Here is a 72,089-nt window from a genome sequence, read left to right as displayed (position 1 = left end):
TCAACAATAAACATCCTCGGTTTATCCTTAACTCGAAATCTTAACTGGAAACTTCACATCTCTTCTCTCACTAAATCAGCCTCCTCGAGGTTGGGCGTTCTGTATCGTCTCCGCCAGTTCTTCTCCCCCGCACAGTTGCTATCCATATACAAGGGAGTTGTCAGCCCTCGTATGGAGTATGCATCTCACGTGTGGGGGGGCTCCACTCACACAGCTCTCTTGGACAGAGTGGAGTCTAAGGCTCTTCGTCTCATCAGCTCGTCTCCTCTTACTGATAGTCTTCTACCTGTTGATTTCCGCCGCCATGTTGCCTCTCTATCTATCCTCTATCGATAATTTCACGCTGACTGCTCTTCTGAACTTGCTAACTGCATGCCTCCCCCCCTCCCACGGCCCCGCTGCACACGACTTTGTACTCATGCTCATCCCTGTACTGTCCAAACCCCTTATGCAAGAGTTAACTAGCATCTTCACTCTTTCATCCCTCACGCTGGTAAACTCTGGAACAATCTTCCTTCATCTGTATTTCCTCCTGCCTACGACTTGAACTCTTTCAAGAGGAGGGTATCTGGACACCTCTTCTCCCGAAATTGACCTATCTTTCGGCCACCTCTTTAGATTCTTTTTGTGAGCAGCGAGTAGCGGGCTTTTTTTTCATTATTGTCTCCTTTGTGTGCCCTTGAGCTGCCTCCTTTGTTGTAAAAAAAAAAAAAGAAAAAAAAAAAACAATCTTTTATTCTTCATACCTCTACTATTTTTGCCCTTTTTAGTGCTGCTAATATGTCTCGTGCAATATCATAATAAATGAAATTTATGATATAAAGTTTATTTTAATAAGTTTAAAGGAAATATATATTTATGTACTTTAGTTATTTATACATATTGATTATATTTTTGTAAAGTTTATTAAGGAGGAGAAGGAGGTGCCCTCTAGCCCCTCGTTTTGTTTTGGGGGTGGCCGGGGTGATGCAGAGGCTGCGCCCGCCCACAGAACCAGGCCTGGGGTTAACCTTCGGAGGGCTGTACGCGTGGGCTCCTGGAACATCCTGAGCCTCTCGGATGATGATCAACTGCCCTACCTATCAAATGACATAGTGGCACTCTCTGAGACGAGGAGGCCCGGCAGTGGCGAGATCAGCTAGGAGGGGTACACCTTCTACTGGTCCGGCATGAGCAGTGGCTTGTATCTCAAGGGGGTAGTTATGGGCATCTCTAACCAACTGCAGCCATTTGTGGTTGAGGTTGCTCCGGTTGATGAGCGTGGACATGGACACTAGATGGGGACTTGGAGAGGTGAATTTATACCTTTGATAATAAATGTCTATGCAGAATCACGGGATAACACTGGGATGACTTTGTGTCAAACCGGCAACTACTCCGTGAGACTGATTCAACATATATTACCTGCATATTCCGTCAAAGCCAACTCCGGCTGTACGGGCACGTGGCACATTACCCTGAGGCTGATCCTGCTCATCAGGTTCTCTCTGTAAGAGACAATCCTGAGTGGAGGAGGCCAAAGGGACACCCACGGAGATCTTGGCTTGAGCAAGTCGATAGATCCTGCTAGGATGTACTCAGGATGGGAAGGGGGCCTGCATTGAGACTCACCCAGCGGGACCCCCGGGCTTGGCGTTGTAGGGTGGGTGAAGCGACGCAGCCCCCAGCTTATGCCCCCACTGATAGACTGAAAGTTTATTATATAAAAGTTATGCAAACTCATAGTATTTGTTATTCATCCCTTTTATTAAATTACTGTTTCCAAGCACAATGCAATAATAAAGTATATAGGTTGTACTGTGCACATTAACCATCCAGGGGCTGACCATGGCCAAAGTCTTTATTTGCACCTGGCCTTGCACCTCATTCTCATCTTCCAGCCTTCTCAAAATATATATAACCGAACACTATGTGAAAAATGTTACTTATGTATACATTTACCATACCTACTTCAGTTATGCAAATAGCAGAAAAATAGTTTTTACAATATGATGTGTGTCATTAGCTTGACAACATTTCAAGGGTAATAGATCATGTATTACAGGAAAAAAAGATAAATGTAATTCAATAAAAATATTGCTAAAATCTGCAAACAAGAATGCACTGGAAAAAGAGAGCATGGTGTGTATGAATTAAGCTTTAAGATATTCTTAAGAGACACAAATGAAATTCTACCAAATGACTACCTAATTGTTTCACTGCCTATTTTGATTTATTCAAAGCTTACTATTGATGGGCACATATTTGCTAAGGCACAGCAAATGACAGCTATCTTGTCAATTGTAGTCAAGTTCTGACTGTCTTTCTTCATGACATAATGCATAGGAAGAGGTCCTGCTAGAATCTTAAATTTTTGGCGAACTGAACCTATGACTCTCTCAACATGAATTCTTACATTAGCAATGTTCCTTGTGGTTATTACCTCATCCTTGTTCAACTGTTTCTTCCCTTTCACATATGCAGGAACTATAAGAGTTGCACGCCTAACAGCCAATGCATCAGCTATGTCAAAACCTCTGTTTGCCATAACATAATCTCCAGGCAAAATGTTATCTAAAATCCCACAGTGTTCAAAGATGTATTTATCACTTGTTCTACCACCCCATGCCTTGGATATGAATGATACATTTCCCTGAGGAGATATTCCAATAAAAAAATTGATGGTGTTGTGGTGCTTATAAGAAGACCAGGTCTTTGCCTGTGCCAGTAAGTGTGTTGACCGATCCAGAAAAACCTCAAAGCAATCAATAATTACAGAAATCTTCACTCCATAGTCCTCTAAAGGTCATTGGCATAGTCTCCTGTAATTCCTCTCTTGTTGGCCACCTGATCATCCAGCTTGTTCTTTGATATAAAATATCCAAAATAGTAAGAATTACTTTGGAGCAGGTAGAAGAAGAAATATCAAATCTGTATGCTAGATCTTGAGCTGGAAAATTATGGCGAAGTTTCATTAGTGTCATGATCATCATCTGGAAAGGTGTTAAAGTCTTGCTGGTTATGTTAATATGGCTCTTAATGAAGTCAAACAAAACCATCAGATCAGTGTAACGATGCAGTCCCGTATAGAATTTCACTTTCTTGTCATCATCTTTGAAGAAGTTTTCTGTGAATTTCAAACTATCTACTACCTGTTGTAAGTTAACTTTTTCCACAGTTGTATGATTGAATTCATCTTGCAATACCTCAATCATATGAGAAGAAACTTCAGTCTGTGATGCACATGATACTTTCTGCAGAGTCTCTTGCTGAAACTCTTGTAGTTCTTCAGTTGGCACCTCAGGGCAGGCTTGGGCGGCACCACTCAGCACCTCAGGGCAGGCTTGGGCGGCACCACTCAGCACCTCAGGGCAGGCTTGGGCGTCACCACTCAGCACCTCAGGGCAGGCTTGGGCGTCACCACTCAGCACCTCAGGGCAGGCTTGGGCGGCACCACTCAGCACCTCAGGGCAGGCTTGGGCGGCACCACTCAGCACCTCAGGGCAGGCTTGGGCGGCACCACTCAGCACCTCAGGGCAGGCTTGGGCGTCACCACTCAGCACCTCAGGGCAGGCTTGGGCGGCACCACTCAGCACCTCAGGGCAGGCTTGGGCGGCACCACTCAGCACCTCAGGGTAGGTTTGGGCGGCACCACTCAGCACCTCAGGGCAGGCTTGGGCGTCACCACTCAGCACCTCAGGGCAGGCTTGGGCGGCACCACTCAGCACCTCAGGGCAGGCTTGGGCGGCACCACTCAGCACCTCAGGGTAGGTTTGGGCGGCACCACTCAGCACCTCAGGGCAGGCTTGGGCGTCACCACTCAGCACCTCAGGGCAGGGTTGGGCGGCACCACTCAGCACCTCAGGGCAGGCTTGGGCGTCACCACTCAGCACCTCAGGGCAGGCTTGGGCGGCACCACTCAGCACCTCAGGGCAGGCTTGGGCGGCACCACTCAGCACCTCAGGGCAGGCTTGGGCGTCACCACTCAGCACCTCAGGGCAGGCTTGGGCGTCACCACTCAGCACCTCAGGGCAGGCTTGGGCGGCACCACTCAGCACCTCAGGGTAGGCTTGGCGGCACCACTCAGCACCTCAGGGTAGGCTTGGCACCACTCAGCACCTCAGGGTAGGCTTGGGCACCACTCAGCACCTCAGGGCAGGCTTGGGCGTCACCACTCAGCACCTCAGGGCAGGCTTGGGCGTCACCACTCAGCACCTCAGGGCAGGCTTGGGCGTCACCACTCAGCACCTCAGGGCAGGCTTGGGCGTCACCACTCAGCACCTCAGGGCAGGCTTGGGCGTCACCACTCAGCACCTCAGGGCAGGCTTGGGCGGCACCACTCAGCACCTCAGGGCAGGCTTCTTGGAAAGCACAAAAGCAAACTATTTCACCAGTTGAAACATACACCTTGGTCAGCATAATAATGATTAGTGTGTGTGCAAAAGAATGAGACACAAAAAGGAAATATACTAAATAATCAGATTTAACAAATATCTTAAAGTAAATAAAAAAATATAAAAGGATAAATAGAAACGTAACAGGATCCAATATTAACCTGCTTGTTTGTGTAACTGTAAAAACCCTCGCGCACCATCCAAGTCTTTAGTTCGGTTCCTCCTTGTCAGCAATCGCTCATACCGTTCCATTGACTTCACTGCATGGGGTTCATTGGCTACAAAGTTCTTGTGCCCAAGGTTCAGTATAGGAGCCCAGTCAGGATTGTTTGTCATGAACGGCAGCTGGAGCCCCTGAAAAGACAAACCATTGGTTACGAAGACCACTCTGGGCAACATGCTCAAACTTCGTATATTCAAAGAATCAATGTAAAAGACATGTCATGTCATCCAGTGACAAAAAACAAAGCTACCAGCATGGGTGAAAATGGCTATCCCTAATTTGTTGAGTAGTTGCATTTAGTGACAACCATTTATTTAATTTCAATAAAAAAAAAAAAATAGTCAAGGCATGGCACTGATATTACATAAGCTAAGTGAAAAAAAAAAAGAGGATAGTCACTTAGGTCAGGCATAGTTGCCCTAAGGTTTGGCAGCTTTACGTGGAAACCAAGTCAAGCATTAGAGGAAAAAATGGCTTTCTCTAAGACACGTACTGTCTATATACCTAACAATTACCACATAGAGCTTCAACAAAGACTTTACCTTTATGCATGTTTAACAATAAGTGATGCTTCAGAGAGTGTCAGCATTCATCTTCATTTGTACTACCTACCACACAAGCTAACGCACTTTTAGGGAGTTGGTTATTCACTAAACGATCTACATATCTAACTGCAACTAATACTCTAACAATGATGCTGGCAACATATCTAGTAATAGCTAATGTATCAGAGTGCCAACGTTCATCATCACTCATACAACCATACAACATTAATAATTTTTTGGGCTGGCCACTACTGAATCCAGTGATGAGGAATGAACTCTTAATAAAGGCTAAATAACTTCACAAAAGTGAAATTTCACTTCAATGTCGTGCAATGTCACTGATCTTTGCTTGACACCACTGAAAAAAAAAAAAAAAAAAACTGAATCTGCAGGTCATTTTTCATTTCATTTCTAGGGGACCTGCAGAGGGCCACTCTCGGGTGGCATGATATGCGGTGGTTGTGCGGGGGATGCAAGGGGCCTGGACAGGATTAGGATAAGGGTTAGGATGAGGAAAGGTATTGGGACATGAAGGGTCAGGATTAGGGAGATAATGATTGATGATCCTATTCCTAAATGTGTCAAGAGTGGGACTATTAACTACATGGGATGGGAGATGATTCCACTCTTGGATGCTGCGGGGAAAGAATGAATATTTGAATATACTAGTGTTAGTCTGGTAAGTGTGGTATTAAGGTTGTGGCTGCCTCTAGTGGATCGTGTAGTTGTCGGGTGTAAATAAGTATCTTTGTTTATGTCTACTAAATTGTTTGTGATTTTAAAGAGCATTTATTGTCTGTGTATTTGTCTTCGTGTTGCTAATGGGTCTAGTTTTATGTCTTGTTTAAGCAAAGTGACTGATGTGGTGTGTCTGTAATCACGTCTGGCCCATCTTGCAGCTTTGTTTTGTATGGCCTCTAGTTTATTTATGTTATTGTTAGTGTGTGGGTCCCAGACGGTGTCACAATATTCTATGTGTGGCCGAACGAGTGTCTTGTATACAAGAATTTTGATGTTTGTGTTACACCTGCTAAGGTTCCTTTGCAGGAACCCCAGGGCCCTGTGAGCTTTGGGCCTGATGCTAATCACGTGTGTGTTCCATCGCATGTCTGCTGAGTTGTACATTTGGGCACTGGGCAGCGGTGCATTAAGACCATAATTCCACTGGAAGCCCCAGCCAGGACTGAGGAAACAGTCTCTACTCGTTATTGTATATGACTGAAACAGAATTCTTACCTGTCATGAAGTGCTTTCCACTGACTCTCCAGTGCTCAGGGTTTGAAGTCTGGGCTCTGGCGATCCTCGCTAACCAGAGACTTCTTTGGGAGATCAACTCCCTCCGCTCACCCTGCCACGTTGGTATTTTAGGCAGGCGGTAAAACGATAAACTTGGGTGTTTATCTGACTTATTACCACACCCAACAACGCAGCAAAGATGTGGCATTTCTGTCCTCAGACAGGCCACCAGTAGGTGCCGTGAACACAACAAAATGAGGCTGGAAACTTGAGTCCCGTTAATCCAGTGGCCATGAAACTGCCCGGCAAGGTCTCCCAACAAGATTCGGCTGATCCCGCCGACCCATAATGCACCGCGGCCGTGACGTCATGGATTGGCGTGACGTCACGCTAAACATCTCTATAGAGATGTCTTTAGCTTCAAGCTTAAGAAAATGCATTAAAAAGTATTTTTCAACTACTCCTTTTTGGACTATTGCTACTCACACACTGTTGTTAATAATAAGGCAACAATATATTGATTTCATATATTTGTTACATATAAACTGTTTATGACGTCATTGTCCAAACCCTTCCTGCGTCGTGACGGGGTCGGTCTTGCTGACACATGTAACTGCTGATTGGCTGGTTGTGGGTATGGGACCGAGCCAGCATACAGTTCCGGGGCCGGTATGGTGTCATCCAAAGTAAAGAGAATGGAAGGGGGGGGGGGGGGGGCCAGGTCCCTAAATTTGTCTTATCTCCGCATGGCGTCAGGTGAAAGAGGACTGAGGGGTCCGGGCATGGAAGAGAGGTCAGTCTCGCGCTCACCACCCTCTTGACCTGAGCTCCTCACTCCTTCAATGGGAAACGTAGCTAAAGTGTGTTTTCTTTCAATATGCCAACTACTTGTATTGTGCGCGGTTGTCGGTCAATTTCTGTGAGAGGAAACGGTACTATACGGTTTCATCGGTTGCCAAAAGATCAAGAACTTAGAAAGAAATGGATGGAAATATGTGTTATAAAAAATATTTATTCTCGAGCAGGAGTGGGAAGCTTCTTACGCCTTCTGAGAATTTTTTTTTTGACAAATTGCAAGTAATAGAAAAAATGTTCAATGCCTACCATGGAAACAAAACCCTAAAGCCAGGGAAACATTGTTTACAAAGCCTGAATAAAATAATAAGTAGCCATGTAAGTTTACCATTAGAAGTAGTGCAGTATTTTGTTATCTGTTTTAGTTAGCTGTTTCTAAGTGTTTTTCAAAGTAGTTGGTGTTAAGTGTTAAGTTTAAGGCACGAACTGTTATTCACTCGTCACAGGGCCGGTGTTACCGTGGCCTGCTTCACAAGTTGATTGTAGTAAGTGAGATAACACAATAGCGTTTTAGTTAAGTGATGTGTGGATTATGTTTTGGCCGAGCGGTAGCCGTTAAGTTCACTTTGAGTTCACTTTAGTTCTCTCTCTCGCATGGACATAAAAAAGATATGAATGTACTTTAAGTATATTAACAGTATTATACAAAAGTTTACAGTTTTCGTGAGCGAGTCGCACGAAATGAGGGACAGCCACACCACAGGGCGCAGGGCGGCGGAGCACCGCTCGCCTGCCCGTCACCCGTCTTCTCTTCTTCGTCTTCGGGTTGTTCGCTCGTTTTATTTGCTTGTAGTTCGTCCGGAAGGGTGTGGGTTCCGGTTGATGACTGTTGATGAAAGTCATCATTTGCTGATCCTAGTGTCAGTTCATCACAGCTTCCCACGGCCAAAAGCACGACGTGTTGTTAAACATCCTGTTGTGCGACACCGCCCGGGTGTCGCCACACGTACAGTCATACATTCACATGTACATTATAATATACACATTACAATTTTGTTGAAGGTTGAGTATTTTTTTAGAATCCGCAGTATGAACAGAGATGTTCGAAAGTGCCCCAGAAAGAGGAAATAAAAAAAATAAAAAAGCTCTTAAGATAAAGTGTAAATAAATAATATTTTCATATTAATTACTATCATTTATTTCTCCAACTAAATGCAAACCGTGTTGTCTTTTGTAGATGATAAATAAGTTACTTTGATTTGAAAATACTCTTTTGAGTCCGTACTAGAGTTATTGCCCGTCAGTATGAGTATATAGTCACCGCTGCACAGATGTCACCAGGCCACCCATCTCATGCTTAAACAGCACTAAAAATCTTATACAACGTCAGTTATAACGACATATTAGTCGAAGTGGCCGCGCTCACTACATCAGTGGCACCTAACAGGTAGAAGAGTTAAGAAATTGTGATTTATGATTCGTGGCTAGATACCACTAGGGCGACTTCAGTGCCGTTTGTCTACTCCTTAGTAGGAGTAGGTAGGAAGACACCTACCGAACGGGCGTGAGCTACTCCCTTCCCATGTCCTCACTAACCGTTTCCCTTTTGTCTCATCAACACCAGAGAGTAGTTCAGCATGCTCTCTAAAGACAGGTCCTCTCTCACCACACTACATTCACACTGCCACACAACATACTCACCTTTTCCCAAAATTCAAAATTCAAAATGGCGCACAATAACACTGACTCGGAGTCCCCGCCTGGGGGAATCCATAAATTCCCCCAGGGAAGACTCCCCTTCTGGCTGCCGACTTGAGAGGTGTCCTGATAACTCCTCGAACCTCCTCCTTATCAATTTCTGCAACATTCGCGGTCTTAGTTCAAATTTCCATTCTGTGGAACACCATCTCTCCTCTAAATCACCTTCTCTTCCTCACCGCAACACAGGTTTCTAAGGCTACTGACAGCAATTTCTACACTGTTTCTTCCTACTATCTCTATCCTAAATTTCAATCCAAAGCTGGATGTTGCGCAACGACAGTAGACGCAAGGACATCACTTGCTCTCGTGCCCACGACCTTGACTCTTCTCAATTTTCCACCATCTGGCTAAGACTTCATTGTCATTCTATTACTAAATACATCTGTGCTGTTTATCTCTTGCCTAACTCTACTAACTATGTAAAATTCTTTGACTATTTGAACTCTAAAGTGGAGCACATCTTGACTCACTCCATGATTCTCTGCCCATCTCGATGTTCAGTCGATGACATGTTGCAGCTTCACTCCGCGGTGGACATCCGAGACGCTGAGTACCAGATTGCCAGGTCGTCGACATAGAGGGAGGACGACACCCCCTCTAGGAGTGATGTTGTAACTGCATTTATGGCCACGGCAAAGAGGGTGACACTGAGGACGATTCCTTGGAGAACTCCTTCTTGCTGTTCATAGAGTGGTGGGTAGGAGGTACCAAATCTTACGCGGAAGGTACGTTCTCCAAGAAATCCCTCAATAAGTTTTGACATCCGTCCACGGAGACCAAAGTTATGAAGCTGCTTTAAAATCCCATACCTCCATGTCGTGTCGTAGGCCTTCTGTAGGTTAAAGAAAATGCACACCATGTGTTGTCTTTCTGGCAACGAGCGGCAGATAGCTGACTCGAGACGTACTAGGGCGTCTACTGTAGATCTCATCCTCCGAAACCCTGACTAGTAAGGAGACAGGTGGCCATTGCTCTCTAGAGTCTAGATAGTGTATTAGGCGGAAATTTACCATCTTTTCAAAGAGTTTGCAGAGGCAGGATGTTAGAGCGATGGGCCGGTAGTGTAAGGGCTGTGAACCATCCTTCCCAGGTTTGCGGATGGGAAGTACAAGGCTTTGCGCCACTCACTTGGTATGTAGCCAGTGTGCCAGACTGAATTGTATATTTGGAGCAGCAGGGTCTTGGTGGTAGTACTGAGGTGTCGGATCATGGCATATGGGATGCTATCGGGTCCAGGCGAAGTGTCGTTGCAGAGGGAAAGAGCCGATTGTAGTTCACGCATGGAGAAGGGAACATTGTATACTTCGGTGCTAAGGGATGAAAAGTCTAGGTGCTGTCTCTCTTGTTCTTCCATGAGCCGGCGTACTGCGGGAGGTCTCGAGCCGCGCTGAGACACAGCAGCAAATGCATTGGCTGTGACGTCGGCGACTTCACCCCTCCTTCTATTATATTATTATTGATTTTCAGTGCAGGTGGTGGGCTTATTAAAAACTTTCCTGCTATTTTGTGCGCCCTCTTCCATACTTGTGTCATTTGTGTTTGTGGGTTAAGAGAGGCTACATTACTGGCAAATGGGGATCGTCGTACTTCTTTCAGAGTCCGGCGTGCATGTGCTCTTGCTTTCTTATAGGCAATATGGTTGAACTCTATCCTATACCTCTTGTAACGGTTGAAGGCCCGGCGACGGCAAGCCACTGCCTGCTTGCGCTCGTCCGACCACCAAGCCACAGGCCGACGTGATGCATGTCCCGTTGTCTGTGGGATTGTGAGTCCTCCCGCCCGGTGAATGTGCGCCGTAAAAAAGATAACTGCATCCTCGGTAGTGTCGAAGTCATCAGTTGATGTCGCCGTGTGAGTCATAGTCCGAAAAAGCTCCCAGTCCGCTCGATCGATTTTCCAACGTGGTAATCGAGGTGACGGTTGAAAAGGGAAATGAGAGATGGCACTGCCATGTAGATCCTCTGATATTTTCCACGTAAAGTTCAGGTATGCATCGGGGGAACTGAGTGAGAGGTCAATAATTGATCGTGTATCTGTTTGCATATGGTAGTGTGTTGGATGTCCGGTGTTCAATATGCAGAGGTCTAGGTCTTCTATTACAGATGCAACAGCGACTTCCGTTGGGTTGCTGATGGTGTCTTCCCACAGTGTATGGCAACTGTTGAAGTCGCCAACTAGTAAGAGGGGTGGGAGCAGTTGGCGTACACGTGTCATGAGGTCTTACTGATTGACTGGTGTACTGGGTGGAAGATACAGGGAACATATAGTGTAGGTACGTGTTATGTGGATTTGAGAGGCAGCAGCCTGCAATGGACTGTTAAGTGAGAGTGGAGTGTGTGCTATGTCGTTGGAGATGAGAAGACACGTACCTCCCGAAGGAGCTTGTGTGGGATTTGCTGGCGAGTATAAGGCAGTGTAATTCCGTGGGGGAGGATGAGCGTATGCTCCTAACAGTGTCTCCTGGAGGCAGTTCCACTCTAGGATCTTGAATTTATCTTCGTTTCTTCAGGGCGTCCCCAGACACGGACCTCCCTGTCGTAGCACCGGGGTTTCGCTGGAGTGTTGACCCCAGCACTAGCGTTTTCTTTATCGGCCCTTAGGCCGATGTGACGGGCCGGGGAGCACCACTGGCTTACTCACCCGGCCATCCCCCCAACCTTCCGCAATTCTGACGAAGCGGCAAGGGAGGGGGACACGGGTGGAGCCCCCGGGACAGACTGTGCGGAGGCGGAAGTCACGGGCGCCGGCAGACCCACACCGTGACCCTGGGCAGCAGCGGTCACCGGCTGAGGGTCAGCCGGGGCCACTGGTGCAGGGGTGGCGGCTGCAGCCGGCACTCGGGATTCCTCCAGCGACCCAGAAGCGAGCGCTGGAGAAGGCACTTTGGCGGGAGGGGTGTCCCCGAGGGACTCCTCGCTGCGCGTGCGCTTCTGCTGATTGGGCTCACTGCGGCCATTAGCAGGCGTGTGGACGGCGATTGGCATGGGCATTGAGGACAGTTGCGTATGTCATTCCTGGTCTTGACATTTTGTTGAGGGCAAGTTGCTTCGCCTCAGCAAAGGCCACCCTTTCCTGGTTGCTTGTAGTGAGTACCTCTTTTTTCAAATCGATAGCGCTCACAATCCTTTGATGAGGCAGAATGAGGCTCACCACAGTGGTAACACCGCACAGGGCCAGGGCAGTCGTCACCGTGGTTATCCATACCACAGGACACACAAATTCTTGCAATGCCGTTTTTCAAGCCTCGACAGGTCTGGGTGACGTGACCATACGCTTGACAGTGAAAGCACCTTTTGGGGTTGGGGACATGGGGCTTCACATTCAAATTTATCCAGGCCAGCTTGACAGTCTTTGGCAGTACTAGTTGGTTGAAAGTAATAAACAGGGTTGGTGTAGGAGTGAGTACTCCGTCTACCTTTCGTTGTACTCTTCTCACTGATATCACATCGTAGTGTTTGAGTTCGTTCACCAACCTCTCTTCTGAGTAACGGAGAAGGTCCCGTGAAAAGACAACTCCCCGAGATTGGTTCGTGGTGGCATGGAGGGAACAGGACCCTGATGTATCCGGAACGGAGGTAAGGGCGCGGAGTTTTGAGCTCTCATCAGGTGACGATACCTCAACCAGCAAGCTCCCGTCCCCTTGCGGCATGATCTTGGGCTCACGGCCGCAAGGCTTGACCAGGGAACGATGTACTTAAAAAAATGTCGAGGTCATTTATCGAGCAGCCATCCACAGACTAAACTACATTGTACTTTTCGTATGAAACAGGGTCATATATACCAGGTATAACTTCTATTTGTGAGACTGGGGAGTTCCCAGGCTTACGTGAACTATTCCGTGGACTTTTGTGTCGCAGGGACTTGTCTTGGGTAGACCCTCTAGGGCAGGGGTTCCCAACCTTTTTGTTCTTCTGTACCCCTTGGGCATATTTATAGGTTCCCGTGTACCCCTAAAAATTTAGGATAAAAAACGATGAAATTGTAATATTTTGATATTATTTTATAATGAAATCTGTATGTTTAGACTGATGATATCATTTAAATAACAGTTTTGTTACCTAAAATGAGGAAATTGAAAAAAAAAAAAAAAAACGACGTTGCGCAATTTGAATGCACATGTATTGTACAGTAGTGGGTATTCTCTCGGACCCAATGTACCCCCTGAAAAGTGCAAATGTACCACTGGGGGTACATGTACCCCAGGTTGGGAGCCCCTGCTCTAGGGGGTAGGGACTTCCCAGAAGCACCACCAGGAGCCGTGAAAGGCTCCAAGGTGGTGATGAGAGATGACCGTGTGCGAGTTTCCAGCGACAGGCGGACGTCAGGGAGAGAGGCCGGGGCAAAGAAGATTTACCCATACAAAAAATAAATAAATAAATAAATAAATAAATAAATAATAATAATAATAATAATAATAATAATAATCTTTCACTTCCTCACACCCCCACCCACCACGGACCCAACAAGGGGAGGCTGGATGTTGGAGCCAGACCGCACCCAACATCCCCAGGGGTAATGGGGAAGTATACGCAGCCACTGCCAGGCCTTTAACTGCGTCCGCGGGACCGTTGCGATCGCCCACCCGGCAGTGACCGCTTGACCCTAGCCAACGCATGACCAGCCGATTGATTCAGTGGGGCCACACTGAACCGCCCGTCTTACCCCAACCCTCCCACCAAAGGAGCGTGTTGCCCACCGAGAGGAACTACACCCCGCCCCGCGGGGAACTCAACCCCCAGATGAGAGGGCACGAGGAGTATACGGGACGCCACGCACGGCAAACACGTGGGGAGACACTAGCCCTGCCCTGGGTGGTAAAAGGGCGGGTGCAGGCAACGTCACCAGTTGGCCTCCTCTACCGGTGATGAGGGGGGAGCACTTGGTCCACGAGGTCAGCGGACATCGAGCCCTATCGAGGTAGGCAAGCCACCACGGTAGGTGGTGCCGCCGACCTCGCTTCAAGCCCCGTCACCACGACAAGGTGACTCCCCTTCGACGGGGGAGGGGGGGGGGGGAGTCATCAGGGCTATAGATAGATATATAGGCTGTTGTGACTTTTCGCACGTAACACATCACATCCTTTTGCTTGACATTTCAGTGGGAAAATATGTAGTTAGTGGAAGGACTCAAATCCACGACCAAACGCAGAAACACGGAGGTGGAACAACTATGCTACCAAGATTGTGTGTGTTCTTACCTGATTGTATTTTTCCAGGAATGATTCAAGCACATAGGTCGCGGGACATATTTACAACTATCTCATAGATCTAAATTTTCATTTACATTTATATCACAGTAGTTTTTCTTTTTTCTCTTTATTATTACAGGTATATATTTCAATTCTAGTTCATTGATTTAAATTTTTGCTTGTAACCATCACTACTTCCCGTTTATTTTCAATACGTTTCTTTCCTTTATACTGTTTTTGTATTTAATTCATATTTGATCCTTTAATTGTCTCTCATGTTTATCTATCGTTTCCTCACTTGAAACCCTATTACTCTGTATTCAAAATGTTTCTCTTCTGTTCGCTCACTGTTTTTTTCCTTTTTGCTTCTTCATATTTTTCTTTTAATCCTTCCCTATCTTCCTTATGTAGACATCTTATCCATATGGTTTTCATATCTTCTTGTTCTTGTAATCTGTAATAATTTATCTTGACATCTTCCACTATGCTGGCGCTTCTGATTGTTACTTTTAGAGGTATGTGTTTGTCTGGTTCATATTGCCCAACTCTGTTGAACTCTTAATATTTCGCAACTCTGGTGAACTCATAATATCTTTCTCTCTGAATTTACTTGCTACTACATTCACGATTTCCATGATAGAATGCATTTTAACATTCTCTTATTATACTATTTCTTATTTCTTCCTCTGTTATGCTACTACTGGATAGTCTATTTATATTTTCATTCACAGAGACGTCAGCCCAAAGACCCGTGCCGGGAAATTCATCTGAGGACCGTGATGAAATTTCAGAGATTCCCGTACAAGGATGGACTGAGTCTGGGAATGTAGTTAAAATTTCTACTTTAGACATTCCATCAGCTTCAAAATTGCATCATCTACAGTTTCAAGCCAGGAAACTTCAAGAAAAATGGATGCGCTCTCTGCTGAAAATATTCAGCTGCGGGACATGCTGTGCTCCACCTCAGATGCAGACGAGGCTTGAATAAAGAATCTAGAGAAGTATTTTTCGAGTTCACAAGTGAAATATTTGTATGATGGGAAACCTATAAAACGGTGGACAGCTGAAGACATTAGTAGAGCACTGACACTCAGCTGTGTTAGTCATAAGGCATACAAATTTTTGACAGATAAATGGCAGCTTCCTTTCCCATCAGATTCTTCATTCAACCGATGGGTGAGACATCTTGAGGTATAACCAGGCATTTTAACATCAGTTATTACCCTTATAAAAGGCAAGGCAGAGTCAATGATAGAAAAAGAACGTATATGTTGCCTCATTTGATGAATGTAGTGTTTCAAAGAGTCAAAATGTATGCACCTCAAAAAAATGTTCAGTGTGTTATGCTAAGAGGTTTATGTGCACCTTGGAAGCAAATAATATTTTATGATTTTGATTGTCCGCTAGAGAAGAACTGTTTTATAGCCTGATGTGTAGAGTTGAAGAAGCTGGTTTTCCTGTAGTGGCATGTGTAAGTGATCTTGGACCAACCAATGTCAAGTTGTGGAAAACTTTGGATGTCTCACCACAAAAGCCTCATTTCACTCATCCTGCCTCTTCAGACAGAGAAGTGTATGTGTTTTCAGATGGGTAGGCGGTGGCTGAACAGATAGCTAGACGGTCCCGCGTTCAGGAGGACGCGAGTTCAATCCCCGAACGGTGCCACCAAGCTGGGATTTTTCAGCCGCCGCCGAGTGGCTTTAAACTACCCACATGCTGTCCAGAAGACCACCTATCAACCCGGACTCTAAATTCTAGGATTAAAGATGAGCTCCGGGAGGGCAGCATGAGTCAATGCAAGATGGCGCCACTATAAACACTCGCCTGCGCTAGAACGGGCTGGGCCGACCATCAGGACCCACCGGGAAGAAGCCTTGGACCGACCATCAGGATCCACCGGGAAGAAGCCTACCGGCGCAATAGGCCAAGACGTAAAAATAAAAAATAAAAATAAATAAATAAAAAAAAAAAATCGTGAAATTAAAATAAGGAACAATTTTCTTGGTTATGGATTTAGACTGTCATATGGAGCATATGTGCCCAACAAGTGTATCAGAGAGCTTATATAAAATTGTCAATGTGATTTCAAGGTGACACACAAACTTTCAGATATACACATACATGTCGAAGGGGCTAACTGAATGAATGTCAAACTTGCTGTCGCGTCCAGGGACGCGGTGTGTGCAAGGAAAAACAAACCCGTGCTTTGGCTCAAATTTACCAGCCAAGAACACAACAAAAGACCTAAAAAAAACACTTAAATATTAAATTGATAAACATACAAGGATTAACACAAATAAAATTAATAGACTTATTAAACATTTTAGATGCTAACACAATATAATGTATTACAGAAACATACCAGAAATATGATAACTTACAAATACCAAAAGATGTAAAGTATATATATGAACATGGGAGGATAAGAAAGGAGGAGGACTATTAATATTACACAAAAACAAAACCTTAACACTGACAAAGCATGGCACTACTCATGATGTTATAACTGTTACACTGGAAAGGCAGTGGCTGGTGGCGGAGAGGAGACGTGGCACCTGTGTGTTTAACTGCATTGGAATGATACGGTATGAAGGGGTCGGAGCAAACACCATTATCATGACTAGTTTACCATTTTCGGAATTTGCCCTATATTTATGAAGTTGATATGATGTGTGTGTATAGTTGTGACAGAGATGACGAAATGAATTATAGCTAAATAATCAATGATCAATATTAACAACAGTCAAGCGGTGGTTGGTGAGTAATGTGGGTACGTGGGTGGGGCGGCGTAAGTCTAGGTGAGTAGGGTAGTTGTAGTATAGTAAAATCACGGACAGCTGACGCCTAAGCCCCTCCCCCTATGCATAGTGAGAATGGAGGATTACCATTCTGTCTGCCCCTCCTGGGATACTAGCGATTCGATGTGAAAGTGTGGCGAAAGCTTTGAGTCTTTATGATGACGCATAGTGGGTGCTGGGTAGATCACACACACACACACACACACACACACACACGTCAATATGGTCACTGGGCACAGCATGATGACTTCTCTTCCTCTCCTCGCCAGTCACCTTTTTACAAAAGCAGAAGTTGACACACTGATTTCCTCCTCCTCTCTCGCGTTTAGCTGGTTATTTGTTTTCCTGAGACAGATTTATTTACGATAATGACCATTTTTTTTAGTAAGTATTAAACTGCATGGAGAAAATAAGGAAAAAGAAAAGGTGTGAAATATGCACTTTAAATTCGGTATTGGCCAGCCCTCGTCAGTGGGTGTCAGCCAATGAGCAACAAGGAAAATTGACATGCTCTCTCAGACACAAATGGAAGGTGCTCCCCCGCTATACCTCAGTGAATCCACTTTAGTAGTACTAACGACTAACTAACCGAACTAGCGGAGTGGAAAAATTTGGGCGGCTTTTCCGATACCCTACGCCCCCTGTCCACCCAGCACTGAATGGGTACCAGGTATTAATCGGGGGTTGTGTCTCGTCTCCTGGGATCTGTTAACCCTTCTCCTATAATTCCTTCCCCCTCCTGTCTCTCCGGCATATGACCACACATGTTGCGCCGACTAAACGAAACTTTCCAACTTTTTTACTAACCGAACTAATGTTCAGTAAACGTGAAAATTGTAAGACACGAATACCCAACGACGTGACGTGTTATATTAAGTGTTAACAGTACTACATTATCAGCTGTAATCGCAAGAAGGTGGTGGTGGGAGGTGAGTTATGCGAACCAGGGTGGGCACCTGCTCGAGGCTAGGCGGGCGCGGGGTGGATAGGTTTAGTAGGGTTGAGTAAACGTGAGAATTATAATAACATAAATCCTCATGATTGCCTGGTAACACGTATATAATTCGTGTAATATTATTAGGTAGTATAAATGGTTTATATGGATCATGTGTCCCTCGTTCAGTAAAAATAGTAGTTGCTAATTGCAAGAAACAATCCTCAGACAACCGAAGTGTTCCATTTTCATTTCCAACCCAGCGTCGACATTTCTCTGCCACGGGACAAAATCTCATACTTAACAAGTATGAGTAACCTTATCTTCCCCTATCTCTGATCCGTATAATCTGTAATAGATTCTATTATACACATGACGATAACAACAAATGTCGCTGATGCAATAGCCTAATCAGGAAGTTGGTAACCCTGCATTCGAGTAGTGGTTCTGACATGTCGCAGACAGCCAATGAAGGACAGACCGAGGTGGTGTCGAAGCATCTCGGGTTTTACAAAATCATACCAGAATTGTTCTTATGTTCTTAATTAGCTTTCGCCATGAATAGGAGACACACACAGATAGCACTGCGAGGAGAGATTATTGGCCTGAGACACAGCGGCTACAGTATCCTGGCCATTGCCAACGAATTGGGAATATCACCTACAACAGCTGCTACGTGAATCAGAAGATGGGAGGAAAATGAAGATCTTGCTAACATCGGTAAGTGGAAAATTAATATATGCATTAAATTAAAATTTTACAAAATTTAACTAATTCCTTTCTTACTTGCCAGTTGATTAGCATTACTTGACTGTTTTACCTTGATAGACCAGAGAAGTTATTAAAATGGTATTAGTGTCATGTATTCAGTGAGTTCAACGTATCGTATTTGAATGAGCATGGCCACAATGTTAGGCTGTAGTACTGCAAATAGGAAGGACCATAAATACACTATTGCCTTAACTACTGTTTCATGCTTTACAGCCAGGACACCCTGTGACGTGTAACAACACAACAGGAAGATGAAATGATAATAAGAGCGGCGCAAAAACACCCGAAAAGGGCCGCTGTAGCACATCTGCAGCGTTTGCATTTGCACGTGTCGGTAGATACTATCCGGAGACGGCTTCATGGCGCTGGAATTCACCACGGGGCTCCTGCCAGGAAGAAGAAACTCACGCGTGCACGCCGTGCTGGCCGTTTCGATTTTGCCTCTCAGCATGTTGGACAAGGTCTGGTCCAGAGTTGTTTTCTCTGATGAGAAAACATTCCGATCGAGTGATCATGGACAGAAGTATGTGTGGAGAATGAACAACACCAGGTAATGTGTCATCGCTCATAACAGCAATTTTATCATCGCCTTTATAAAAAAACATGTATTGATGTTAGGAACACCAACTGCACACATCAATATTACCTATATCCCCCATATACTCACTTCTGCTGATACAATAATACTACTAAACATTTCAGCGGCGGACAAACGCTGTTTTTCGCAAATATCTCCTAAACGAATCATTGGATCAGTATGATATTTCAACACACTGCCTTTAACACCCGGACCTAATTTATGGCTAATATACCATGTTGCAATATGTGTTATGTTAGGAGCTTACTGAGTGATATTAAGCCTAATCCAGTCATCATATCTAAGGTGTTAAACAGAATCGGACGAGTGTGGGGTACTCCTCTAGCCCCTCCACCAACGCCCCGAACAACCCAAAGACCACTCCTTCCCTACTCCAATATCGCAGTATCCCCCTCCTGGTTGCCCTCTTCACCCCCCTACTCACACCATCCCCCTTCCCCAGCCCGAGGCTATGACTTAAGCAGAGACAGGGTATAACTCATTGACTTCCGAGGCGCACCCATTAGCAGCAATGTTGTCCCTTTGCCCCCGTGGATGCAGGACAGCGTTTGTTCTTCGTCTTGCCACGTTGTACAAACGTGAAAGCACCCGTGGTAGAACTTACATCAGTTTGAAAAGGTGAGTAGATAATTTTGTCTGTTTCTTACATACATTATTACATTGACATACATATGTTATGCAATTGTAGGGCAGACTGTATGGTGTCGCAATGTCATATTATAGAGTGAGGTAAGAAGAAATCTATAACATAACAACATTTCTCTTTATGCACACAGGCCTTACGACCGAGTTGCGCACGCCGTGGGGATAAGTGTGTCAAGAGTGAGGGGCATAATCAACAACAACACCACATCCTCCCCTTCCACACCGGCACCGGCACCTACACTGGCTGTTTTTGATAACTTTACCGTCGGTGCAATACGCCGCCACATCCACATGAAGTTTTCAGAAAAACAATATTTTACACTCAGAGTCATATCAGCGGATCTGAAAGCAGCTGGTATCATTCCGGAGGATACCTCTGACACAACAGTTTGGCGGATCCTGCACACCATGGGATTCCAATACAAGTTGTCACAGCGAAAGATGTATGTGAGGAGGGAATCGCTGGACGTGGTGTGTCGTCGGATTAGCGCTCTCCGGGCTCTACAGCGCCACCGACAGGAGGGGAGGAAGGTGGTGTATGTAGATGAGACTTGGTTTACCACCAGGATGGGCCACAGTAGGGAGTGGGTAGATACCACACAAGCTTCAAGCGACACCACCTACAGTCGTCAGGTACCACCCTGTGAAGGGGAGAGATTTGTGGTGGTCGCAGCTGGCACGGACGAAGGCTTTGTTGACGGTTCATACCTGTGCTACCCAGCCAAGAGCAACCAGGGTGATTATCATGGAGAAATGAACGGCGAACTCTTCCTGCGATGGCTAACAACGCAGCTCCTGCCGTCACTGCCAGAGCCATCGGTACTTGTGCTTGACAATGCACCATACCACAGCCAGCTGACGGAGGAGAGTCGATGCCCTACCACAGCCACCAGGAAGGCGGACCTCATCAGGTGGCTGGAGCAGCACAAGATTTCCATCCCACCTGCTGCCACTCGCCCTGAGCTGCTGCTCCTCTGCCAGCAGAACCGTCCACAGCCCCAGTATAAGATCGACAACACCATCCGTATGTGGGGCCACGAGGTCATACGGTTGCCACCTGGCCACCCCGAGCTCAACGCCATCGAACAAGTATGGGGATTTATGAAGCGTTATGTGCGCTCCACACTCCAGCGGTTTACCCGGAAGGACCTCCAGGCTAGACTGAAAGAAGCCAGGCAATTGGTACATAAGGACGTGTGGGTGGGAGCTGTTCAGCACTCCCGTAAATATGAAGAATACTGGAAGACTGATAACATACACGAGGAAGTCCAACCCGTTATTATTAACATCGACAGTGATGATGAAGATGATGACGTTTTCTTTGACAGTGATTGTGAATAAATTTTGTTCTGTCATGCTTGCATCATTTTATTCCTACACTATCATTATCATTATTATATATATATATATATATATATATATATATATATATATATATATATATATATATATATATATATATATATATATATATATATATATATATATATATATATATATATATATATATATATATATATATATATATATATATATATATATATATATATATATATATATATATATATATATATATATATATATATATATATAATTACATACTTTCATATTGCTTCCACTTAATAAGTAGTGGAATGTATGTAATCGTATTTACAATAATACACGATGTACATATATATAGTAATGACTACATTACGCATGATAACCATATGTATAGATGGAGAAAAATATATGCGGTTTATAATTTTGGCAAAATATAAATATGAAAGAGACAAGTCAACAAAATAACATTATATTAGCTGAACCAAGTTGACATTTTATGATGAATATGTACTACACAGTATGTAATAACAGTAATAACTTTTCCTAGAAGGTCCAGACCACAGGTAATGCCAGTACATCGTGTTCACTTGGGTGACCATAAGGACTGCAAACATGGACCTTCTACATACTATATGTATGTAAACATGCTGTTGTACAGTAATTATCAACGTGAAATACGTCTTGCCTCCATGGAACTGTACCATGCTCTTAGTTAATAATCATACTATCTATACATATACACGTACATAACATTCTAATATATAATACAGTGATGGGAGAAATAGGGAGGGACACAAGAGTGATGAGGGAGGCGAGAAGTTAGGGGGAGAAGAGTAGGGATAACGAGAGCGAGAAGGGGGAGTAGTTGTGGCTAGGAATAGTTTGGGAGGGTGCTGGGGGGGGGGCACACTTTCCTTCGAATGCGTCAACATGACTCGTCGGGTTTGTGTTATTTTTCACAAGTAAACTCGTCACATAAGACATATAGTAATGTGGTAGGTTAGCCATAAATTAGGTCCGGGTATTATAGGTAGTGTGCTGAAATATCATACTGATCCAAAGATTCGTTTAGGAGATATTTGCGAAAACAGCGTTTGTCTGCCGCTGAAATGTATAGTAGATCTGAACTACTGATACTCCTGCTATTGTCTGTCCAGAGGGAGGGAAAATACTACTGTGGAACACTGACTTCATTCAGTTAACTGACACTGTGAAATATGTGTCACACACGTGTAACAGTCATATCCACACATTATAATTGCCATCCATGTTTCCTAATTTCAGAATATCAACGTGTTGGGGGAAGGAGACTTAGCAAATATTGTCATTACAGTGGCATTGTCCATCCACAACATCCATGGACGTTAGTGGGCCGCCCCGCAAAAGGTGTGACGTCAGTCACGTCACGAAAACGGGAGGCGTAGGGGACGAGAGGTGATTGAAGACGACGAGAAAGTTCACTTCAGGCTGGGACACGAAGAGGTGAGGAACGGGTATCTGGAGTCACACAGAACGAAAAGATGGCAATAAAACGCGGAGAAAATATCTAGGTCCTCAACATTTCAGTGGGAAATATGACTGCTTTGCTTATTCTCCAAGCAAGAAGGGTAGTTTTCTGTGTGCCATGTGTCTTGTTCGGCTCGACAACTGCAGGGGGTGTTCAGCTACGAAGACTAGTGCGCGAACCACTTCAGAATTATGCTTATTTGACCGGACGTGATGGATATTTGACAAGTCATCTGTATAATAATTTTCATGAAGCTATTGTCTTCAAAGCTAAGCAGTTGAAATCACAGAAAATAGGTGGTAATCTGAATGTGTATGAGCAGGTAAATTCTGCAGCTGCAAATGAGCGAGCCAGGAATAGAGCAGCTCTCAAGCGCATTCTATTTGCAGTTGGGTGTCATGGTCGTCTGGGAATTCCTTTGCGAGGTCATCGTGACAGTGGACAGCTTTCTGTGGATGAAGCGGCGTCAGTGAGCTATGATCAAGGAAATTTTCGTTCCTTGCTGCAGTTAATGGTTTCATGTGGTGACAACGTTCTCTCCGACCATATAACTCACTGTGGAAATAATGCTTCTTACATTTCTATTAACATACAGAACCAACTAATTGAGGCAATTTTTGAAGTGATAAAACGAACTGTTGTGGAGGAACTGAAGAACAACAAATATTTCACACTGATGGCAGATGAAAGTACTGATGTAAGTGGAAAGGAACAGTTGAGTGTATGCCTTCAGTATGTTATGGAAGACTCAGCCATTCGTGAAAGACTCCTGTGCTTTGCCACAGCCCCAGACCTGACTGGAGCAGGTCTTGCAAACCAATTGTTGACTATCATTAATAACGCAGGACTAGCCATTTCGTATCTGGTTCGCCAGGGATATGATGGAGCAGCAGCTATGTCAGGTGACAAAATTGGTGTCCAGAGGCACATTCTTGAAAAATGCCCTACAGCTCTGTACACTCATTGCATGTCTCACTGTCTTAATCTCTGCCTAGTCAAAGCCTGCCGCCTCCAAGAAATACAGTCAGCAGTTACCTTTATAAATCAGATCGCACTGTTTTTTTTTTTTAATTCCCCCAAAAGACTGTTGGTACTGCAAGACAAAATTGGTGAGTTTTGTCCATCAAGCTCTCATACTCGATTTAAAGATTGCTGCAAAACACGTTGGGTGGAGAATCAGCAGGCAAGACTAATCTTCAGTGAAGTATACCCTGCGGTGGTGGCATCACGTGACGATTTATCTACAAACAGGGACTCTGAAGTAATTGGAAAAGCAACTACTTTCAAGATCCTATTCCACTATTCAACTCCTTCGACACGCTTTATCAACACAATACACACAACCCTGACACACAACACCCTCCCCTCCTGAACCCCAAACACTCAACACCTCTCTCCTCCCATAGCCCTGCTCCATCCTTCACATCCAGCCCCATCAACCCACACAGACCGGTGCGTTCCCTCCGTACGCCAGACTCGACTCATCACTCACCTCTCATTTCCCTTACTAACAACCCTAGGCCTGCCCTATCACCCTCACCCTATTCTACCCTTTCACTTTCACCAGTCCCTATTTCCTTTTTCTCATCGCCTCCCGTTTCACCTCCCTCCTCTACTTCACTCCCTTCCGTTCCTTCTTCATCATCACCATCTTCACCTATCCCTTTACGTCAACCACCACCACGTCATAGCCACACTTCCCTCCGACTTTTAACAATAAATTTCCGTAGTATTAAAGCAAAATAGCCGAGCTACACCATCAAATCACCTCACATAACCCAGACATAACAGTAGGGACTGAGACTTGGTTGACTTCTGACGACGACAGTAGTGAGGTTTTCCCTCCCCCCTTTAGTATGACCATTTTTCGTAAGGATCGTCCGACAGACCTCGCCAAAGGTGGCGGTGTTATCATTGCCACCAAGCCGGGTCTTTGTGTTAAGCATAGGCCTGCCCTTGACACAGACTGCGAAATCCCCTGGGTCCAGTTACAAACCTTCAACTGTAAATCTCTTCTTATTGCTGCTTTTTACAGACCGCCTTCTACTAATGCAGACTATTTACACAACCTTCAAATTTCTCTTTCACGCATACAAGCAGACAAACACATCTGGATCACGGGTGATTTCAACCTCCCCGACATTGACTGGACTGCAATATCCCCATTTGACCCTCCCGATGCTGACGCCCCAACCCCGTTATTCCCCACACAAACAGACGCCAACTACACGACACATTCGTTGACATCATAAATACATTTTCACTCACAAACAGTACTCCAGCCAACACGAACACATACGGTAACGCGCCCCGCTGGCCGCGGTGGCCCTTTGACCACAGCACACACACTTGACCTTTTTCTCACCAACAACATTCTTAACATAACAAACACTCAGGTTGTCCCAGAACTTAGTGACCACCACTGACCTACGACCGATTAGGCACAAACAGAGACCCAGACAGCTTTTCGTTTTTTCAAGGGCTGACTTAGACATGATCAAACAAGACCTAACTGATTTCAGCACTGACTTTTTGGCAACAGACCCACACACAAGACCTCCTTCCACCAACTGGAACAACCTGAAACACGCCATACACGCCTCAATGAACAGACACATACCACGAAAAACACTTTCTAGTAGGTACACACTCCCCTTGTTTTCCAGGGATCTACGCAGACAACATCGCAAGAAACAAAGACTCTACAGACGCGCGCAGACATACAACACAACAAATAATTGGACCGCCTACAAAAACCACCAAAAGACATTTGCCAAAAATATAAAAGTAGCGGAACGCAAACACATAGCAACTTACCTCGCAGACAACGTAAGAAATAACAAAATAAACTTTTTCAAATTCTTTAAGACGCGCAAACACGACACTAACACGATTACATCACTGTAAGACAACACTAACACATTAGTAACCAGCCCACAACACAAAGCACAAATACTCAACACACAGTTCCAATCGGTGTACACACAAGAACACAACCTGACACCAAACATGCCACACAGCCCCCTCCCCCCGATAGCCCCCCTTGACATCACGACTAACGGAATACAGAAATTACTGGAAGGACTCGACACAACTAAATCCACTGGCCCCGACAACATTCCCGCCTTCATCCTTAAATCCTTTGCCCCCATCCTTGCCCCCATCCTTCAGGCTATATTCACCCAATCCCTATCATCCACCTCATTACCCTCTGACTGGCTCTTGGCAAACATTAATCCTTTATTTAAGACAGGTGACCGGACTGACTCAGCCAATTATCGCCCCATCTCACTAACATCGATTCCATGTAAAATTTTCGAACACATAATACACAAACACATAATGAATCACCTTGACGCAAACAACATCCTTATTGACTCACAACACGGCTTTCGACCTAAACGCTCATGTGAACCGCAACTCATTCCTACATATCACGACATTACAAGGCTACTTGACCGACGTGACATTAAACAAGTTGACGCTATTGTTTTAGATTTTGCCAAAGCCTTCGACAAAGTCCCGCACAAAAGACTGACATTAAAATTGAAATACTACGGTATTTCAGGACCTATTCTTCACTGGATCACTGCATTTCTTACTAACCGGACTCAACGTGTTCTTCTTGACGGATCTTCATCTGACACTGTCCCTGTTTCTTCAGGTGTCCCACAAGGCACCGTTCTAGGCCCCCTTCTTTTCCTCCTGTACATTAACGATCTTCCACTGTCAACGCCTAACTCTTCCACTAGACTATTTACCGACAATAGTTTACTGTTTAGAGCAGTAAAGACTACTGACGACGATAGTTTACTGTTTAGAGCAGTAAAGACTACTGACGACTGCAGACTACTACAAAACGACTTGGACGCCCTCGAGCGGTGGGAACGCACCTGGCAGATGCACTTTCGACCAGACAAATGCAAACTATTAAGATTCACCAGGGCGCACAACCCCATCCATCACACTTACACTCTCCACAATTCAGATTTAGAATCAGTTCACACACACAAGTACCTTGGTATCCATCTCTCAACTAACTTGAAATTCAACACTCACATAGACCATATCAGTGCCACAGCCAACAGAACATTGGGGTTCCTGAGGAGGAATTTACATAACTGTGTAACGATCCGAATGTGAGTGAACGAGAATGTGAATAAGTCAGTGAGTAACAGAGTGAGTAAGTGTGAGCGAGTGGGAGCGTGGATGAGTGAAAGAGTGAATGAGTGAAAGAGTGAATGGGTGGCTAAGGAATGTAAGTGCGTAAAAGGTTATGAGAAGATAACACGGCGAGCGAATGAGTAAATATCGTGAACGAGTTACTGAAATCCCTCATCTCAAAGACTCGAACCCCATGCGGGGTTAAAAGATCACGTGATGGAACGGAGAAGCTGATGAGTAAGCGAGGAGGAGGAGGGAAGAGCAGGAGAGCACCACAAGCTTGGGAGATGTGAGGAGACGAACACCCCTACAGCAAGGAGCGGCAGCGAGAAAACACAGAGAAGCGGGCTGGTCAGAGAAGTGTCCATCTCTCCACGCAGCCCCCGACCCACACACCACCCACGGCCTGCTGTGTGAGGCAGGCTAGTCAGGAGACGAGCAGCAGGAAGCAAGAAAGGCAGCGAGTTGGAGTTGAGTGAGAGAGGTGTCCATCTCTCCACTCAGCCCCCCGAAAACCACCCACGGCCTGCTGTGTGAGACGGACTACAGGATGGGAACTTGTATGGCGGGGTAACCTGCCCCTCGACTGCCCTGGTGGCCGATATACCACTGCCCCAAGCTGCTCCCTACATCACGACGAGCGCCCGCCTCTTCACACCACCCGAGCTGCTCCCTCTCCGCATCAAGCGGCGCCCGTCTGTCCATCACCAGGACCGCCCCTTTCCCATGTGGACGTCCTCTGCCGAGCCCGACGCTCACGCCAGCTCCTGCTTCTCCTCCTCCAGCAACCAGAGCTAAGCATTATGTGTATTCCCCAAATCTCCCTTGTGCCGGTAGCTAGTTAGAGTAGAGGCATACAGCCTGTCAGTCATTCATTTTTTTAGTACTCCGCTAACCTTTGAAAAGTGAAACTAAATACATATTTATATACAACCTTACTGTGAGTGTTATCATTTGGAGCCTGTTTTGCTGCTCATTTGAGATTACTGAACCCTTACACACATCCCCGCTACATATGGTGGCTTTTGCGGTGGGATTTCCCTGTGAACCATCCCCCCCCTTGTTGAAGCAGAGTTAACTAGACAGGATAATTAATAATTTTTGGTTTTTTTTTCTTCCCCTGTTGATGATTGATTGTTGGTCGCCCTATTGCTTTGCAGTCTTAACATTTTTTTTTTGTGTGTCTTTGCATTTACTTGTTTTTCTCTCTCGGTGTTCATAACACCAGAGAACATGTTTAGAGTAGCACTTGTAGGGCATAGTCATATTCCAAGGGAATTGGAGGTAGAGGAGCAGGACATTCAGGTAGATATTTTTCGTGCCCCGGGAGGAAAAGCTGGTAATTTCTTTGAAGACGATAGATTGGCCCCTGTCTTGGAGAACAAATACGAGTTAGTCATCTTGTGGCTAGGGAGCAATGATATTACAGCGGATAGTACGCATAGTGAAATTAGTAATGACATTTTGAACATCGCCCAAGAGATTGAAAACAACTGCGAAGCGATAGTGAGGATTGTCAATGTAGAACCGAGGTGGACAGAGAGACAGAGGAGATTTTGGATGCCCCAGGATGAATGCGAGAGGCAGCGTAACGCCATTAATCGGCGAATGTACAAAATGGCCAAGGGGAAGAGGAGGTTCCTTGATTTCGGAGCAGCCCCCTTCTGGGAGGCACTAGGAGATGATGGAGTACACTTTGAAAGAGAGGCTAAGGAGGAGTATGTAGACAGTAAATTCCGTAGCTGCATTCAAGCAGTATTCGAAGAAGAAAGGGAGGAGGTGGGAGGAGCGTGCGCGTGGTAAGAGTCTCTGCCAGAGTAATGGAAAGTGGTAGTCTGCAATGGCGCGGTAATTATCACGATCAAACAAGTGCTTAACCTCCCTTGCTCATGTGTTCGAAGGTGGTTTCGTTTAAGTTTATGGGTTTTATATATTTGTTTTGTTGGTTTGCTTTGATTGTTCTCTTCTCTTTAGTAGAGTAAACTGTAAACTTTGATACTGAGGAAACCTAGGAAACTTTGACACAATGGAGAAAACTATAAAGGAAGAGATAGCTGACTTGCTGGGTCCATGGGAAAGTGAACACTGCCCAGACCAACAGCGTACTGACACTGACCAGGAAGACCCTAGGGTACAAACACAGATAAAGAAAGAGCCACAAGCGGGTGACACCGTGAAAATGGAAGAACTCGAGGAAGAGGTAGATTTTCTAAAAACATCAATGTTAGAACTAGTGGACCGATTACGTAGAGGCCAAGAAGACACGGTCACTAAACCACTACTCAAACCAAGGGACATACCCGTCCTTGAAAGAAGACACTTGAAGGGAGTAGAAGGAGGAGGTAGATTAGAGGTATTCCTTTCCCAGATAGAACAATGCACCCCACGGGGGGAAGACAGAAAAGGAATAGCCTTGAGTCGGGTAGACGCGGAATTAGCAGTTTATATCCAAAGCACTCTGAAGCATGGCCCGGTTGTGAACTGGGAAGAATTCAAGACATCACTGATCAAAGAACTAACGGATCAAAGTAAAGGGAAGGTATTCGACGCCTTAAATGATCTAAAATATTCATACGAGGACGATGCGACTGAATTTGTCACCCAACTTAAATGTAAATTCGCCCTCCTGGAGGTAATATCAAACCCAGGAGAAGTCCCCAAGAGAGAAAAAGTAATTAAGTCAAAGCTGCTAAAGGGAATGCCTCGGGAAAGCAGGGAAAGACTAGAATTATATATGGATAATCATGCGCCCCTCGACACCTTTATGGAAAAACTAGAAGTAGAGCGACTAGTAGCCCTGTCAAGAAAAAAGGACAGTGTCTTTATGGTGACGGATGACGCTCCTCCAGCTGGTGCATCAAGCACGGGAGCATCACCAGTAACATCCCCGCAGGCTGAATCCTTGGCCGAACCTACCCCCTTAGCTCCTATCTCGATCGAATCGAGCGCAGACTAAAGCGGTGGGAAGAGCAAAACAAACAACCTCGAGAGAGAAGGACATACGTGTACTGCCCATATTGTAGGTCCACAACACACGACGTGCAGTCATGTTTTAAGAGTCCGCTGCCCGGTTCGTGTTTTGATTGTTTGAGGATGAACTGCCGAAGAGGGTACCCTGGTTGTCCAGGGAGGAAGACCTTTCAGACACGGTGACTGGCGCAAGCTAGGTCCCCAATAATCACAGTCAACATCAAAAGCCATATGCTAGAGGCCCTGCTCGACACTGGTAGCGAAATGTCACTAATCAAAGAGAGTGTGGTGCAACAACTCAATCTCAAGGTAGTTACAGGAAAAACCATCCCGCAACTACAGGGTATCACAGGGAAGAAACTTAGAATCCTAGGGCAAACCACTACCTCCATCATAGTCGGTGACAACCAACCTTTAGAGGTACCCCTAGCCATCGTACCCGATAATTACTTAGAACCAGCCTTGTTGTTGGGCATGAATGCCCTGGGAAGAGTAACCCTAACCCTTGACCACCGAAACAAGAAAATTATCTGGAATAATGTCACCTACCCACTTAAATATCATGAACATCGCTACGGGAAGGTGACGCACATAAAGATCCAATCCATTGCCACCAACAAATCTTCCCCGGCCAAAGCTTTCGTGAGACTAAGAGCAAAATTAAAATTACCACCTTTCAGTGCTGCTATGAGGGAAATCAAAGTGGATGAAGCACCTGGTACTACCCTGGTGGTTGACCCGGAACATAAGAACGTGCAAGGAGGGTTGCCTCTCATTACGGAGGTAACCGAGGAAAAAACCACCTTCCTCCCAATGACCAATAATAGTAAATTAGACCTAACACTACATCAAGGGGTATTCCTGGCACGTTATGAAATAATCAACAGTAACCTTGAAGAGTTTCCGGAGGCAAAATGCTTAAAAACCACGATCAGTGAGTCGATGGGGTCCGAAAATGACGCGGTCCCAGGGAAAATGTCCAGAGGAGACAAATTAAACACCATATTAAGCGAAAGAGATTGGACTCACTTAGATGAAGAACAGAAACAGAAATTATTCCAAATAATATGGCACCACGAATTGTTATTTATGGTAGACAAAAATGAGTTAGGCTTGATAACAGCGCCCCCAGCACACATTAATGTCGAGAATCCCGTACCATGCAGGGCCCCCATTTATAGATACCCAGAAAAAGCAAAGGAGCTAATAGCAGAGATTATAGAGGACCTAGCGCAGAGAGACATAGTAGAACCATCTACCGCCGCCTGGTTGTCACCAATAGTTCTGGTCAGTAAACCGTCCGGCGAGAAAAGAATGTGCCTAGATTACCGCAAGGTTAACACCCATTTAGCAGTAGACATACACCCTCTACCAAAACTCGAGGAACTAGTAGAGAGAGTGTCGGGACAGCAATACTATGCCACCTTAGATATGAAAGATGCATACTATCAAGTGCTTTTAGATGAACCAAGCAGGGATTTAACCACATTTACTGAGGGGATTAATTTATACCGATTTAAAAGGTTACCCTTTGGCTTGTCTTGTTCCCCAGCTATTTTTAGTAGACAGTTACAAACCGCCCTTGCACCCCTCTTAAAGGCGGAATGGATAAAGACTTACTTAGACGACGTGATCATAAGTGCACCTGACTTTAATACCCTTCTCAGTAGACTCCATGAGACCTTCGAGCACATGGGAGGGGTAGGAATCAAGTTGAACCTATCAAAATGTAACATTGGGCAAAAGGAAGTCAAATTCTTAGGGCATGTAGTCTCTCGGGAAGGATATCGACCGGACCCTAAAAACATCGAAGCAATTGAGAAAATGAAAGCCCCAACAACCGTTAAAGAAACCCGCAGATTTCTAGGAATGTGTTCATTTTACAGACGACACATTGGGCAATTCTCGAAACTAGCCGCTCCCTTAACTAACTTAACCCAAAAGGGATTACAATTTGAATGGTCAGCAGAGTGTCAGCAGGCTTTCGAGACCCTGAAAGGGAAATTAATAGCAGCCCCCATCCTAGGACGGGCAGATATGACAAGAAGCTTCATCCTAGAAACAGATGCCAGCCTCACCCATGTGGGTGCTGTGCTAATGCAAATCGATGATAATAATTTACCCAGGGTCATCGGTTATTTTTCCAAAAAGCTTCGTCCGGTAGAAATGAGGTATTCAACCACCGACAGGGAAGCTTTAGCTATAGTATTGGCATGTCGCCAGTTCCACCATTTCCTGTGGGGCACGAAGGTATTTGTGCGGACAGATCACCAACCGCTAGTCTCCATCTTTAGGCAAAAAACTAAATCACCCCGCATGAATCGGTGGATTTTAGAAATGAGGGATTACCATTTTTCAATTGATTACAAATCAGGGAAAAAGAACGTAGTGGCTGACCAATTAAGTCGCCCAGTAGGACCTATAAGACCCTGGGGCGGCCAAAGTGAGTTATTTCTGGGAAGAACAAGAGTTTAGCCAGCTGCAAATGCAGGAACCAAGGTGGAGGGAGATGAGACAGTATTTAGAGGGAGGATGTATCCCACGCTCAAAATACCCTAGGGCAACCCTCGCACAATTTAACATCGAGGATGAAATATTATACTCCACCCGCAGGAAGAAAGACAACACCATATTGTACACTCTGGTAATACCAAATGAATTAAGGCGGCAGGCTCTAAGTTTTGCACATGAGAGAGAGTCGGGTCATTTAGGTTTTCTCAAATCTGCCCTCAAGGCAGAAGACTATTTTTATTGGCCCAACTTGAGAGCAGATATGAGAAAGCATATTAAAGAATGTATAACTTGTCAGCAACTCAAAACTGCTAGGGGCCTTCAAATGCAATGGCAAGAGCTTCCACCATGTAATAAACCCCTTGAGAGAATTAGTATGGACATCACAGATATGCACACGAGCAACAGCGGTCATCGATATGTCCTGACGCTTATAGATCACTACTCTAGGTATGTAAAATTTATAAAGATGAGATCAAGGTTAGCGGAGGAGGTAGTGAAGGGTTTGCAAACGTACATGGGAGATTTTGGGGCACCGAAAGTGCTCTTAACGGACAATGCACGCGAGTTCCACGCAACCATTGTCAAAGACCTATGTACCAGAATGGGCACCCAGTTGGTGTTCAGCACTCCTTACCATCCCCAAGGCAACTCTATCTCAGAACGGATGCACAGAACAATGAAATCAGTCCTAGCTACGTTGTGCCGAGGACACCCACACCGGTGGCCAAACTATCTCGGACAGTGCCAGACAGTCCTAAACGTGGCAGTGCACGAAACCACCGGGGAGCAACCGTTCTACCTAATGTTCTCTCGTTACGCGCCACGAAGTGTAAGTGCGCCCTTACCACAAGACGATGACGACGCGGACATAAAAATCGCGCATGAGGTGGTTAAAGAAACTAATAGGGAGAGAGCACAAAAGTGGCGAGACAAGGCTAATCGAGGGAGAACTAATCAGAGGGTAGAACTTAACAGTTTGGTCTGGGTGAAAAAGGAACAAGGTGAGTCCTCGGTACAGCGGAAGTTGGGAGTGAAGTGGTTAGGTCCGTACAAAGTTAAAGAAATACTTAGGGATGGAAGTGCATATGTGCTAGAGAATGTTTTCAATGGAACACAAATACAACGTGCGGCCGAAAAAATAAAACCATATGTAGGAAAAGAACAAATCCTCATCGAACAGGAGGAAGTACTCGTACCACCGGGGGACGATAGTGATGAGGACGAAGTTGAACAACGTCCCACGAGGGAAAGAAGGCCGCCCAGAAGGCTAATAGAGGAAGTTTAGGTAGGCTCCTGGGACAGAGTTGTGCGGTGCAGGACAGTAATGAACCCTCTTTGTTGCAGTGCAGAGTGGCACTGGAAAATCTCTCCCGCATCCAGGGTCAGCGAAACCCGAGGAAGCATGGGGACCCAGAAGAACCTCGTCAACCCCACCAGGAATATCTGGGACGACCTGGGCTCCCTGCAGAAGGTGTGGGAAAGGGGCTGGAAAGGCCCTACCACGCAACCCCGGATGCCAGGAGGAGGTGGGAGGTACACACCTGACACCCTACCAGGATGCCGGGTCCTGATGAGACCCCAAGGCACTCGTGCCTATATTATGGAATAATGTAGTACATATGGTTGGCCGCGATTGAAAACCAATTTTTTTTGTGACCCTTAAATAATCTAGTAATGTATTTTTTTTGTTTAGTAGGATGTTTTATATATGATTTAGTAATTTTTTTATTAGGAGAGAGAAGAAATGTGAATGTTTTTAGACATGTTACCCATGGGTTAGAGACTTTGAGAAAGGGATTTCAGTCTCAGGAAGGAGGGAGCCGTGTAACGGTCCGAATGTGAATGAACGAGAGAATGTGAGTAAGTCAGTGAGTAACAGAGTAAGTGTAAGCGAGTGCCTGAATGAATGAGAGAATGTGAGTAAGTCGGTGAGTGACAGAGTGAGTAAGTGTGAGCGAGTGGGAGAGTGAATGAGTGAATGAGTGAAAGAGTGAATGGGTAGCTGAGGCATGTAAGTGCGTAAAAGGTTATGAGAAGATAACACGGCGAGCGAATGAGCGAATATATGAACGAGTTACTGAAATCCCTCATCCCAAAGCCTCGAACCCCTCCAAGAAACCAATAACTAGTTAGTTAGATAGGTAGGGGTTTGATTGTAAAAGAATGTTCCGGAAGGGAGAGTCAGTAATGCGGGGTTAAAAGATCACGTGATGGAACGGAGAAGCTGATGAGTAAGCGAGGAGGAGGAGGAAGAGAGCAGAAGCGGGAGAGAGGTGGGGAGACGAGCACCACGGCAGCAAACCAGAAGCTTGGAGGACGCACACACCGCCCACGGCCTACTGTGTGAGGCGGGCTAGCAGGAGACGAGCAGCAGCCCTAGCAAGGAAAGGCAGCGAGTTGGAGTTGGAGTTGGAGTTGAGAGCGGTGTCCACCTCTCCACTCAGCTCCCCCGAAAAACCACCCACGGCCTGCGGGGTGAGACGGACTACAGGATGGGAACTTGTATGGCGGGGTAACCTGCCCCTCGACTGTCCTGGGGGCCGAAATACCACTGCCCCAAGCTGCTCCCTACATCAAAGGGCGCCCGCCTCTTCATACCACCCGAGCCGCTCCATCTCTACATCAAGCGGCGCCCGTCTGTCCAGCACCAGGACCGCCCATTCCCATCGTGGACGTCCTCTGCCGAGCCCGACACTCACGCCAGCTCCTCCTCCTCCGCATCCAGCAACTAGAGCTAAGCATTCTGTGTATTCCCCAAATTCTAGCTTAGAGGCCTACAGCCTGTCGGTCATTCATTTTTTTTTCATATTTTTATTAGCACTCCGCTAACCTTTACAAATAAACCAAATACATATTTATATATAACCTTACTGAGTGTTATCATTTGGAGCCTGTTTTGCTGCTCATTGGAAATTACTGAACCATACACACATCCCCTCCATAGTACATTATCACCATCCAGTTTCTTAATGCTGTCTCAAAAGTGGTTCCCACGGAAATCCTCCCACCCTCCATAATTAACCACACAAGTAACGCCCTTCTGGTCACAAACTTCGGAACGAGTGTTCACTTGTCCTGAGGCCTTAACATCCGGGACCAGCGCTCGACAACTACCACGCTACCACATACCATCACTACCCTAGTGGTTGTCATAAAAAGGGATGTAGCTTTCATTTATTTATTTAATTTAATATTTTCTTATTTTCTATTTTCAACGCTACACTATCAAGTGCTTTTAGATGAACCAAGCAGGGATTTAACCACATTTACTGAGGGGATTAATCTATACCGATTTAAAAGGTTACCCTTTGGCTTGTCTTGTTCCCCAGCTATTTTTAGTAGACAGTTACAAACCGCCCTTGCGCCCCTCTTAAAGACGGAATGGATAAAGACTTACTTAGACGACGTGATCATAAGTGCAACTGACTTTAATACTCTTCTCAGTAGACTCCATGAGACCTTCGAGCACATGGGAGGGGTAGGAATCAAGTTGAACCTATCAAATTGTAACATTGGGCAAAAGGAAGTCAAATTCTTAGGGCATGTAGTCTCTCGGGAAGGATATCGACCGGACCCTAAAAACATCGAAGCAATTGAGAAAATGAAAGCCCCAACAACCGTTAAAGAAACCCGCCGATTTCTAGGAATGTGTTCGTTCTACCGACGACACAGAGAGCTTCTCTAAACTAGCCGCCCTCTTAACTAACTTAACCCAGAAGCGAGTACAGTTTTTTTGGTCGCCAGATTGTCAGCAAGCGTTCGAGACACTCAAGGGAAAATTAATAGCCGCCCCCATCCTAGGACGAGCAGATATGACACAGAATTTCATCTTAGAAACCGATCCCAGCCTCACTCATGTGGGTGCTGTGTTAATGCAGAGGAATGATAATAATCTGCCGAGAGTCATCGGGTATTTCTCGAAAAAGCTTCGTCCGGCAGAAATGAGATATTCCGCCACCGACAGGGAAGCTTTAGCTATAGTATTGGCATGTCGCCAGTTTCACCATTTCCTGTGGGGCACGAAAGTATTTGTGCGGACAGATCACCAACCGCTAGTCTCCATCTTTAGGCAAAAAACTAAATCACCCCGCATGAATCGGTGGATTTTAGAAATGAGGGATTACCATTTTTCAATTGATTACAAATCAGGGAAAAAGAACGTGGTGGCTGACCAATTAAGTCGCCCAGTAAGACCCATAAGACCTTGGGGCGACCAAAGTGAGTTATTTCTGGGGAAAACAAGAGAAGAGTTTAGCCAGCTGCAAATGCAGAAACCAAGGTGGAGGGAGATGAGACAGTATTTAGAGGGAGGATGTACCCCACGCTCAAAATACCCTAGGGCAACCCTCGCACAATTTAACATCGAGGATGAAATATTATACTCCACCCGCAGGAAGAAAGACAACACCATATTGTATACCCTGGTAATACCAAATGAATTAAGGCGGCAGGCTCTAAGTTTTGCACATGAGAGAGATTCGGGTCATTTAGGTTTTCTCAAATCTGCCCTCAAGGCAGAGGACTATTTTTACTGGCCCAACTTGAGAGCAGATATGAGAAAACATATTAAAGAATGTATAACTTGTCAACAACTCAAAACTGCTAGGGGCCTTCAAATGCAATGGCAAGAGCTTCCACCATGTAATAAACCCCTTGAGAGAATTAGTATGGACATCACAGATATGCACACGAGCAACAGCGGACATCGATATGTCCTGACGCTTATAGATCACTACTCTAGGTATGTAAAATTTATAAAGATGAGATCAAGGTTAGCGGAGGAGGTAGTGAAGGGTTTGCAAACGTACATGGGAGATTTTGGGGCACCGAAAGTGCTCTTAACGGACAATGCGCGCGAGTTCCACGCAACCATTGTCAAAGACCTATGTACCAGAATGGGCACCCAGTTGGTGTTCAGCACTCCTTACCATCCCCAAGGCAACTCTATCTCAGAACGGATGCACAGAACAATGAAATTAGTCCTAGCTACGTTGTGCCGAGGACACCCCCACCGGTGGCCAAACTATCTCGGACAGTGCCAGACAGTCCTAAACGTGGCAGTGCACGAAACCACCGGGGAGCAACCGTTCTACCTAATGTTCTCTCGTTACGCGCCACGAAGTGTAAGTGCGCCCTTACCACAAGACGATGATGACGCGGACATAAAAATCGCGCATGAGGTGGTTAAAGAAACTAATAGGGAAAGAGCACAAAAGTGGCGAGACAAGGCTAATCGAGGGAGAACTAATCAGAGGGTAGAACTTAACAGTTTGGTCTGGGTGAAAAAGGAACAAGGTGAGTCCTCGGTACAGCGGAAGTTGGGAGTGAAGTAGTTAGGTCCGTACAAAGTTAAAGAAATACTTAGGGATGGAAGTGCATATGTGCTAGAGAATGTTTTCAATGGGACACAAATACAACGTGCGGCCGAGAAAATCAAACCATACGTAGGAAAAGAACAAATCCTCATCGAACAGGAGGAAGTACTCGTACCACCGGTGGACGATAGTGATGAGGACGAAGTTGAACAACGTCCCACGAGGGAAAGAAGGCCGCCCCGAAGGCTAATAGAGGAAGTTTAGGTAGGCTCCTGGGACAGAGTTGTGCGGTGCAGGACAGTAATGAACCCTCTTTGTTGCAGTGCAGAGCGGCACTGGGAAATCTCTCCCGCATCCAGGGTCAGCGAAACCCGAGGAAGCATGGGGACCCAGAAGAACCTCGTCGACCCCACCAGGAATATCTGGGACGACCTGGGCTCCCTGCAGAAGGTGTGGAGAAGGGGGTGGAAAGGCCCTACCACGCAACCCCGGATGCCAGGAGGAGGTGGGAGGTACACACCTGACACCCTACCAGGATGCCGGGTCCTGATGAGACCCCAAGGCACCCGTGCCTATATTATGGAATAATGTAGTACCATATGGTTGGCCGCGATTGAAAACAATTTTTTGTGACCCTTAAATAGTCTAGTAATGTATTTTTTTATTTTTATGTTTAGTAGGATGTTTTATCTATGATGTAACAATGTTTTATTTGGAGTGAGTAGAAATGTGATTGTTTTTAGACATGTTACCCATGGGTTCGAGGCTTTGAGAAAGGGATTTCAATCTCAGGAAGGAGGGAGCCGTGTAACGATCCGAATGTGAGTGAACGAGAATGTGAATAAGTCAGTGAGTAACAGAGTGAGTAAGTGTGAGCGAGTGGGAGCGTGGATGAGTGAAAGAGTGAATGGGTGGCTAAGGAATGTAAGTGCGTAAAAGGTTATGAGAAGATAACACGGCGAGCGAATAGGTAAATATCGTGAACGAGAGTTACTGAAATCCCTCATCTCAAAGACTCGAACCCCCCCCCCCAAGAAACCAATAACTAGTTAGTTAGATAGGTAGGGGTTTGATTGTAAAAGAATGTTCCGGAAGGGAGAGAGAGTCAGTAATGCGGGGCGACGGTTCGGAACCTCAGTGATGTGAGCCGCTACATGACCGCCCCCCCCCAGAACCGGAGTGCTGAAGGCGGTTAGGCTGTCGGGAAAGGCGTCCTGATCTTGTCTTCCGGGTTGCAGTTGGTTGGGGTAAGGACGGGGCCGGTCGTGATGGCGGACGCCCTCTGCCGCGGTGTTGTGCCACCTGCACCGGGTTGTCGACCTCTAGGTGTGCCGGTTTGAGACGATCCATCGAGACAGACTCACGTCGGCCGCCGTAATCAATGACGAAAGCCTTAGGGTACTTGTGTAGGACTCTAAAGGGTCCCTCATAAGGCTTTTGGAGCGGCGTTCAAAAGGAATCTCTGCGGAGGAAAACATATTAACTGTTGAGTAGATCAGGTGGGACGTACACACACTCAAAAAACTATCGTTACAGTGGCGTCCGACGAATTTCACATTGAGCAACCTGGTAATCTCAGCAAGGTTGGTAAGAACGCGATCACCCCCACCACCTCTCAGCTCTGCTGGGGGGACCAGGACAGGACCCCGGGGAGGGATAGAGAGGAAGGGAGACATGAGATACCAGATATCACCATAATATTAACGGAGTGGTTTGAGTTCCAGTTGTTTAAGCTTTATACTCACAAATTATTAAACATTAATGCTCATATGATATACGTAACAGCGGTGGGTAGAAGTATTCTCCCATATCAAAGACAAAAACAACCATCAACGCATGTCAGATATAGCTCAGTTCATAATGTGCCATCCTGGAAGTAATGTTTCCACTGAACGTGACTTTTCGTTCATGAACAAGTTGTGGGCATCTGAATAAAACACAACTTCAAATTGCAACGCTAAAAGCATTGCTGGTAAGACAGATAAAGTTTAAACAGAATTGCATGGACTTCTATATATAGGCATAGCTGGGCACGATAACAGAAAACGTTATTCCCGATAACCGATAACTGATAATGGAAAACCTTTTCGGTGATAACCGATATTCATTAACTGGAGACACAAATAAAGGCGATAACCGATAACCGATACCCGATATAAATCCACAATTCCGATACTAGCTAGCGATAAGTCCGATTGGCTAAAACGATACTATATTGATATTTCAAATAAAAAAAACATAGATGAGTTCAAATTTTCATTATCTGTATTTTAGAAGACTTACAAAACCCGAAAACCACACGTTGACACGTACCTATGGACGATAATACTAGAAACGCCTGAACCGGTGTTGTGTTATTTGGTGTCCCCATCGTCAAAAGCTGGTGCTTTTTTTTACAAATACTGGTCTCGCGTGAACTGCGCATGCTCAGACCAGCAAGCGTAGACCTGTACAGTCTCACAAAGCTTTTTAACCGTAATTAAGAGTTGCTGGAAGGGTGAATCAGACATACAGTACCACTACCACCATCCTCGCTATTTCTAGAACGACACTCTGTACGAGTTCTATTTATATGTACAGAGTGTCGTCCTAGAAACAGTGAGGATAGTGGTACTGTATGTCTGATTCAGCCTTCCAGCAACTCTTAATGTGGTAAAAAGCTTTGTGCGACAGTACAGGGTTTAGCTTACTGGTCTGAACATGCTCAGTTAACGAGAGACCAGGGCCTGGATTCACTAACGAGTTACGACGTTCGTAAGTCACAAAAAATGTCTTAAGGCAACCTTCGGCTGCTTTGGGCTATTCACTAAACAGTTACGACACTCTTCCGGCACCGTAACTTTACGGCAGCTCCAGGCATGGCGTAAGGTATCATAACCCGGACCTAGGGCCTCCACAATACAATACGGACCATGACAGAGGAAGAAGAAGAAGACCCGCGACCATAACAACAGCGAAACTAGCCCCATAAAACACTCACGAAGAAGAAACCTGAAGAAGAAACACCCTCCGCACCACTTCCATGGGCCAGTAGGAGTACCGCACCAACTCCTCCCCACAGCCGTGTGAGAGGAAAATATCGTTTTGGACGTGGTCCGTCACACGACTCAGCGATCACCTCCACCGCCTGCGCCTGCCCCTGACCCCTGGCAGGACCGTCGAGGAGACCAGTGAGCACCTTCTGCTGCATTGCCCACGCTTCCACTCTCACCGAGTGCTGCCACGATACCACCTCGGCGCTCCCTGGACGTGCCCACTTTCGACCTGCCCACGGTGCTGCTGGTGGCAGCAGGCGTCCACCCCTCACGGCAGGAAGCAGCAGCCATCCGCCTCACCTACGCCTCCTTCAGGAGGACGGGGCAGCAGATACGCCTATGAAGCCCTCACAGGACGACACAAGGGCTCATATGAGCGAGTAGATCGCCGCGGCCCAAAACAACATGAACAAGAATCTGAAGAAGAAGTAGGGAGAAGAAAGAAAAAGAAGCCAGAAGACCCCAGTTTATTGAAGGTGAAGAAATGGAATTACAAGCAGTATTAGCACACGACCGGGCTCTCAGGAGAGAAAGGGTCTTCAGAGACCCTTTGAACCCCCTGGAAGTGGAAGATGAACATCTCTTGAGATATTATAGATTCCCTCGTAGGGAAATACTCTGGCTCTGTGATGAACTGGAACCAGACATTGGTCGTGTGACAAGAAGATCTCATGCCGTCCCTACTCACACGCAAGTGTTGACAGCACTGAGATTCTACGCTAGTGGAAGCTTTCAGAGTGTTGTGGGAGATGCCTCTGGACTCAGCCAATCAAGTGTCTCACGAATAATAGGGAAAGTAACAGATGCCTTATTCAGCAGAGCAAGACGGGAGATAAAAATGCCAAGAAGTGCAGCAGACATAGCTGCAACAAAGCATAAGTTTTACCAATTGAGTAATTTCCCTAATGTGATTGGTGCAATTGATTGTACCCACATTGCCATCAAAGCCCCACAGATTAACGAGGATGTATATGTCAATCGTAAACAATATCACTCACTGAACATCCAGGTGATTGCCAACTCTGATCAAGTAATCACAAGCTATTCAGCAAAATACCCTGGAAGCAGTCATGACTCTTACATATGGAGGAATAGTTGTGTTCGCCGGAGCTTCAACAGAGGGGAGTTTGGACACTCATACCTGCTTGGTGAGTATTTTGTTACTTTGTAATTATATATCCCTGACATTGTTTTGCAGACCTGAGTGATCCATTTCCGAGACTGTAATTATATATCCCTGACATTGCTTAGCTGACCTGAGTGATCCATTTCAGACACTCAATTTCTGGGTAAATTATAATACTTTTTCATGTGGAGATTGTTGTAATCACCAGGAAATGGCTACGATAACCATTTAGTTAAATTGTTGATAGTTTCGCACTTTAGCAGTGATAGGTTACTACCCTTTGCAACAAAGGATTACTATCCTCAGGAGCAATATATTACTATTTTAGGAGGTAGGTTACCATTCTTTTGGTCAGTGGTTCTTAACCTTATTACTACCATGCCCCCTCTAGGAATTGGTTCTTCCTCCACACCCCTTGCATCTGTGAATAAAGCTTCCTCCCAGATTTTAAAGAAAATAGTAAGCCCTATGTATGTAGTGTAGCAACTTGCCTGATGGGCGAACCTCCCATAACTCAATCTGCGAGGGGGGTACCTATTTGACCAACTGGTTAAGGAGTGGCTCTCTCATCTTGCTGGTTGCAGGTTCGATCCCCAGCGCGGCTAAACCTTTCCTTGTCTGGATTAATTTCTTGTGTGTTTCGTCACACACAGAGGTCGAGTATGAATATATTACCTGAAGAGTAAATTCTGGGATTTCAATTACACTATAGGAAATTAAAGTTAAGGCGATACTTTTGCATTTTCTCGTAAACTTCTCAATATTTGCCCACACTCTTGTCAAGAGAATAACACATTTAATTAGAGAAATTCCAAGTTTTACCTAGGGATCGTGCCCCCTTTGCAAATTACGGACACCCCCTTAGGGGGCCATGCCCTATCGGTTAAGAACCACTGCTTTAGGTTAATGTGTGTTTATGTTAGTTTATAGATAGGTTGTAGGGTCAAGACAGCTGAACAATCTGTCATAGTGTTTGTTATGATACTTTCTGCAATAAATTCACCCTCACACCGTTATAGCTCTTTTCTGGTGAAAGTCATATCCACGTGAAAGAGAATCATACCTTACCTAGAAATAAATAGTATGTGTCTAAAATCGACAGCTTAGATATGCTAATCAATGCTTCAGACCTTGAAACTTGCATCACATTTAGGTTGGATATTTGGGTAATTGTATAGTCACTGAAAGCCTCATTTCTTTGTCTGACAATAATATATAATTTACGAAAGTTAGTAAGGCACCATATAATATTTTGCTTGGCGTGTTTTACTGTGGTGTCATGCGTACTGTGTCTCGGTGTAATATACAATACACTACCAGGGTAATGTTTTCTTGCAGATGATCACTGTGTTTTTGTTAAGTGCTGCTGGCCAACTATGTAATTAGATGTGATCAATAATTTCAAACTAAGCATTATGCCTACCAAATTTAACCTACATAGGGATTGCTGGTAAATTAGTAACTAAACAGTGCCCTGTAAGGTTTGATTCATCACTCATTCTGAAAGCCATTAGTACTGTCATAGTGGCCACCACTGATTTATAATAAAAAAATGCCAAAAGACTGATTTTGATAATTAGCAACTTGTCACTAAATATTTTCATTGTTTGCCACTTCTATTGCTTGTAAAATAGGAAAAAAATATCAGCCAACAACTAATGTGTTCACTGTGGTGCAGATATTGTCAGGCTAAGGATACTAGGTATCACCCAGACATATGGCGTTGTGAGCGAGTGGGAGAAGAGATGAGAAGGGGGAGGGTTGGCTCAGTTTTGCATTGAGGTGGGAGAAAACTATCAAAAGTGCTAGTTCACACTATATACATAACATTCACTCTATAAAAAGAGGCAACAAAACTTGCTGCCAGCTTTTAACACCTTTCATACAATCATCTTGAATAGACCTTTGACACTAGATATTGATGCTGACCTTTGTTGGGTTTATATTTAATTATTATTTGTGTAATTCCTATGGTTTGTTCTGTGAGTTCAATGTTAGGTTATGGTTAAGTTAGGTACTCCAGTGTTTGGTATAAGGATGGTATATTATATTAGTTCATAATAACTCGTGCACTGATTTTCTTCACACCAAACCTTTTAATTTGCCTCTGCTTGAAATGTACCCACATCTAAAGATTGCTCTCTCTCTCTCTCTCTCTCTCTCTCTCTCTCTCTCTCTCTCTCTTATATATTTTTAGGTGACAGTGGATATCCCTTGGAACCCTTCTTGATGACGCCCATAGAAAATCCTGCCAACCCTGCGGAGCAGCGGTACAACAGAAGCCATATGAGGACACGTGTTGTTGTAGAACAGACATTTGGAACTCTCAAAACACGCTTCCGATGTCTTCATAGATCAGGAGGGGCACTCCAGTATGATCCTGCCCGCTGTGGAAAAATTGCAGTAGCTTGTATGCTCCTGCATAACTTATGTGTGAGGAGAGGTATACCCATGCAAGATGCTGTTGAATATCACGAGGAAGCTCATCCACCTGATATTGGTAATGTAAATGTTGGGCATGGGAGGGTTGAGAGGCAAGAACTCATCCAACAAGCATTTGTACTGTAATGCTGAATTGCCATATAATACATTAATAAGTTCAAGTACTACACAGTCTCAAGGTACTTTGCTAGATTAAGGTAAATATACTGTTTTCAGGTTGAGTCAAATATCTTTATATATTTTTTTATATATTATGTCAGTGTAAAAATACATTTCCTTACTCTTGTACTTATACTGCACCATTGAGACTAGAAAATAAGAGATCTTTTTGTAATAAATTTGCTATATATAAAAATTCTTAAAAAAAAAATATTGTCTAAATTAACCGGAGTAATAAGATATTAAAATAAACACACTTTGACTCCATTGACAAGAATATTTTTTACATAAACACATGGACTACAATATTGGCAATATAAAAGGTTATTTTTTACATAAAAAAGTGACTCCATTGATAAGAAATAAATAACTTATTTTAAACAAATACACAAGAACTTCATAAATAAATAAATGCATTTTTTTTACATAAACAGGTACTTGACTATTGTAACCTTATTTAATAGTTAACTGAAACTGGCTTCATAACTCCTAGCTGAGTACATAACTACGTTGCTGATTGGCTGTCGGATATCTCTGATGCCCAACACACTCGAATCAGCTTCATACTTACAGTGAGGGGGAAAAAAAAAATAACGGTTGGGAATGAAAGATTTTAGACACTTATATGGTGGCTACATGACATAACTGCATTGGTTACCTGTCAGCAGCAGCCTCATGGCCGGGCACCAGTCGACTCTGTTTTCTAATAGTGATTAGTGATCTGGCACAGTTGTGGTGCAAGATGTGGCAGTTCACTGATAATTATTAAAAGACATAACCGACTGGTGCCCAGCCATGAGACTGCTGCTGACACATAACTAATGCAGTTATGTTACGTAGTCATCACATAAGTCTGTCTGAAATCTTTCTCCCTCAAGATCAGTCTTTCATGATGCAAGTAAGTGGTGTCTTGTGCAAGCAATCACATACCTTTATAGAGTGGCATATACTTATCATAATTACTTTATTTTTACCCAAACAAGTTTTGCAAACCACTATATAATTGTAAAATCACAGATTCATCCTAAAATGTTGAAATAAATCTACCTATCTTGTGTAAGAGAAGCCAAGTAAATGATTATGAATATTTCTTGAATCTATGAAATTTTGTTGTGTTGGGTGACAAAGACAGCAGACACCACATCAGCCAAGACCAAATCAGCAGCGTTCTTACTGAGCTAGGAACTGTGGATTAAGGCACTGTTAAAGGGAATACAACCTAATTAAATTGTTCTCCTTACAACCAAAACAAAGACCTTTACCATAAGAAAATTATTTACATTGAATTCCGTGCCCTGTAGAACTCAACAAAGTCCTGAAAACTTTGAGCCATGGAATTCATTGAAACTGATATTTTTTCAAGTGAATTAGCACACTTTTCAACACCAACCTTTATTTCTCCTTGAACTTGCAGCATTTCTGGTGCCAAAGGGTCTGTCTTTCTTTTGGGAAACCTCCCATGTGGATCCACCCTGGGCCTGGTAGTGGAAGGGCCTGGGCTGCTAGGTGCTGCAGCACCGGTCAGTCTTTCCAAAGTGAGCCTAGAACTGGAAGGCTCTGGGTGGCTTGGTGCTGTAGCATCTGTTTGCGTTCCTGAAGTAGGCTCAAAAGTGGAAGGGTCTGGGCTGCTGGGTGCTGTAATACCCAGCAGCCTTTCTGGGGACATTTGAGGCAGGAAGTAATCATGCTCCATGATTACATAATCCTCTTGAACTTCAGAAAACATTGAGCCTCCTGTGAAAGAAAATTAATTTACTTAGTCTTCATTAGCAGGAGTCACACTTGCTGCTTGTTAGTAGGCTACATCCACCACCCACACAGTTTACCTCCTTTAATTCTCAATGGCATGATTTCTTCTACTGATATCATGTGCAGAATATTATCCAAAGACTGTATATAATGAAAATGTAGAGTAATAGTATTTTTTTGCTGTGATGTACTTCATATTACTCAACAAATTTAAATTTAGAAAAATGAGCACAAAAAAAAAAAAATACCATACAACATCACATTACTAACTCAATCTGCAACAAATGATTTTACAACAAGGAATATCACTCATAGACACTCGCATCTCAGCAACTGGGTAAAGGCTATTTCAACGCAACCTAACTTAACCCTACCCAAACCCATTAACCCCTTCTTTACTGGATGTGTGTCTTGTGACACATATCTGTCACAGCTTGATGCAGCCACGAGGCAACGGGTGCACCCTGTGACACACCCATGTCAAGTAAAGCCCCATTCACACTGTGCTGACTAAGCCACGACTACCTACGACTCTAGGGTACACGAGGTCTTGGGTGTCGATGTGAAAGGGTCGGGCACGTCTTGAAAGAGGTCTTAAGATTGTTGCCGAATGCTGAGCGGACGTCAGGAGGGGAGTGAGGGGTCGTGAGGGTTAGGGCGACATGTTGGCAACTAGTTGGCCGAATGTCTCAGACAGTCGGCAAGACACCAAGATGCCAATAAAACCTCCCTCCCCTTCTTTAAGCGTGGGATCCTACTTGTCAAATGGAAAAGTCGCTGGGTTGTCATGGCAGAGTCGGTACAGTATGAATGGGGCTTAAGAATATGTTGGTTTTGAGGGCTCACAAGGACTCGGTTTTGGGGTTATTTAACAGCGTGAGGTGGCACCCAGTGCCTTGTGCCAGCATCAAGCTGTAACACGCATGTTTCATAAACACATCTGTTACAAAAAGGGTTAATAGAAGTTGGGGACATATAATAAGAGCTATGCATTGAGGTGGCACTAATCTTCATCACTTTAGCCCGTAAGCTTGTAGTTTGAAAGCACCCATTACCCTGGGACGGGGGCCATGGGGCCACGTTGCCATGCAAGTCACCATATTTTACCTTAAACAGGTTCTCCCCCAGGTACCTATTTATCAACCAACACAAAAGAAAGAATGAACACCTGTGTGGGTTGTGTGATGACTATCCTGGATTGAACCTGGGCATGCAGACTCATAGCAACAAATGTTAATCACTAAAAACTGTAACTCAGAAATCCAAAGAAAAAAAGACGCAACACTATTAAGGCGATCTTCAGAAGCTCAGAACATCAGCACTCATGTACCTACCATTGTCAAGAATTCATAAGGAGCTTACAGTCACTACTGCTTCTTTCTTTTCTAGTCTTTCAGTACTTATACAAAGGCTTAACCTAAGGTTGTTCTAGTTACTCTATAAAATGGCATTGAAGCAATTACCCAAGGACAGTGATTCCCAACCTTTTCTTTCAGGTGACCCCCCACTCATGCACCTCTAGACATGACTGCAACCCCACTAGTTTAGTCGTATATGTGTTATTATGATGTAATAACACCATGTCTGATAATTTGAGGTTTTGGATACCCCAAGAAAAATGCTTAGTGACCCCACTTGGGGTCGCAACCCCAAGGTTTGGAAAGGGGGCCCTCGGACCTAAAATTAAAATAGTACCTGGAACTTCTTCAGAGTCAGGGACATCAGCATGTCCAGCAATGGCAACCTCGCTGATTAATGCAGCCATTGCTTCCTCAGCAGCGCTCAATTTGGTGTCTGCGGTTGGTCCTCCTCCTGAAGAAATAAAAAATAATTATTATTTTTTTTGTGAGAGAGAGAGAGAGAGAGAGAGAGAGAGAGAGAGAGTGAGGAAAGTTTTGATAACATGTCAGTTTGAAGAATATAAAGAAATTTAATGACTAAGTTATGGCAGAAGCAATGTCTAGATATATAATAAGCTACTGGGTACTTTCATGGGTTGTGTTTTTGAGCCTAGTGGTAATTAGACAAGGCTTCTGCATCATCAGTGTGAAAAACATTCATAAGGACCTGACTGATGTCCTTTGTGACCTTAGAAAATAGTTGTAAGGGTCAAAAGCATCCATGAATATGGATCATGAATTTCATACTGGTTTGCAATGGCCAATAATGTGGGCAAGACTTTAGATGTATTAAGTCCCATAAAGTAAGGTTAGCCGAAGGTTAATTACAAGAAAAGCACCCCTCAAGTTATGCAGTCAACTTGATGCTCATGAAACATTCAACCTGATATTCAGGAAACATTTGATTTGCATGAATTTTGTTAAAGTTGACAGAATTGCAAAATAAAAGGGGGGTGGTATGGAAATCAAATTTAACAGATGGGCGGCATACATTGAGCTTCTTTGAAAGCAGAGTACTAAATCTCACCAATCCACCACTTTTCATTAAGCTATTAATAATTTAGCATTTATAAGCTGCTATTAATTAGTGAGGCTGCTGTTCTTGTATTGATAGGTCACTAAATTAATGACAATAATTTACAATGCCTGGGTAAGTTATGGTTGCCCACAGGCTTACACTTCTTTCCTCAGCATGTGAGTCATTGTTTATATATATATATATATATATATATATATATATATATATATATATATATATAGAGAGAGAGAGAGAGAGAGAGAGAGAGGGTAGGTTAATGTTCTAAATAACTTAAGTTAGTGGCATAACACCTTGCAGGTGATGGAATATATAGGGTTAACTTTATAAGGTGCAGTAACATTGGTACCCATAATATACAACTGACTGAGGGAAGTCAAGGTGAATGATAAGAATTGCATGAAATATTACATGGGCTACCAACTGTCTTTTTTGCACCAACATATATCTAAAAAAATAAGATCCAATAAACTGAGAAGAAACTGTGAATACTGTATACTTTTGATTAATATACACAATGGAAGGTGATAAGTAAATAACTAAGCAACAATGTCACTAATTTTGCACCAATAAGTTACTATTTTAGCAGGTCAGAGCAGGGACGTGTGGCTCAGCAAGGACAACCCCAAGGAGGAACAAGTTAAGGTTGAGACTGACAAAAAGATATACATGTTCAAAAGTTACCTAATGACACCTTCCTGTAGGTAAACGAGCAAGTTTTACTCGATAGATGATTGCCTGACAGGTGATGGGCTTACCTGTTCTCAGCATTTCCTGTCTTGCATCAGCAACCTTCTTCTTTACGAATGAGCGGAAATCACGAAACTTCTTCTTCACCTCGTCCTCAGTTCTTCTGGTGACGCCAACAGCGTTGACAGCCTCCAGCACAGCCAGCCACGCCATGTTCTTCCCCTCCCTCGTGACACGTGTTGAGTCCAGCTTACCCAGCAACATTGTTTTTCTGTCTGTCACCTCCCTAATAAGGACTAGAAGTTCTTCGTTGGAAAAGTTAGGGCGGCGTTTCTTGGCTGAAGGGGCTGCCATGGTGTCTTCTTCAGCGTGGCTCCTGCGGCTGCGGCGTGGATAGAGGACGCGACGTTGATGTAAATGCGTAGTTGTAGCCTTTGGAACGGCAACTCCTGATTGCTGATGATGTCCCAGTTATTTTCTTTTTTCTTGTTTTCCATTTCATATGAGATGTTCTTGATGTGTTCATACCTTATGATTTGTTATTGTTTTCTTCACTGGCCCACGTGTAACTGTTTACGTTCCTGTGATTGGCTACTGTCTCTAGATTACATATGTATCAAGCGTTCCTATTGGTTGAGGGAAAAATGTCAACAACAGAGGGACGGAACGGAACGGAACACCACACCACTGCCGTCTGTCGGCGGAAGTGTGAAACAGCGCTAAGGCAGAAAAATCTAAACATGGCGGACTTAAGATTTTTTTGGGAATAGCAAAATACGACATTCTTATCTCCGCCATATTGGATCCACTTAAGAACGTCGTATCTGCGAAGCGTTAGTGAATCCAGGCCCAGTGTCTGTGGCGCTTTGACGATGGGACACCAAATAACACAACACAGGGTGCCTTCAATACCAAAAATGCTCACAAACGAATATGGAATATCAAATTTGAGGCAGTGAATAATCATTTTGGGGCCAAAGTTAAATGATTTTTCTCTTTGATATATTGATTTTTTAGTCTAACATAAAACATAACTTAGTGTTTTAATGTTGATGATCTAAGTATGAAATCTCTTCACCGAAGATATTTCATACCGCGAAGTTTTTTCATACAACCCCGAGCGCCCGGGCCACGCATGCGCAGTAAGGAGGAGGCAAGTTTTTTTTTCTTTTTTTTTCTGAGAGGCAGAAAAAAGAAGCGATTATCGGTATTTTGATTACAAAAGTAACGAAGATACCGATATATATTTAAATAAGTAGCGGATGGCCGATAACCCGATTTTGTTATCAGCGATAAAGTATCGCGATAACTTATTGCGATAACGCCCAGGGCCTGGATTCACTAACGCTTCGCAGATACGACGTTCTTAAGTGGATCCAATATGGCGGAGATAAGAATGTCGTATTTTGCTATTCCCCAAAAAATCTTAAGTCCGCCATGTTTAGATTTTTCTGTCTTAGCGCTGTTTCACACTTCCGCCGACAGACGGCAGTGGTGTGGTGTTCCGTTCCGTTCCGTTCCGTCCCTCTGTTGTTGACATTTTTCCCTCAACCAATAGGAATGCTTGATACATATGTAATCTAGAGACAGTAGCCAATCACAGGAACGTAAACAGTTACACGTGGGCCAGTGAAGAAAACAATAACAAATCATAAGGTATGAACACATCAAGAACATCTCATATGAAATGGAAAACAAGAAAAAAGAAAATAACTGGGACATCATCAGCAATCAGGAGTTGCCGTTCCAAAGGCTACAATTACGCATTTACATCAACGTCGCGTCCTCTATCCACGCCGCAGCCGCAGGAGCCACGCTGAAGAAGACACCATGGCAGCCCCTTCAGCCAAGAAACGCCGCCCTAACTTTTCCAACGAAGAACTTCTAGTCCTTATTAGGGAGGTGACAGACAGAAAAACAATGTTGCTGGGTAAGCTGGACTCAACACGTGTCACGAGGGAGGGGAAGAACATGGCGTGGCTGGCTGTGCTGGAGGCTGTCAACGCTGTTGGCGTCACCAGAAGAACTGAGGACGAGGTGAAGAAGAAGTTTCGTGATTTCCGCTCATTCGTAAAGAAGAAGGTTGCTGATGCAAGACAGGAAATGCTGAGAACAGGTAAGCCCATCACCTGTCAGGCAATCATCTATCGAGTAAAACTTGCTCGTTTACCTACAGGAAGGTGTCATTAGGTAACTTTTTGAACATGTATATCTTTTTGTCAGTCTCAACCTTAACTTGTTCCTCCTTGGGGTTGTCCTTGCTGAGCCACACGTCCCTGCTCTGACCTGCTAAAATAGTAACTTATTGGTGCAAAATTAGTGACATTGTTGCTTAGTTATTTACTTATCACCTTCCATTGTGTATATTAATCAAAAGTATACAGTATTCACAGTTTCTTCTCAGTTTATTGCCTCTTAAGTTTTAAGAAATATGTGCGTGCAAAAAAGACAGTTGGTAGCCCATGTAATATTTCATGCAATTCTTATCATTCACCTTGACTTCCCTCAGTCAGTTGTATATTATGGGTACCAATGTTACTGCACCTTATAAAGTTAACCCTATATATTCCATCACCTGCAAGGTGTTATGCCACTAACTTAAGCAGTTATTTAGAACATTAACCTACCCCCTCTCTCGCTCTCTCTATATAGATATATATATAAACAATGACTCACATGCTGAGGAAAGAAGTGTAAGCCTGTGGGCAACCATAACTTACCCAGGCATTGTAAATTATTGTCATTAATTTAGTGACCTATCAATACAAGAACAGCAGCCTCACTAATTAATAGCAGCTTATAAATGCTAAATTATTAATAGCTTAATGAAAAGTGGTGGATTGGTGAGATTTAGTACTCTGCTTTCAAAGAAGCTCAATGTATGCCGCCCATCTGTTAAATTTGATTTCCATACCACCCCCCTTTTATTTTGCAATTCTGTCAACTTTAACAAAATTCATGCAAATCAAATGTTTCCTGAATATCAGGTTGAATGTTTCATGAGCATCAAGTTGACTGCATAACTTGAGGGGTGCTTTTCTTGTAATTAACCTTCGGCTAACCTTACTTTATGGGACTTAATACATCTAAAGTCTTGCCCACATTATTGGCCATCGCAAACCAGTATGAAATTCATGATCCGTATTCATGGATGCTTTTGACCCTTACAACTATTTTCTAAGGTCACAAAGGACATCAGTCAGGTCCTTATGAATGTTTTTCACACTGATGATGCAGAAGCCTTGTCTAATTACCACTAGGCTCAAAAACACAACCCATGAAAGTACCCAGTAGCTTATTATATATCTAGACATTGCTTCTGCCTTTTCTTTATATTCTTCAAACTGACATGTTATCAAAACTTTCCTCATTCTCTCTCTCTCTCACAAAAAAATAATAATTATTTTTTATTTCTTCAGGAGGAGGACCAACCGCAGACACCAAATTGAGCGCTGCTGAGGAAGCAATGGCTGCATTAATCAGCGAGGTTGCCATTGCTGGACATGCTGATGTCCCTGACTCTGAAGAAGTTCCAGGTACTATTTTAATTTTAGGTCCGAGGGCCCCCTTTCCAAACCTTGGGGTTGCGACCCCAAGTGGGGTCACTAAGCATTTTTCTTGGGGTATCCAAAACCTCAAATTATCAGACATGGTGTTATTACATCATAATAACACATATACGACTAAACTAGTGGGGTTGCAGTCATGTCTAGAGGTGCATGAGTGGGGGGTCACCTGAAAGAAAAGGTTGGGAATCACTGTCCTTGGGTAATTGCTTCAATGCCATTTTATAGAGTAACTAGAACAACCTTAGGTTAAGCCTTTGTATAAGTACTGAAAGACTAGAAAAGAAAGAAGCAGTAGTGACTGTAAGCTCCTTATGAATTCTTGACAATGGTAGGTACATGAGTGCTGATGTTCTGAGCTTCTGAAGATCGCCTTAATAGTGTTGCGTCTTTTTTCTTTGGATTTCTGAGTTACAGTTTTAGTGATTAACATTTGTTGCTATGAGTCTGCATGCCCAGGTTCAATCCAGGATAGTCATCACACAACCCACACAGGTGGTCATTCTGTCTTGTGTGGTGGTTGATAAATAGGTACCTGGGGGAGAACCTGTTTAAGGTAAAATATGGTGACTTGCATGGCAACGTGGCCCATGGCCCCGTCCCAGGGTAATGGGTGCTTTCAAACCACAAGCTTACGGGCTAAAGTGATGAAGATTAGTGCCACCTCAATGCATAGCTCTTATTATATGTCCCCAACTTCTATTAACCCTTTTTGTAACAGATGTGTTTATGAAACATGCGTGTTACAGCTTGATGCTGGCACAAGGCACTGGGTGCCACCTCACGCTGTTAAATAACCCCAAAACCGAGTCCTTGTGAGCCCTCAAAACCAACATATTCTTAAGCCCCATTCATACTGTACCGACTCTGCCATGACAACCCAGCGACTTTTCCATTTGACAAGTAGGATCCCACGCTTAAAGAAGGGGAGGGAGGTTTTATTGGCATCTTGGTGTCTTGCCGACTGTCTGAGACATTCGGCCAACTAGTTGCCAACATGTCGCCCTAACCCTCACGACCCCTCACTCCCCTCCTGACGTCCGCTCAGCATTCGGCAACAATCTTAAGACCTCTTTCAAGACGTGCCCGACCCTTTCACATCGACACCCAAGACCTCGTGTACCCTAGAGTCGTAGGTAGTCGTGGCTTAGTCAGCACAGTGTGAATGGGGCTTTACTCTTGACATGGGTGTGTCACAGGGGGTGCACCCGTTGCCTCGTGGCTGCATCAAGCTGTGACAGATATGTGTCACAAGACACACATCCAGTAAAGAAGGGGTTAATGGGTTTGGGTAGGGTTAAGTTAGGTTGCGTTGAAATAGCCTTTACCCAGTTGCTGAGATGCGAGTGTCTATGAGTGATATTCCTTGTTGTAAAATCATTTGTTGCAGATTGAGTTAGTAATGTGATGTTGTATGGTATTTTTTTTTTTTTTTTTGTGCTCATTTTTCTAAATTTAAATTTGTTGAGTAATATGAAGTACATCACAGCAAAAAAATACTATTACTCTACATTTTCATTATATACAGTCTTTGGATAATATTCTGCACATGATATCAGTAGAAGAAATCATGCCATTGAGAATTAAAGGAGGTAAACTGTGTGGGTGGTGGATGTAGCCTACTAACAAGCAGCAAGTGTGACTCCTGCTAATGAAGACTAAGTAAATTAATTTTCTTTCACAGGAGGCTCAATGTTTTCTGAAGTTCAAGAGGATTATGTAATCATGGAGCATGATTACTTCCTGCCTCAAATGTCCCCAGAAAGGCTGCTGGGTATTACAGCACCCAGCAGCCCAGACCCTTCCACTTTTGAGCCTACTTCAGGAACGCAAACAGATGCTACAGCACCAAGCCACCCAGAGCCTTCCAGTTCTAGGCTCACTTTGGAAAGACTGACCGGTGCTGCAGCACCTAGCAGCCCAGGCCCTTCCACTACCAGGCCCAGGGTGGATCCACATGGGAGGTTTCCCAAAAGAAAGACAGACCCTTTGGCACCAGAAATGCTGCAAGTTCAAGGAGAAATAACGGTTGGTGTTGAAAAGTGTGCTAATTCACTTGAAAAATATCAGTTTCAATGAATTCCATGGCTCAAAGTTTTCAGGACTTTGTTGAGTTCTACAGGGCACGGAATTCAATGTAAATAATTTTCTTATGGTAAAGGTCTTTGTTTTGGTTGTAAGGAGAACAATTTAATTAGGTTGTATTCCCTTTAACAGTGCCTTAATCCACAGTTCCTAGCTCAGTAAGAACGCTGCTGATTTGGTCTTGGCTGACGTGGTGTCTGCTGTCTTTGTCACCCAACACAACAAAATTTCATAGATTCAAGAAATATTCATAATCATTTACTTGGCTTCTCTTACACAAGATAGGTAGATTTATTTCAACATTTTAGGATGAATCTGTGATTTTACAATTATATAGTGGTTTGCAAAACTTGTTTGGGTAAAAATAAAGTAATTATGATAAGTATATGCCACTCTATAAAGGTATGTGATTGCTTGCACAAGACACCACTTACTTGCGTCATGAAAGACTGATCTTGAGGGAGAAAGATTTCAGACAGACTTATGTGATGACTACGTAACATAACTGCATTAGTTATGTGTCAGCAGCAGTCTCATGGCTGGGCACCAGTCGGTTATGTCTTTTAATAATTATCAGTGAACTGCCACATCTTGCACCACAACTGTGCCAGATCACTAATCACTATTAGAAAACAGAGTCGACTGGTGCCCGGCCATGAGGCTGCTGCTGACAGGTAACCAATGCAGTTATGTCATGTAGCCACCATATAAGTGTCTAAAATCTTTCATTCCCAACCGTTTTTTTTTTTCTTTCCCCCCTCACTGTAAGTATGAAGCTGATTCGAGTGTGTTGGGCATCAGAGATATCCGACAGCCAATCAGCAACGTAGTTATGTACTCAGCTAGGAGTTATGAAGCCAGTTTCAGTTAACTATTAAATAAGGTTACAATAGTCAAGTACCTGTTTATGTAAAAAAAATGCATTTATTTATTTATGAAGTTCTTGTGTATTTGTTTAAAATAAGTTATTTATTTCTTATCAATGGAGTCACTTTTTTATGTAAAAAATAACCTTTTATATTGCCAATATTGTAGTCCATGTGTTTATGTAAAAAATATTCTTGTCAATGGAGTCAAAGTGTGTTTATTTTAATATCTTATTACTCCGGTTAATTTAGACAATATTTTTTTTTTAAGAATTTTTATATATAGCAAATTTATTACAAAAAGATCTCTTATTTTCTAGTCTCAATGGTGCAGTATAAGTACAAGAGTAAGGAAATGTATTTTTACACTGACATAATATATAAAAAAATATATAAAGATATTTGACTCAACCTGAAAACAGTATATTTACCTTAATCTAGCAAAGTACCTTGAGACTGTGTAGTACTTGAACTTATTAATGTATTATATGGCAATTCAGCATTACAGTACAAATGCTTGTTGGATGAGTTCTTGCCTCTCAACCCTCCCATGCCCAACATTTACATTACCAATATCAGGTGGATGAGCTTCCTCGTGATATTCAACAGCATCTTGCATGGGTATACCTCTCCTCACACATAAGTTATGCAGGAGCATACAAGCTACTGCAATTTTTCCACAGCGGGCAGGATCATACTGGAGTGCCCCTCCTGATCTATGAAGACATCGGAAGCGTGTTTTGAGAGTTCCAAATGTCTGTTCTACAACAACACGTGTCCTCATATGGCTTCTGTTGTACCGCTGCTCCGCAGGGTTGGCAGGATTTTCTATGGGCGTCATCAAGAAGGGTTCCAAGGGATATCCACTGTCACCTAAAAATATAAGAGAGAGAGAGAGAGAGAGAGAGAGAGAGAGAGAGAGAGAGAGAGAGAGAGAGAGAGCAATCTTTAGATGTGGGTACATTTCAAGCAGAGGCAAATTAAAAGGTTTGGTGTGAAGAAAATCAGTGCACGAGTTATTATGAACTAATATAATATACCATCCTTATACCAAACACTGGAGTACCTAACTTAACCATAACCTAACATTGAACTCACAGAACAAACCATAGGAATTACACAAATAATAATTAAATATAAACCCAACAAAGGTCAGCATCAATATCTAGTGTCAAAGGTCTATTCAAGATGATTGTATGAAAGGTGTTAAAAGCTGGCAGCAAGTTTTGTTGCCTCTTTTTATAGAGTGAATGTTATGTATAGAGTGTGAACTAGCACTTTTGATAGTTTTCTCCCACCTCAATGCAAAACTGAGCCAACCCTCCCCCTTCTCATCTCTTCTCCCACTCGCTCACAACGCCATATGTCTGGGTGATACCTAGTATCCTTAGCCTGACAATATCTGCACCACAGTGAACACATTAGTTGTTGGCTGATATTTTTTTCCTATTTTACAAGCAATAGAAGTGGCAAACAATGAAAAATATTTAGTGACAAGTTGCTAATTATCAAAATCAGTCTTTTGGCATTTTTTTATTATAAATCAGTGGTGGCCACTATGACAGTACTAATGGCTTTCAGAATGAGTGATGAATCAAACCTTACAGGGCACTGTTTAGTTACTAATTTACCAGCAATCCCTATGTAGGTTAAATTAGGTAGGCATAATGCTTAGTTTGAAATTATTGATCACATCTAATTACATAGTTGGCCAGCAGCACTTAACAAAAACACAGTGATCATCTGCAAGAAAACATTACCCTGGTAGTGTATTGTATATTACACCGAGACACAGTACGCATGACACCACAGTAAAACACGCCAAGCAAAATATTATATGGTGCCTTACTAACTTTCGTAAATTATATATTATTGTCAGACAAAGAAATGAGGCTTTCAGTGACTATACAATTACCCAAATATCCAACCTAAATGTGATGCAAGTTTCAAGGTCTGAAGCATTGATTAGCATATCTAAGCTGTCGATTTTAGACACATACTATTTATTTCTAGGTAAGGTATGATTCTCTTTCACGTGGATATGACTTTCACCAGAAAAGAGCTATAACGGTGTGAGGGTGAATTTATTGCAGAAAGTATCATAACAAACACTATGACAGATTGTTCAGCTGTCTTGACCCTACAACCTATCTATAAACTAACATAAACACACATTAACCTAAAGCAGTGGTTCTTAACCGATAGGGCATGGCCCCCTAAGGGGGTGTCCGTAATTTGCAAAGGGGGCACGATCCCTAGGTAAAACTTGGAATTTCTCTAATTAAATGTGTTATTCTCTTGACAAGAGTGTGGGCAAATATTGAGAAGTTTACGAGAAAATGCAAAAGTATCGCCTTAACTTTAATTTCCTATAGTGTAATTGAAATCCCAGAATTTACTCTTCAGGTAATATATTCATACTGACCTCTGTGTGTGACGAAACACACAAGAAATTAATCCAGACAAGGAAAGGTTTAGCCGCTGGGGATCGAACCTGCAACCAGCAAGATGAGAGAGCCACTCCTTAACCAGTTGGTCAAATAGGTACCCCCCTCGCAGATTGAGTTATGGGAGGTTCGCCCATCAGGCAAGTTGCTACACTACATACATAGGGCTTACTATTTTCTTTAAAATCTGGGAGGAAGCTTTATTCACAGATGCAAGGGGGGTGTGGAGGGAAGAACCAATTCCTAGAGGGGGCATGGTAGTAATAAGGTTAAGAACCACTGTCCAAAGAATGGTAACCTACCTCCTAAAATAGTAATATATTGCTCCTGAGGATAGTAATCCTTTGTTGCAAAGGGTAGTAACCTATCACTGCTAAAGTGCGAAACTATCAACAATTTAACTAAATGGTTATCGTAGCCATTTCTGGTGATTACAACAATCTCCACATGAAAAGTATTATAATTTACCCAGAAATTGAGTGTCTGAAATGGATCACTCAGGTCAGCTAAGCAATGTCAGGGATATATAATTACAGTCTCGGAAATGGATCACTCAGGTCTGCAAAACAATGTCAGGGATATATAATTACAAAGTAACAAAATACTCACCAAGCAGGTATGAGTGTCCAAACTCCCTCTGTTGAAGCTCCGGCGAACACAACTATTCCTCCATATGTAAGAGTCATGACTGCTTCCAGGGTATTTTGCTGAATAGCTTGTGATTACTTGATCAGAGTTGGCAATCACCTGATGTTCAGTGAGTGATATTGTTTACGATTGACATATACATCCTCGTTAATCTGTGGGGCTTTGATGGCAATGTGGGTACAATCAATTGCACCAATCACATTAGGGAAATTACTCAATTGGTAAAACTTATGCTTTGTTGCAGCTATGTCTGCTGCACTTCTTGGCATTTTTATCTCCCGTCTTGCTCTGCTGAATAAGGCATCTGTTACTTTCCCTATTATTCGTGAGACACTTGATTGGCTGAGTCCAGAGGCATCTCCCACAACACTCTGAAAGCTTCCACTAGCGTAGAATCTCAGTGCTGTCAACACTTGCGTGTGAGTAGGGACGGCATGAGATCTTCTTGTCACACGACCAATGTCTGGTTCCAGTTCATCACAGAGCCAGAGTATTTCCCTACGAGGGAATCTATAATATCTCAAGAGATGTTCATCTTCCACTTCCAGGGGGTTCAAAGGGTCTCTGAAGACCCTTTCTCTCCTGAGAGCCCGGTCGTGTGCTAATACTGCTTGTAATTCCATTTCTTCACCTTCAATAAACTGGGGTCTTCTGGCTTCTTTTTCTTTCTTCTCCCTACTTCTTCTTCAGATTCTTGTTCATGTTGTTTTGGGCCTATGCGATCTACTCGCTCATATGAGCCCTTGTGTCGTCCTGTGAGGGCTTCATAGGCGTATCTGCTGCCCCGTCCTCCTGAAGGAGGCGTAGGTGAGGCGGATGGCTGCTGCTTCCTGCCATGAGGGGTGGACGCCTGCTGCCACCAGCAGCACCGTGGGCAGGTCGAAAGTGGGCACGTCCAGGGAGCGCCGAGGTGGTATCGTGGCAGCACTCGGTGAGAGTGGAAGCGTGGGCAATGCAGCAGAAGGTGCTCACTGGTCTCCTCGACGGTCCTGCCAGGGGTCAGGGGCAGGCGCAGGCGGTGGAGGTGATCGCTGAGTCGTGTGACGGACCACGTCCAAAACGATATTTTCCTCTCACACGGCTGTGGGGAGGAGTTGGTGCGGTACTCCTACTGGCCCATGGAAGTGGTGCGGAGGGTGTTTCTTCTTCAGGTTTCTTCTTCGTGAGTGTTTTATGGGGCTAGTTTCGCTGTTGTTATGGTCGCGGGTCTTCTTCTTCTTCCTCTGTCATGGTCCGTATTGTATTGTGGAGGCCCTAGGTCCGGGTTATGATACCTTACGCCATGCCTGGAGCTGCCGTAAAGTTACGGTGCCGGAAGAGTGTCGTAACTGTTTAGTGAATAGCCCAAAGCAGCCGAAGGTTGCCTTAAGACATTTTTTGTGACTTACGAACGTCGTAACTCGTTAGTGAATCCAGGCCCAGGTATGTATATAGGTTGTTTTAATCTGCTCCTGGTCTACCCTTCTCTCTTGTGCTGCCTCATTGCCTAATAATAAGTAGGAACTTTGCGCGCTTTTTAAGTTGACGAGTAAGGAATTTGGCGCCGGCGTTTTGAATTGCCGATTTATCCGTCTCTGGAGAAGAGTAATTTATTAAATAGCTTGCATGCAGGAGTTAATTTGTCTAACATGTTGGTATAATGACTCGCCGAGAATTATTAGGTAATTAATCTTATTGGGTGCATTCCATGATTGTTTCGAGACAAGCGAATACCGTAACTCGAGTAGTGCACACTATACAAGTAAAACCAATGCCAACGTTATTTTACCATTTGGGTGATAAGTCAAGTTTATAATCCACTATAAATCTATCATAAGGGTTAACTAAATTTTACGTAACCTCCTAGACTCAGTGGAGCCGTAAGTGGCGATCAGTCAGTGGGATTCACTGTGATATCCGAATCCTGGGTGACTCATCACCCCAAGGTGTTTATCATACTGTCTCTTAAATGGACGAAATTTTAACTTTTTCTTTGTGTGTGAAGTGTTAAAGCATAATTTCATCACCCCAAACACTACAGTATTATAGCTACATAGAACCCAGATCAATTGACTTCGAATAAGATTCCACCTGTGTTTCATGAAGCGTTACTGTGCCAGCTCAAATTCTACTGCTTCATTTACGAGTCCCGCTCACTTGATTCAGGCAAGTGAACCTTACATCCAGCACACGCAGTGATACCAACATGAGTAGCCTGTTCGCAATGGCTTCGTCCTTGGTGTCAGTTTGTATCGTGCTGAATGTGTAACGATAGTTTTTTGAGTGTGTGTACCCGGTTGTGAGGCAATGTCGAGACGCAGGGACTGGTGAGAGCGCCCCGACTTTCTCACGGAGGCGTGTAAGGACGGACGGAGGAGATGCCTGTTGTCCTCGCGCCGCTGGAATAAAATCACCCGGAACTGTCAGTGGAGCGCCGTATAGCAGTTCGGCCGAGGAGGTTGTCAGGTCTTCCTTTGGAGCCGTGCGTATGCCTAACAACACCCACGGCAGTTCGTCCATCCAGTCTGGGCCTTTAAGCCGTGCCTTGAGAGCTGTTTTCATGTGCCGGTGAAAGCGTTCCACCAGGCCGTTTGCTTGTGGATGGTAGGCGGTCGTGTGGTGTAACTTTACGCCAAGTAGCTGGTTTATTGCCTACCACAGTGCAGAGGTGAACTGTGCACCTCTGTTTGAAGATATGTCAGCTGGCACACAGAAGCGGGCGACCCAGTGGGCGGTGAGATCACGCGCACAGGTGGCGGTTGAAGTATCCGAGAGTGGGATCGGTTCCGGCCATCTTGTGAATCGGTCCACGATAGTGAAAAGATGAGTAACTCCTCTGGATTGCGGAAGAGGGCCCACGATGTCCACGTGGATATGATCGAAGCGTCGGTCTGGCGGGGCGAAGCTCTGTGGCGGTGCTTTGGTGTGTCGCTGGATCTTGGAGGTTTGACAAGGGATGCAAGCCCTTGCCCAATCACCTACTTGCTTACTCAGCCCATGCCACATGAACTAGGTTGTCATTAGCGCTTTTGTTGCCCGGGTTGAAGGGTGAGCCAGGTCGTGCACTATGTCGAAAACCTGGCGGCGCCAGACGGCAGGGATGATGGGTCTTGGCTGCCCCGTAGGCATTTTTCCCAACTGTATACTGGCTCGTCAAGGGAGGCACAACCAGCCAATCACCGTGCGTTTTACTCTTTACGTCATGAGTCACCACAGCCAATCAGCATTATTAGAAGTGAATTGGCAAAATTAAGCAAATGCTTGCACGTAACTGCAAGAAGTGAGATTGTTTGACATTCAATAACTCAATTTTATTGTAACACATCATTCTGACCAAGTAAAGCAATGATGCATGTTTTTGTTGCCATGATATCAATTCATTACTTTCGTCTCCCCCCTCAAATCTTATTTTCTATGAGAAGTAGTACTAGCGTGAATACTGAATGGGCAACTTGAAACTAATCTGCGCACATTTGATAGATCTTGGCTGGAATCAACAAATACTAACATGTGATTTTCCACCATCTGGCTAAGACTTCACTGTCATTCTATTACTAAATACATCTGTGCTGTTTATCTCTCACCTAACTCTACCAACTATGTAAAATTCTTTGACTATTTGAATTCTAAAGTGGAGCACATCTTGACCCACTCTCCCCTCGCTGAAATCTCCATCCTAGGAGATTTCAATGTTCACCACCAGCTTTGGCTTCCATCCTCTTTCACTGACCATCCTGGTGAACAAGCCTACAACTTTGCTATCTTCAACGACCAAGGGAACTTAGGTTTAAAGGAGCTGCCTCGTACAGGCCTACCGGCCTCTTGCAGACTCTTATGTTCTTATGTTCCTAAATTTCAATCCAAAGCTGGATGTTGCGCCTACGTGCGCAACGACATCACTTGCTCTCGTGCCCACGACCTTGACTCTTCAGAATTTTCCACCATCTGTCTAAGACTTCACAGTCATTTTATTACTAAATACATCTGTGCTGTTTATCTCTCACCTAACTCAACTAAATATGTACAATTCTTTGACTACTTGAACTCAAAAGTGGAGCACATCTTGACCCACTCTGACTTCGCTGAAATCTCCATCCGAGGAGATTTCAATGTTCACCACCATCTTTGACTTTCATCCTTTCTCACTGACCAGCCTGGTGAACAAGCCTACACCTTTGCTCTCCTTAATGACCAAGAGCAGTTGGTCCAGCACCCTACACGTATTCCCGACCGTCTTGGAGACCGGCCCAACATTCTAGACCTCTTCCTTACCTCAAACCCTTCTGCTTATTCTGTCAAACTGTTCTCTCCGTTGGGCTCCTCCGATCACAATCTTATTTCTGCATCCTGTCCTATCGCTCCTGTACACCCTCTGGACCCACCGAAGAGGCGATGCTTCTGGCATTTTGCTTCAGCTCGGTGGGACGACCTGAGGATGTACTTTTCCGATTTCCCGTGGAATGATTATTGCTTCCAGGATAGAGACCCCTCTGTGTGTGCTCAGCGCATCACAGAGGTGATTGTCTCTGGAATGGAGGCATACATTCCTCGTTCTTTCTCTACTCCTCACGCTAAAAAGCCTTGGTTTAATCACGCTTGTTCTCGTGCTGTCAATGATAGAGAGGTAGCTCACAAAAGGTACCAGAGCCTTCAAACTAATGCTAATTATGAACTTTACATTTCTGCCCGAAATCGTGCCAAATCTATTCTCCGACTAACCAAAAATTCTTTCATTAATAGAAAATGCCAAAACCTTGCTTTCTCTAACTCTTCCCGTGACTTCTGGCATCTAGCCAAAAACATCTCCAACTTCACTTCTTCATCTTTCCCTCCACTCCTCAGTCCTGACGGCAACACTGCCGTCTCATCTATCTCTAAGGCTGAACTCTTCTCTCAAACTTTTTCTAAAAACTCCACTCTGGACGATTCTGGGCATATTCCTCCTACTCATCCCCCCTCTGACTCCTTTATGCCTGTTATAAAGTTTCTTCAAAATGATGTTTTCTATGCCCTCTCTGGCCTCAATCCTCAGAAGGCTTATGGACCTGATGGAGTGCCTCCTATTGTCCTTAAAAACTGTGCCTCCGTGCTGTCACCCTGCCTGGTCAAACTCTTTCGCCTCTGCCTGTCAACATCTACCTTTCCTTCTTGCTGGAAGTATGCCTTCATACAGCCTTTGCCTAAGAAGGGTGACCGCTCCAATCCCTCAAACTACCGTCCTATAGCTTTACTTTCTTGTCTATCTAAAGCTTTTGAATCAATCCTTAACCGGAAGATTCAAAAGCACCTTTCCATTTCTGACCTTCTATCTGATCGCCAGTATGGGTTCCGCAAGGGGCGTTCTCCTGGTGATCTCCTAGCCTTCTTAACTGACTCTTGGTCATCCTCTCTTAGCCGTTTCGGTGAAACTTTTGCTGTTGCGCTGGACATATCAAAAGCTTTTGATAGGGTTTGACACAAATCTTTGCTTTCCAAACTACCCTCCTACGGTTTCTATCCTTCTCTCTGTACCTTTATCTCCAGTTTCCTTTCTGACCGTTCTATTTCTGCCGTGGTAGACGGTCACTGTTCTTCCCCTAAATCTATTAACAGTGGTGTCCCACAGGGTTCTGTCCTATCTCCCACTCTTTTTCTGTTGTTCATTGATGATCTTCTTTCCAAAACGAACTGTCCTATCCATTCCTACGCCGATGATTCCACTCTGCATTACTCAACTTCTTTTAATAGAAGACCCACCCTACAGGAACTTAACGACTCAAGGCTGGAGGCTGCAGAACGCTTAGCCTCAGACCTTACTATTATTTCCGATTGGGGCAAGAAGAACCTGGTGTCCTTCAACGCCTCAAAAACACAGTTTCTCCACCTATCCACTCGACACAATCTTCCAAACAACTATCCCCTATTCTTTGACAACACCCAGCTATCACCTTCCTCAACACAGTTATTCTCCCCTGCACAGTTGCTGTCCATATACAGGGGCCTTGTCCGCCCTCGTATGGAGTATGCATCTCATGTGTGGGGGGGCTCCACTCACACAGCTCTTCTGGACAGAGTGGAGGCTAAGGCTCTTCGTCTCATCAGCTCTCCTCCTCATACTGATAGTCTTCTACCTCTTAAATTCCGCCGCAATGTTGCCTCTCTTTCTATCTTTTATCGATATTTCCACGCTGACTGCTCTTCTGAACTTGCTAACTGCATGCCTCCCGCGGCCCCGCTGCACTCGACTTTCTACTCATGCTCACCCCTATACTGTCCAAACCCCTTATGCAAGAGTTAACCAGCATCTTCACTCTTTCATCCCTCACGCTGGTAAACTCTGGAACAATCTTCCTTCATCTGTATTTCCTCCTGCCTACGACTTGAACTCTTTCAAGAGGAGGGTATCAGGACACCTCTCCTCCCGTATTTGATCTTGCTTTCGGCCACCTCTTTTGTTTCTTTTTTTGGAGCAGCGAGTAGCGGGCTTTTTTTTATTATTGTTTTCTTTTTTTGTGTGCCCTTGAGCTGCCTCCTTTGTTGTAAAAAAAAAAAAATTACTGGCAGCCTACTAACCTAGCCAATTGCATGCTGCTCTTGACTGTAGAAATGGCGTAAAAAAAAAAAAAAAAATTAAGGCACTAAAAATGTCACGAAACCATAAAAGAAACATTTATTTTAATTTGTTCATCATAAGTAATAATATTCTGCACGCTGAAATGTTAATTTTTATCAAACTTCTTTGAAAAAAAGATAGCGAAGTTGCACTCTTGCTTCATAACTGAAGACAGTACCAAGGGAAGAGAACAGGTAGCAAATTACATAATAAGCAAATAACATGGGCAATACAGTCATTTATGTGGTACAAGAAACACAGTCACATAGATCCACCAGTTATCTGACCACACTGTGCTAGGCTACGTTGCAGCTAACCTTTTTTTTAATATTTGATCCTTCAATAGAACATTAATAAAGTGTTTTCATATAAGTGTTCACAGTAATTTTGCTGTGTACTGTGGCTGATATAAAACATTTGAAGTCACAATAATGATCATTATCACACCGCTTTACTCGTTTGTTCATTTTCTATGATCCCTTTGGAGTTTGAAGTTTAACTTAATTGACATTCCTTGCACTTACCATTGTTGGAAACCTTCCGTATGAGAACACAAAATTTAAGTAAAAGTGCTTTTATTAATTTTAATAGGAATCCTTAATTTAAGCTTTAACAAAGATTTTGTCGTAGGCTTGAAGTGGCGGGAAAAGAGAAAACCCAAAGAGGGTTACACAAATACATCTATGCATTGTATTCACAACATTCTTTTTCCAAATGCAAATATAAATTTAACTTAATATTGTGCTATGGTTGCCCATTCAGTATTCACGCTAGTACTACTTCTCATAGAAAATAAGATTTGAGGGAGGGGGGGGGGGAGACGAAAGTAATGAATTGATATCATGGCAACAAAAACATGCATCATTGCTTTACTTGGTCAGAATGATGTGTTACAATAAAACTGAGTTATTGAATGTCAAACAATCTCACTTCTTGCAGTTACATGCAAGCATTTGCCTAATTTTGCCAGTTCACTTCTCCTAATAATGCTGATTGGCTGTGGTGACTCATGACGTCATGAGTAAGACGCACGGTGATTGGCTGGTTGTGCCTCCCTTGACGAGCCAGTATACAGTTGGGAAAAATGCGTCCCGTAGAGACGTCGCAGAGGAGTGTGGTGTTTGCTGGTTCGAATGGGACATCCTCCAATACTAAGCCAGAGATGGCGATGCGATAAGCGGGCATTTCTTCATCTTTTTCCTGGGCCGCAGCCAGTGCTGTGTAGTCGAGACGTGGCGCCAAAACGTGGATAGTATTGATGACAGTACGCAAAAGCGCATCTGCGACCTTATTGCTTTTGCCCGACACATGCTGCACGCAAGTAGTGTACTCAGATGTATGCCAGATGGCGCTGCTGTCTAGCTGACCAAGGGTCGGATACTTTGGCAAAGGCAAAAGTGAGTGGCTTGTGGTCGGTAAAAGCGGTGAAACTCTGCCTTCGAGGAAGTCGCGGAAGTGCCGGATGGCCAGGTAGAGAGCGAGGAGTTCCCGGTCGAATGCGCTATAATTGCGCTCCTGGGGTCTCAGGTGTCGACTGAAAAAGGCAAGCGGCCGCCAGACACCATCAATAAGTTGTTCCAGAACTCCTCCTACAGCTGTGTCGGATGCATCGACCGTGAGAGCTGTTGGTGCGGTACTTCGTGGGTGTACTAGCATCGTTGCCTTTGTCAGCGCCTCCTTGGCGTTTTCGAACGCGGTTGTAGCTGCTTCGTCCCAAATGAAGTCTTTAGGCTTGTTAGCTAGGACCTTCAACAGAGGTTGCATGATCCTGGCAGCTGCGGGAACGAAGCGGTGGTAGAAGGTTACCATACCGACGAACTCCTGGAGTCCTTTCAGCGTAGTGGGCTTGGGAAACTTCCGAATCGGTTCGACCTTGGATGGGAGCGGCACGGCTCCGTGCTGATTGATGTGATGGCCGAGGAAAGGCCATGGTCATTAAACCTCTGCAAGAGCTGCCGGAGGTGTTCGCGGTGTTCATGTCGAAAGCGGCTGGTGATGAGAATGTCGTCGAGGTAGATGAACACGAAGTCAAGACCACGACCCACGCTGTCCATAAGGCGCTGGAACGCTTGAGCGGCATTATTAAGGCCGAAGTGCATGCGTAGGAATACAAACAGACCAAACGGGGCGGTAGCCGCGTACCAAGTCGATCTTTGAAAAGATCTTGGCACCGTCGAAATTTGCCGTGAAGTCCTGGATGTGGAGGATCGGGTACCAGTCGGCTGTTGTGACCTCATTAAGGCGGCGGTAGTCCCCACAAGGTCTCCATCCGCCAGATGACTTCAGGGTCATGTGTAGCGGGGACGCCCATGGGCTGTCTGAGCGACGCGCTATGCCCATTTCCTCCATCTTGCGGAACTCTTCTTTGGCTTGTAAGAGCCTATCAGGGGGTAACCTGCGTGCACGTGCGTGGAGCGGCTGTAACGGTGTACAGGGGGGCGTTTAAAGGCGTTGATTAAGACTCGGCTTCCTTAAGGCGAATATATTCTTAAGCCTTGTCATAATTTCATCATTCAAGGAGCGGCCTGTGGAAAGTTACCGCGGGAGTCCCCGCCATTTTGATTGAGAGAGCGGGAAGAAACACTAGCAGGCGGGAAACAGAAGCTTTTCAAATCATTTCGTTAATACTGCCAACGCTGAGCTATGTGTAGGCTGCATGACCCACTATGACCAATTGCATGTGTTAGGTTATTAATAAACAACAATCCATAGCCGTTAGGGCGTTTTAGCGTAAGTGTTGCACAGAAAACGAGATGCCGTATGGCGAGAGCTGGCATCTTGACCGCGGAACCCGGCCTGAGCATTGTGGGACGGCCGCCATCTTCCAGCCATCTCTCCTGCCCAGACTCCGCCGCGAGTACACGTCCCTCGCCCAGCCTTCCACACCACGTTGAGCATCGTAGGGTTTTCCTGCCTTGTAGTATCCACAATTCCAGAGTGATTGTATACTCAGGTCTAGGGAAGCCCGTGGGAGGAAGGAGGGCACGGCGCGTTGCAGTGAGGAACGAGAAGAGGACAGAAGGACTCCAGGCCTAACAGACCAAGAGGAAGATCAGGGTGTGGCTCGGCTTCTCCCCACCTGCAGCTAAGTAATCTAATTCCTAGGATGTTTTAGTATAGCTACAAGGTTGCTGTGTGCTTGGTGTTAATTAATTATTCTTAATTTCCAGCGAGTTTCTTTGTTGTTTTCAATAAACTTAGAGCACGTTTATCAGGCTTTTGCTTACCCTATGAGAGATGTGATTGGTCAGATATTTAAATAATAATAATGACTAGAGGGGCTGTGAGTCTGATAACTCAATTTTCAGTTATTTATTTATTTTTTTTTATTGCTGAGAATTTACGGGATTTTCGGAAGTCCAGACCTTTCAAGAACCCCACATAAAATTGCGCCCGATCAGTAAACTGAATGGAAAAAGGAAGCCCGCTAATCACTGTCTCAATAAAAAGCGAGTATTGATGAGTGGCCAAAAGAGATGTTATTATCGGGAGGAGAGGTATCCCGATACTCACTTCTTGAAACAGTTCAAGTCGTTGGCAAGAGGAAAGGAAGATTGCTCCAAAGTTTACAAGTGTATGGAATGAAGGAGTGAAAATGCTGATTAACTCTCGCAAAAGGGATTTGGACCGTATATGAATGAGCTTAAGTAGAAAATCGTGTGTAGCGGGGCCGCGGGAGGGGGAAAGGCATGCAGTTAGCAAGTTCAGAAGAGCAATTATCGTGAAAATGTTGATAGAAGATAGATAGAGAGGCAACATGGCGGCGGAGTTTAAGAGGTAGAAGACTGTGAGTATGAGACGAAGGGCCTTTGACTCTACTCTGTTCAAGAGAGCTGTGTGAGTGGAGCCCCCTCACACCTGAGATGCATACTCCATAGAAGGACGGACAAGTTCCCTGTTTATGGATAGCATATGGTAGGGGGAAAATAAATGGCAGAGACGATACAGAACTCCCAACCTTGAGGAAATTGCTTTAGTGAGAGAGGAACTATGAAGTTTCCAGTTTAGATTTTGAAATTAAGGACAGACCGAGAATGTTTATTGCAGAAGGTGACAGCTGAGTGTTATCAAGGAATATTGGATAAGATCGTGACTAGCAGGAGTTCGAAGGTTCTGGTACCTTTTATGAGCAGCCTCTCTATCTTTGGGACCACGAGAACAAGCGTGATTGAACCAAGGCTGAGGAACATAAGGAGTAGAGAAAGTACGTGGAATGTATGCTGGGCTCACACAGAGGGTTCCTTCTCCAATAAGCAGTAATTATTCCACGGGAAATCGGAAAAGTACATCCTCAGGACATCCCACCGAGCTGAAGAAAAATGCCAAAACCACCGCCTTTTTGCTGAGTCCAGAGGCTGTAGAGGACCAATAGGACGGTATGCGGAAATAAGGTTGTAATCGTATAAGCCCAACGGAGAAAATAGTTTCATAGAATAAGCAGGGATTAGAGGTTAAAAAAAAGTCTTGAATGCTGTGGGTGTCTCTAAGACGGTCGGGGATAAGAGTAGGGTGCGGAACCAACAGCTCTAGATCATTAAGGAAAGAAAAGTTGGGGAGGCGGTGGCTGAACGGATAGCGAGACGGCCCCGCGTTCAGGAGGACGCGAGTTCAATCTCCGACCGGTGCCACCAAGCTGGAATTTTTCAGCCGCCGCCGAGTGGCTTAAAACTACCCACATGCTGTCCAGAAGACCACCTATCAACCCGGACTCTAGATTCTAGGATCAAAGATTGAGCTCCGGGAGGGCAGCATGAGCCAATGCAAGATGGCGCCACTATAAACACTCGCCTGCGCCAGAACGGGCTGGCCCGACCATCAGGACCCACCGGAAAGAAGCCTTGGACCACCGGGAAGAAGCCTACCGGCGCAATAGGCCGCGACGTAAAAAAAAAAACAAAAATCGCTCGTTCACCAGGCTGGTCAGTGGAAGAGGATGAGCGCCAAAGCTGGTGGCCAACATTGAAATCACCTAAGGTGCAAATTTCAGCGAAGGAAGAGTGGGTCAAGATGTGCTCCTTTTTAGAGTTCAAATGGTCAAAGAATTTTATATTGTTGGTAGAGTTAGGGGAGAGATACACGGCACAGTTGTACTGAGTAATAGAGTGACAGCCAGATGGTGGAAAATTCAGAAGAATCAAGATCGTGGGCACGTGAGTTTGTGATGTCGTTACACATATAAACACAACATTCAGCTTTGGAATTAGGCGGTGGCCGAACTGGTAGCGTACTGGGCCCACATTCACCGCGTGATGGACGACGCGGGTTCGAATCCCCACGCTACCACTCGGATTTTTCAGTCACCGCCGAGTGGCTTAAAACTACCTACATGCTGTCCTGAAGACCACCCATCAACCCGGACTCTAGAGGAAGCCGTCCAAGCGAATCAAGAACGAGTTTCGGGGGGCAGCATGAGCCAATGCAAGATGGCGCCACTATAAACACTCGCCTGCGCCAGAACGGGCTGGACCAAGGCCTTCTAAAAGGAGAAGGCCTGTGCGCAAAGGTCGTGACGTCAGCAAGGAGGGCGGGCTCCCTACACGCTCTCCGCTCTGCGTACAACTCCACACACACACCGTCTCTCTCTCTCTCTCTCTCTCTCTCTCTCTCTCTCTCTCTCTTTGTTTAGATTACCTCCTTCATTGTAAAAATATTAGCATTGATAGTAAAACGTATTAGAGTTGTGATACTGCTTTTATTATAGATAATACGAGGTAGAAGGAAAGTGGCAATGACAGTGACAGTAATTTAAACAGACCAAAATGCATCCCAATATTTTATTACTATTAATGTTAATAATAATAATCATTAAATCAATAATAATAATAATAATAATAATAATAATAATAATAATAATAATAATAATAATAATAATAATAATAATAATAATAATAATAATAATAATAATAATAACAATAATAAAATAATGACTATATCAGATAATTTTAATGATAATAAGATTAGTGATGCTGCTATTAATAATAATAATAGTACTATATACTACTAATGATATAAATAACAATAAAAATAATGAGAAGAACAATTATAAAAATAACTAATAACACTACTACTACTACTACTACTACAACTAATAATAATAATAGTAATAATAATAATAATAATAATAATAATAATAATAATAATAATAATAATAACAATAACAATAATAATAACAATAATAACATCAGTAAAGATAATAATAACAGTAACAACAACAACAACAATAATAATAATAATAATAATAATAATAATAATAATAATAATAATAATAATAATAATAATAACAATAATAATAATAATAGTAATAAAGATAATAATAATAACTAGACTACCATGCTGCTACTGCTAGATTTACTACTATTGCTGCAATTACTTCTTTCTACATCAACCTCCACCACTACTGCTACTACTACCACTACTGCTACTACTACTACTGCTGCTACTGCTACTACTACTACTACTAATAATAATAATAATGATAATAATAATAATAATAATATTAATAATAATAATAACAATAATAGTAATAACAATAATAATAATAACAATAATAAATAATAGTAACAATAACAACAATAATAATAATAATAATAACAATAATAATAATAGTAA

General features: G+C 44.1%; 3 protein-coding genes across 3 annotated transcripts; 2 read left to right on the top strand and 1 right to left on the bottom strand.

Moving 5' to 3' along the window:
- The first annotated feature begins 40,382 nt into the window (after window positions 1-40,382).
- LOC126987354 (putative nuclease HARBI1) lies at window positions 40,383-44,667 on the top strand. The gene is made up of 2 exons (XM_050844344.1): window positions 40,383-41,843; window positions 44,019-44,667. Exons 1-2 carry the CDS (start codon window positions 41,180-41,182, stop codon window positions 44,387-44,389), a joined length of 1,035 nt encoding a protein of 344 aa, XP_050700301.1. The 5' UTR covers window positions 40,383-41,179; the 3' UTR covers window positions 44,390-44,667.
- A 368-nt stretch (window positions 44,668-45,035) lies between these two features.
- LOC126987355 (myb-related transcription factor, partner of profilin-like) lies at window positions 45,036-49,930 on the bottom strand. Its single transcript, XM_050844345.1, has 3 exons — window positions 49,366-49,930; window positions 47,867-47,983; window positions 45,036-46,156 (listed from the first exon to the last, which is right to left on the bottom strand). Exons 1-3 carry the CDS (start codon window positions 49,649-49,651, stop codon window positions 45,699-45,701), a joined length of 861 nt encoding a protein of 286 aa, XP_050700302.1. The 5' UTR covers window positions 49,652-49,930; the 3' UTR covers window positions 45,036-45,698.
- A 793-nt stretch (window positions 49,931-50,723) lies between these two features.
- Window positions 50,724-54,942, top strand: LOC126987353 (myb-related transcription factor, partner of profilin-like). The gene is made up of 3 exons (XM_050844343.1): window positions 50,724-51,413; window positions 52,717-52,833; window positions 54,548-54,942. Exons 1-3 carry the CDS (start codon window positions 51,128-51,130, stop codon window positions 54,940-54,942), a joined length of 798 nt encoding a protein of 265 aa, XP_050700300.1. The 5' UTR covers window positions 50,724-51,127.
- The last annotated feature ends 17,147 nt before the right edge of the window (window positions 54,943-72,089 follow it).

This window comes from Eriocheir sinensis, chromosome 64 (genome assembly GCF_024679095.1).
Source record: "Eriocheir sinensis breed Jianghai 21 chromosome 64, ASM2467909v1, whole genome shotgun sequence".
Classification (NCBI taxonomy): Eukaryota; Metazoa; Arthropoda; class Malacostraca; order Decapoda; family Varunidae; genus Eriocheir; species Eriocheir sinensis.
The sequence above is the reverse complement of the archived record's forward strand: the minus strand, read 5'-3'. Positions and strand labels throughout refer to the sequence as shown.

Coding starts and splice junctions, on each gene's coding strand:
- LOC126987354 (XM_050844344.1), top strand. CDS start 41,180: ATGGAATTACAAGCAGTATTAGCACACGACCGGGCTCTCAGGAGAGAA. Junction 41,844..44,018: donor TGGACACTCATACCTGCTTG/GTGAGTATTTTG, acceptor ATATATTTTTAG/GTGACAGTGGATATCCCTTG.
- LOC126987355 (XM_050844345.1), bottom strand. CDS start 49,651: ATGGCAGCCCCTTCAGCCAAGAAACGCCGCCCTAACTTTTCCAACGAA. Junction 47,984..49,365: donor ACAGGAAATGCTGAGAACAG/GTAAGCCCATCA, acceptor TTATTTCTTCAG/GAGGAGGACCAACCGCAGAC. Junction 46,157..47,866: donor TGACTCTGAAGAAGTTCCAG/GTACTATTTTAA, acceptor TTTCTTTCACAG/GAGGCTCAATGTTTTCTGAA.
- LOC126987353 (XM_050844343.1), top strand. CDS start 51,128: ATGGCAGCCCCTTCAGCCAAGAAACGCCGCCCTAACTTTTCCAACGAA. Junction 51,414..52,716: donor ACAGGAAATGCTGAGAACAG/GTAAGCCCATCA, acceptor TTATTTCTTCAG/GAGGAGGACCAACCGCAGAC. Junction 52,834..54,547: donor TGACTCTGAAGAAGTTCCAG/GTACTATTTTAA, acceptor TTTCTTTCACAG/GAGGCTCAATGTTTTCTGAA.